General features: G+C 39.3%; 1 long non-coding RNA gene and 1 pseudogene across 1 annotated transcript; one reads left to right on the top strand and one right to left on the bottom strand.

Annotated features, from left to right (window-relative positions):
* Positions 1–14,484: 14,484 nt before the first annotated feature.
* Positions 14,485–14,584, bottom strand: LOC113292103 (annotated as a pseudogene).
* Positions 14,585–30,063: 15,479 nt separating this feature from the next.
* Positions 30,064–34,768, top strand: LOC113287537. Its single transcript, XR_003330123.1, has 17 exons — positions 30,064–30,325; positions 30,491–30,682; positions 30,780–31,206; positions 31,308–31,337; positions 31,471–31,599; positions 31,864–31,931; positions 32,018–32,040; positions 32,140–32,489; positions 32,614–32,673; positions 32,858–33,011; positions 33,162–33,293; positions 33,392–33,466; positions 33,567–33,771; positions 33,870–33,944; positions 34,037–34,166; positions 34,278–34,442; positions 34,550–34,768. It is a non-coding gene; the product is annotated as an uncharacterized LOC113287537 (long non-coding RNA).
* The last annotated feature ends 37,321 nt before the right edge of the window (positions 34,769–72,089 follow it).

Here is a 72,089-nt window from a genome sequence, read left to right as displayed (position 1 = left end):
TTAACCTTGATACTTGGAAATTTGTGCTACTCTGGTGCGAGTGAACACAAATTGTCATGCCATATCAATATTAAGGGTTCAGCAGGGGAACATAGCATAGGAAAAATACTCGGCAGGCTCCGATATTAGTGAGTAATGCAGCTAGGAGCTTATACACTGATTGGGCTTTATACTAGTGAACAATTCATTTAGGAGCTTGAGTTTCAATATAATATGAAGAGAGACATAGGCACTCATCAGATTTTGATACATTCTCCAAATTCCCTGCTGAATATAGACATATAAATGTCTACCACATATGATGTCGGGTCAGGTAGATGTACTTTTACAAATTTAGCCCTGAACTAAAAACCACCATCAACATTTTGAATTTTTGATAGAAGATATTGCGAAAAATTTCAAGCTTATAATTTTTCTAAATATTTAAACATCGATGAAGTAAAGGAACCGAAGAGCAACAGACTAATCTATACTAAGGATATACTTTGAACTAACTAGGAACAATTATCCTACTTTTGTAAGATATTACCTCACAATTGTTTGATGTAGTTATTCATAGTGTTTTAGGATAACACGAACAATAGAACAAGCCTAGTAAACCGAACATTTTCTGGTCTAGTAGTGGCTATCTTGATAAAGATACTACTGCTAAGCAGAAGCAGAAACATATTTTCAAAATTTAGCATTTTTAGGAAACTGAGGATACAAAAGTAATTTGAAAAAAATAGATAAAAATGATATACAATCTATATGAATGTTATTCGAGATATATGGACAATATGAGGTGTCGACTAGAGAACTTGGGGTTCATACTCGAATCGAGAGAGGTTAGTTCATAATTGCGTAAAAGGAGTCGATGTTACGCTCTGATTTGGTTACCCGTAAAAAAACTGCATATGTTGAGGTCACTTAGAGCACCCCAAAAATGTAAGACAGTCTTGTCGATCAGTATTGATCTGTATCAGCAGACACATGCCGATATGGATATGATATAGCCCTTATTTGATGTAAAAGTAATCACGGAAATATAGATAAACTGAAGATCTTGCTCAATATCCGCTGATACAAATGCATATCAATAAATACTGCACCGTAACTATCGATCCAGTAACCATAGGGAAGGGATCGAGGCTTGGTAAACTTAAGGACAATTACGATAGAATGTGTTAATATGCAATATCTATTTTTCATTATGGTTCTGGGGTTTTAGTTTTTGCATATGTGGAGTGTACTTACAACTCTCATCTCCCCATCTCGAATAATTGATAGATTTTAAAAAGCGGGGGTCTAACAACCTCACCCAATATTCCGATTAGCAATCTGTATGGACTAACTCCAATATACTTTCTAGAGAAACAACTAGATAATCAGACTTAATCTAGATAAAAGTATATCAAAGAGTTAATATCTGAATCTCTCGATTTGATCTTTACTCAAGCAAATGGAAATCTGCGAGTCTTTATCAAATACTAGAGAGATAAACTTGGATGGTACCAAATACCAGTATCCAAGTGTCAATCAATTTAAATCAACAACCAAAGGTTGTATATTCTAATTGATTGATCTTAACGCACAACCTGTAATATTTCAATTATATAAAAAAATATAATGCGGAATAGAAATAACACAGACACCAGAAATTTTGTTAACGAGGAAACCGCAAATGCAAAAAAAACCCCGGGACCTAGTCCAGATTGAACACCACACTATATTAAGCCGCTACAGACACTAGCCTACTACAAACTATCTTTGGTCTGGACTGTAGTTGAACCCTAATCAATCTCACACTGATTCAAGTTACAGTTATGCTCCTTACATCTCTGATCCCAGCAGGATGCTACGCACTTGATTCCCTTAGCTGATCTCACCCACAACCAAGAGTTGCTACGACCTAAAGTCGAAGAATTTAATAAACAAATTTGTATCACACATAAAAGTCTATGATAGTAGATAAATCTGTCTCCAACAGATATACCTAAAAGTTTTGTTCCGTCTTTTGATAAAATCCAGGTGAACAGGAACCAGTCGATAACCCGGACTTATATTCCCGAAGAACAACCTAGAATTATCAATCACCTCACAATAATCTAAATCGTATGGTAGCGAAACTAGATATTGCGGAATCACAAACGATGAGACGAAGATGTTTGTGATTTCTTGTTATCTTGCACTATCGGAGATATAATCTCAAGCTAATTATTCAATTGAACTCGTACAATAGAAAATGACAAGATCAGATCGCTCAACTACAAGAGAAGTAGTTTCGTCTGGCTTCACAATCCCAATGAAGTCTTTCACTCGTTAACCTACAGGGTCTCGAGAAGAAACCTAAGGTTAAAGGAGAACCGACTCTAGCAAAACTAACTAGTATAACACAGGAGGTGTGGGTATTAGTTTTTACAGTTGCTAGATGTCTCCTTTATATAATTTTCAAATCAGGGTTTGCAATCTAAGTTACCTTGGTAATAAAGCATTCAATATTCATCGTTAGATGAAAAACCTGATTTAACCAAGCTAATATCTTTCAACCGTTAGATCAAAACTTATCTTGTCACACACAAATGAAATGTATTTCATTTAGGTTTGAGTAACTGTACCTAAAAGTGTACACTTAGTTGGTTCACAAATAGTTAACCAATGGTTAGCCATATGAGCACTTTCTATTAACCGTATTCATCTTCTTCACAACTAGTTCAAATGACTTCAAAACAACTAGTTGAAGAGTTGTTCAATTGCTTAGGTCTTTATGAATAGACACAATTGAAACAAAGTCGGTTTGATTCACTTGAATCAATTCATGAAAAATATATCCATGGTTTGCAAAGATTGCATTCCTTATTGATTTATTGTTTAAGTTCATGAACTTCCGATTTGAGAAATATAACCAGCTTGGGTACGCGTACGGGTACGTATACTATAGCTATCGGATTTGAGTTTAGAAACTCAGCAGAAATTTTCGGTTCGAAAACTTCCGTGGGTACGCGTACCTAAGGTGACTGGTTTAACATTTTGCAAACTTACAAACGGTTTAAAAACTTTCGCTGGTACGCGTACCCAACCTATCTCCTTCATCAATACCGTATGCATACATATGCACACACTTGGTTTCCGGCACATGGATTTATACACTAATGTGCGAACACACTATATATGTTAGATCACTTCTCGTTCAAACTCGCATGCGTTGCTATCTCAAGCATGTTTTTCAATATTAATGATCAAAACTATAAGTCTTGATTTCTAGTCTACTATAGCTAAGTACCGGACTAGGATAGAAAGTGTAGTTGAGCTCAAGAAATCCATGGAGATCATCATACAAGACGAAAAACTACTCAAGGAACTGGTGGAACTTCATCGACTAAAAGGTATGTGGAGACTTTAATATATCTATCACTCAAAAGTCTATCTACTCTATCTCCTATCTTGAGACAAAAGTCGTTTTGCTATATAGACTTTGATTATACACATTTGTTATTTCGAGCCGAGTTTATCTCGCCTATCTATTTCTCGAAATATGTGTTGGTAAGCTTTCGCTTTGGCCAAGTTCATCTTTACTTAGTGACGAAAGTCATGTTAAGTTTCAATCACTTAAAAATGGCTTTGACGTAAAATGGTTTGTGAATAAAAACTATATAACGTCCTCTAAGAATGTTTCAATGATTGAAATAAGAGTTTAGAATATATAACCAATGTTGGATATAAACATTGTGTGGTAACACATATATGTATAAGCCCTTATTCCTTGAACCAAAGTATGCGTACTTTGTTGATCAGGAAAACCGGAAAGCCAGTCCGCGAATTGTTGGAGGTTCTCGACCCGAGAAAATCTTCTGGAGTTTGTAAACTCTTCCGGGAACTTAAGTCCGCGAAGTAAGTCCGCGTACTTGAGTTGGTTATTTCTAAAGACGATTATTCGTGAACTTAAACTTATATAAACTAAGGAATGCAAGTTTGCAAACCGTGGCTATAAAGTTCATGAAGCGATTCGAGTGAATCAAATCGTTTTTGCTTCGATTGTGTCTTGTATACTTCTATAAGATCTAAGCAATTGAACAACTCTCTAACTAGTTCATTTGAGTCATTTGAACCAGTTATGGTAAAGAAGAATATGGTTAATATGAAAGTGATCATATGGCTAACCATTTGGTTAACTATTGTTGAACCAACGAATGTACATGTTTGGGTACGGTTACACAAACCTAAAATCGTACATTTCATTTGTGTGTAACAATCTAGGTTTTCGATCTAACGGTTGAAAGATATTAGCTTGAATCTAATCAGGTTTTCATCTAACGGTGAATATTGAATGCTTTGTTACCAAGATAACATTGATTGCAAACTCTGATTTGAAAGACTATATCAGGGAGAACTCTAGCAACTGGGAAACCTAATCCCCACACCTTACGCGTGATACTAGTTGTATTAGCTAGAGTCGATTATCTTTTAACCTTAGGTTTCTTCTTGTAAACTAGGTTAACGACTTGAAGACTTCATTGGGATAGTGAAGCCAGACCGATACTACTTTCTCGTAGTTGTGTGATCTGATCTTGCATATTCTATTGTACGAGTACAATCGTAAATATTGGCTTGAGATTGATATCTCCGATAGGAAAAGGGGGAGATTGTTAGAGCATATCTCGGTTGAACCCACCAACCGTTGGTATGTCAAGTTTGGTTGTCATATTTTAGTAAATCAAAACTCATGTTAAGAGTCGCTTGATTATGTACTAGAGTCAACTTCGTACAGGTTATCTTGAAAATATTAGGATATGAGACATTACAAGTATTGTGAAGTCTTGAAGATGTGAAGAAGCAAGGAGCTACAACGACAACAATCATCCTTCCACTTGAGGTTAATGTTATTTGACTTGAACTGTTTCATTACCTAACGTATCTTTCAAGTCGTGCATATTGAAAACAAGACTGTGAAGCATATTTGAACTCTATATAGACATAGTATTAAGGAATACAATACGAGGTGTATTGCTTAACCATTAAGCTTTGTAGATAAGACATCGCCATAATCATTTGAATACTATTGTGTTTATGTATGGGTATGAGGTGAGGATTTCATCCTAGGGAACAATGTTTTATATATGTTCTAAGGAAGTAAGTTCATAAACTTGTTTGTGAACCGAAAAAGAAATTTCCAGGTGTTATTGGTTTTGTTATTCATTGCTTATCTTATGAACAACTAATATGTGTGATTGAGTATAACCCCTCACAACTTGTTGTGTTCTTGGTAGAACTACTCACAAAGGCATGACTTATGTATTGGTATGACTTTTATTGGTGAAACCAATCTTAAGTAATCACCTGAGATGGTATGATCGGGTTTGTGTTTTGTCTGACCAAATTTGGGAAAAGGGGACCGATCCTAGTAAGAGGTGCAGTACATCACAAAGGGGAATCGATCCTTGTATGGGGTGTAGCAAGGTTTATAGCAGATAGGGGAACTGATCCTATTGTAGATGGGGAAAAACAATTTGCTGGTTTTTACGGAATTGAGGAGATGACCATGCGGAGACTCCTTAAACTGAGAAAATGCTTAACCTCACACAGATGTACTGCAAGAAGGGAGTGCTTTAAGTTCGAGAGATCAATCTGTAGGACTCCTGACTAAACCAAGACAATGGCCGTTCCAGAGTCAATTCGGTCAAAAGAGAGGATAGGTTGATCTGTAGGAGGGAAGCTGAGAAATGTGTGAGATTAATGGTGATCGAGATTGTAGGTGTTTTGTGTATTCTGCGTAAGGAAGTTCTGAATGACTGAATTTACTCAGTTGAGAGTGATTGCTCAGAAAATGAGTTCGTGTAGACGAAAGATTATCTGTATGAACTTGTCGAGAAATTCTTGTCCGTTTCAATCAGGATTCAGAGGCCTTTTTATATTGCTGAATTGTAAACACCTTGATCCCATGAAATGTGACAGTTGCTGGAATTAAAGAGTGGGGAAGTGGGAAATCGTGTCAAAACCAATTGCTCATCGTGCGGAGACTTGGTTGATTTTCCATCCGCTTCTTTGATAACTCCTCCAACTGATTGCACGACTTGCTCACATTCTCAGCGTGTGCATGAAAACACGTGTCATAGACCGCCATACCAAAACCCTAATTAATATCCCCCATGTGACGCGATTGACATCTCGTGGTTGTGGAGTCAGTTGCTGACTTCATGGGACGATGAGTCCCTGTATTGCTGAGATGAACGTGATTTGCAAATATTCCGAGACTCATGAATTGAACATGTCTTTTGAGACACAGGTATCATTGCCGAATAAATGTTGATAAACTGAGCAAACTGTGTTGCTGAATTGTTGAATATTGATAATTGAACCAATATTCCTTAGTCTGAGCAAATATTGCTCGTCTGAGCGACTAATTCTCGTCTGATGAATTGTTGGTGGCAGGACCAAACAAAATATTAATTTAAGATACTGACTGCTAGGCCGAGTATAATAATGAAATTACTGATCATGGGATCAACGTAAAATTATTAGTATTTGAATCTACTCAGAATTACGTTTTCGCAGAGCTCTGGATTCGAAACCCTAATTTTGATCAATTGCTGATCAATTGTTGATTTATTGAAAATAAACAATGGAGTGAAGGAGGGACCGGATACATAGGATGATGAGTCGACCATGTAACGCCAAGATTCTCAAGTGAGAAAAAATACCAAAGTCTCTTGAAGACCAGTTAGTGAAAAGATGATTAAATGCTGGTTTAATCATTTTTTAAAATAATGCTCGTGTGAGCGTTAGGTAATAAAACCTAATTATGGAGAGATGAGATACCGACCAAGAAGGCATGAGACCGGCCCTTGGTGGTTGTGAGACCAGCTGATGGTCGTCTGAGCAAACTCCCAGTTATTTGAGAAGAGTTTGGACCCAATATGAGCAATTGAGCAAATTAGGTCAAAATTATTAAAACATATGGGACCGGATATTTTCAAACCTTAGGGACAGCCTTGGTCGGTCAAGGATACATTCCCGCGTCACCATAATGTATGTGTCTCAGTCCTAAGAATTTCAACATTTTCCGATGCGCGTTTGAGCAACATTTTGAGAAAATACGAAGGATTCAGGGTTTTGCTGAAACTGGGGAATCTTCATGAGATGATGAAAAATAATTAATAAAATAGGGGATTTGCAAGGTGTGGGACCGGCCACGGCTAAGGAATGACCGGCCAGCTAGCAAGCTCGGTCCCGCAGCACCTTTCCCAATTTTATGTATTTTCCCTGGTGTGAGGGAAATATCATGAAACTGAGGAATTTCATGAAGTTAAGGAATTTCCATGAGATTATGGAAATAATAATAATAAAATAGGGAGTCATGAAGTGTGGGACCGACTATGGCCAAGGCATGGCCGGCCGGCCAAAGAGCCCGTCCCAAGGCACTTTTCCCAATTTTACAATATTTTTCATGATTTTAGGGAAATATCATAAAATCAAGAGGTTTGTTGAAACTAAGGAATTAGTTGAAATTAGGGAGTTTCCATGAGATGAGGGAAACATAAAAATAATAATAATAAAATAAGGGGAGTGTGGGACCGGCTAGGGCCCGGTCCCACGAGTTTCCCTAATTTTACATTATTTTCATGACTTGAGGAAAATTTCATGAATTCAAGGAATTTTCATGGGATGAGGGAAATAATAATAAAGTAATAAGGAGTCATGAGGTGTGGGACCGTCCACGGCTAGGGCATGGCCGGCCGGCTAGTGAGTCCGGTCCCACGACATCTTTCCTAATTTATTATTATTTCTTTGATACGAGGAAACACCATGAGACTGGGGAGTTTCCTTGAGACGAAGGAGATTAGCTCAAATGAAGGGATTTTCATGAGATCAGGGAAAATAATAAAAATTTGATAAAATATAAAATTGGGCGTGGGACTGGCCACGGCACGACCGGACGGCCGGTGGGCCCAGCCTTCCAGCGCCTCGATTAATATTTTATTATTTATTATTTTCTTCCTATTTTGCATAGGTTCATCGTTCCTTCGTGTTTTGGAATGCTCGTTTGTGCATTATTGCTTTGAGTACACTTGCACCATTTTGGTCTGGGCTTACTCGAGAGCTGCTCAGATGGCCGTTCGTTGAACATTTATCACTAACCTGTGGAAATCTGCTGGGAAGAACCACGAATTGAAGTGACGAAATATTACGAAGAATCGTAGAATATTGCTGAATATTCAATTAACGATTAGAGATAATTAATTGATGGCTCTATACTAGCAGGCATGCTGTCTAGGAGCATTAATTATCTGAGAGTGGAGTAACATGAGCTTGTTGAAGCGTCATATTTCCTTTACATGGTCAGGGAAAACCTTGTTGCATCCTGAAGACATTGTTGCTCTATACTAGCAGGCAAGCTGTCTAGGAGCCGTCCAACCTTTCGATTCTATATAGAAGTAATTACTGAAATTGCTCAGTATTCATGAGATGTGTTGTTGCCTCAGCTGAGAGACTACACATCTACATATACTCTGAGAGACAACATTCTCAGTCAGAGATTTTGTGGCATGAGCTTTCATGCTTTCGACGAGAGACATGAGTCTCAACACTCATCTGATTGCTGGATCACGAGTACTACAATTATGGTTTTACGATTTTAGCCTTTGTCGAAAATCCACCATCTACATTAAGTCCCATGCTTAGTGAGGGACAGTCATGTTCCTCAGTCAGCACTGGATGGTGATTTTTTAGTCATAAACGAAATAAGTAATTGAACTTAGTCGTAAGATAAGATGTTACCGGATTTTCGATTGTACGAGCGAACTATAGCTTGAACGAGGATACCAGTGGCATGATAGAGCATTGTCTAACGAGCGTAAAGTGGTGTAGCACCGCTGATTTGGTGATGGAACCTTGGTCGGTTTAGGATTCATGGATCCGGGCCCAAGAAAGGAATCCGTTTTAGCGCGGACGTTAATTCGTTAGTTAGTTTAAGAAACAAACAAAATAGATCTGAGTCTAATGATAAAAATTTGTCTATGAGCTTTCACGAATTTTTTATTTTTATTTTTTAAATACGTGAGATTTCGCAAAGTGGAATAAACTCTCATTTCAAAGGTGGATGCTCGTACGAGAGAATTTTGTTTTGAACAGAGTGCATCTGTTAGTAATAAAATTTTGTTTATGAGCTTTCTTGAAATTTTTTATCTTCGAGATTTCAGAAATCTTTGAAAATATACTCTCGCTTCAAAGACAGATGCTCGTGCTAGGGAGAAAAAATATATAGATATATTTTTCAAATTTACGTGAGTTTCAAGTTAAATATTTATATATTTTGTAAAATCATGTATTGATTTTGAACAACTGTTGAAAGTAGACCATTATACATGGTGAAATAATGTCTGTATGTGAGTTTTCACAATTGTAGAATGGACGTCTGTCAAGTTTTGAAAAACCAGTGGATGTTAAAATTCACGTGGATTGTTCACGGTTTTATGAAAATCAAGTCATGATTATGAATAATGAATTTTGCTCGTCTTTGCAGGTTTGAGGGTACGAGCAAGTTTTCGAAATTCTGACATTATAATCACTACATCTAATGAAATTGTAAATAGGTAAGAGTTGGATTGTTACCATTTTGTTACGCGTTTGTTATTGGTATATCCATGACTCCATGTCTTTCGCCTCAGATAGTGGTGACTTCTGGTTACAACCACTCTTTTGGCCCTTCCGGGGAACGCTCCAGAAATATCAAGTCAAAGATGAAGACTTCTGCAGATGTTCATGCCGAGGTGAATCAACCTTTCAGAGACGCTGGAAAGTTGTGGATTGTATGTCTCCCGATCATATGGGAGTCGTCCGTGGTGGAATCAACGCTTTCTTAGTCTTAGCGGATGCAGAAGAGAAGTAGGGACGAGATGAGTTATTATTGAAAAAGAAAGCTGAAGATGAAAGGCTTGCAGCTTATCAGCAAAACGTCGCCGACTTCAGCAAATGATACTAGCGGATGAAGATCAAGTCTGACCTCGCGCGGAAGGCGTAGCTTCTGATTCAGATGTAGATGAATGAAGAATTTAGTCATAATTCGTCATCAGAAAATTCAGAAGTCAGGTCTTTATTGAAAATGTTGTAGAATCTTCGTACGATGTCGGATTTTCGTGAACTACCTATGTTTCTTCATCCTAAGAAAATTTACAAGCTTCCTCAAAGAAGATTTTCGGCTTTTGAGCATGTTTAAGGGCCGAAATTGACGAAACAGTAAACTTCCAGGAGGTTTTCAGAAAATTTTCAGCTGTCATGTAGTCCAATGTTTTAGCCGCATATTTTTGATCGTTTCTCCAATTGATGTGAATTTTGGATATGTTGTAGAGGACATCCATACAAAGAGAATGGTATATGAAACATCCATATATTCTTCACCAATTTCTTTAAGCTTGCTGATTTGTGCGGGACAGTGTAAAATCATCTTAGACAAGCTTGTTGTAAAACACTCATGTTGTGTCTTTAGACCATTCGCTTGTGTCTTGAACGGTTGGTGAAGGATTTTAATGTTATTGAGTCATTTGAGATCAGGAAACCTTGATTGATACATGAGCATGGTGCTTGCAGTGTCATCTTGCTTCGTCGTAGAAACATCACTTCTGAAACCCTGGTCATGGTACCATAACTGAGGTTGCTCTCAAGAGGGGGTGGTGTAATGACCATGGTTTCATGTACCGGTGGTATCATTCCTTTTATGATGAATGATTAGCACATGAGAGTCTGGTGCCACGGGTCTTGGACTGTGAAACTCGTCATGATCAGTGGACCGTCAGTCCCCAGTATTTTGTTAAATCTCTCCTTTTCGTTTTCTCTTCTTCTGGCAATACTTGGATAGAGGACCCAAGTATAAAAATTGATGTAAAGACCTAGGTGGTCGAAGTTGGAGGTACATTGATGAAGTACTTAGTGGAAAGACCTGGTGGACACCAGTCGACTGCGGAAGTTATGAATCCCGTCTAAGAATAGCTGCTTGCATGTTGTATGCTCTGGAAGCTGTAGGAACTTCATACAACGTCGGAATTCGATGCTTGAGCCCAAATTTTGAAGCTATGAGACTGAGTTATCACATGAGAAACTAATCACTCAATTTGGAGTTGTAGAGGTCATCCAACGAAGCGCGCACATTTGTAATTTGTAATCCCGTACACATTTTTCAGATTTCGTAGACCTGACGGTGAATGCCATATCTTTCAGCTCGTATGTCCGATTGGGGTGCCCTTTTGACATGTTACAGAATAGACATAGACGAAATTTTTAATTGAGGAAGCATTGTCCCATTCCTCATCCATTGGTACGTTTTTGTAAACCCATGGCCTGAAGTGTGTTGTATCTCATTTGTATAGGTGATGAGAACATCTTGTAGAAGACTTTGGATTGTGCCTACCAGTGATAGACACATTTTTGTGTACGATTTGTCTCGATTCTATATGTTGTTAGGGCTCATTTTTGTACTTATTATGGTGCTTTATTTATTTGTAGGTATTTTTGGCCAATAAACATTTTTGGAAAAAATTGGCTCGGAAAGGTTTCGGAAAGCACCCGGAGGACATTTGCTATTCGGACTCTCACTTTGGATAAGGGGTAACCTAATTACTAAGGGGCATCCCATTTCCAGGCAGTTGTTAATCGTACCCCTACTCTGGATAAGGGGCAACCATCTTCAACATTCAAAAATCAGGTTTTTGGCGGGAAAAAAGTGCAGTTTTGGCAATCGTGATTTGAAGGAGTTTGAGGTCGATTAAACCTCTGATTTTCATAGGATAGACTCCTTATGGGTCTAGGAATCTAATGTGGGTGTTTAAATCGATTAGAATGGGCTCAATCGACGGATTTTTCTCACAACAAGAAAATATGGAAAGTCACGTGTGTGACCTGTTTTAGGGAATTTTAGAGAGATTAAAGCGCTGTAAACCTTCCCAAAGACTTGTATCTATCTAAGGAAGAGTTTAGAATAAAAAGGAAAGCTCAAAAACGCGTAGAAATCCTAAAACAAGAAATTGTCGCAACTTGGACGTGAAGAGAAGGAAAGAGATTTTGGAAGATTTGGGAGAGATTTAATCGGTATTTTTGATATAAATAGATGTCTTGGGTCATATAGAAGAGGTGTCGAGAGCTTTGGAACCTAAGGAGAGCCAGAGAAGAAGAAATCAGAGCTTTACCAAACTCTGTTTCTGCTGCTGCTGCTGAAGAAGAAGAACACGAAGAACATTGACGCTCGGTAGACAGCCGCAGAAAAGTGTCGTTGTTTAACAGCTGAAGAACATTAAGTTGTTCAGGGCAGCCTTATTCTAGGGTCTTAAAATCTGCGACAAAGCAACAGTTTTTCTGTAACAGTTCCATTGTAACAGTTGTTTTGCAACACCAATACACCATTGCAAACAGTCTGTGTTATTACTTTTCACTCTTTTAATCATCTTCTGAGCAACAAACACATATTTTGAGATCATGATTAATATGAGGAGCTAAACCCCATTGCTGAGGCGATAGAGGAAGCTATTTTTCCAACAAAAAGTGGTATATTCTATTTTATCTTTTTATTTGCAATAATTATATGATTATTTGCCTTGAACTATTATTGAATATGATTTTTATTTGAGTGATTGTGATCTATTTTGATGGAGTATGCTTAGTTTTAAGACTTTTGATGCTTCATACTTGGTATTTACAATTATTACTTTTGAAAATCTACTTGTTGCAATATTTTAGAATCAAATTAAACAAGAAAATTGCACAAATATAAGTATTGATTTAATCACTTTGAACTTGGAAAATAGTGGAATCTTATCCTCAGTGTTTCTTTTAGTATTGATATCATCTTTGATTGAGTTTGCTATAATTTTTAGTGATTTTTCTATTTTAGTATTAGAATTTAAGTCTAATTAATATCCTTCACAAGTCTGAGAATCGAACCACTTTTACCACTATCTACAAATCACATCAATTTTTGGCGCCGCCGACGCGGACTTGTTATTAGGATTTTAGATTTATTTTATTTATTTTATTTTTATTATTTTTATCCTTTTTTATGTTTTTGGGTATTTATCTTGTGTTTACAGGTTCTGGATCATAAAGAAAATTGAGCCAAGGAGTTTGGTGATTTCATAAAGACTTGGAGCTAAAGATTAAAGCAAAAAGAACAGAAAAGAAGACAATTTTATTTTAGACAATTTTAGTTTAGGGTTTGTTTATTTTATTTAAAAAAAAAACTGTATTAGGGTTTATTATTTTTGTAATTTTTCTTTATTTTTTTGGACTTTTGGACTTTGGGACATTATTATTTTTTTATTACCCTACGGAAGGGTACTTTAAATATAAATTGTTTGCAGAGAAGGAGGACAATTACGATATTGTCTCTGCACCTTGGGTTCGTACACTAGACATCGGAGTCAGTGGCCCGAGTCGACTACAACCGATTCATCCCCCGTCTGGAACGGGAGGTAAGATTCTAAACACTCGCGAATCCCCTGTCAGCGAGTTACTGGACTCCTTCATATGCATATATGTTGAGGACTGAATACGAACATTTATTTTTCTAGTAAAGGGAAAGGCCTGGACATACAAGATAAGGGTTCGGATTTCATCACCGCTCTCTTCTTGACCGCTTTAGGAACACGTAAGCTACGCGAACCTAAGCCTAAAATTTTGACTAGAACGACACCGATAGGATAACGAGCTTAACAGGAACACGTGACTGCGCCGCCTTGTAATACCGGTGAGGCCTTGGGTATCAAAGCTCCACCGAGCTTCCCTCGCCTCTATTCAACTTACTTTAACTCAGATTGATTCCAGAGGGGTTTGCTTAAATTGTAACGAATTCCCTTTCGAAGGATTAGAAGCTGGTCTAGAAACAATCTAAGTGGAGCCATCATGATTTTTGTTTGCTAGAAATCAATAGGTTTGATTTGGTTGAGTCGGCCTTGATATGTGTTTGCTTACCCTTCCAATTTAGAAAATTCTATTGTATGCCTGAACGTAAAAGAGACGCACTGGGTAGATTTGTTAAAGAGAAACCTAGTAGTTCGAAGCGTCTCGATTACCTTAATCTAGAGAGTCCGACTTTTGAAGAGTCTTTTTTTGAACGTCCGCTTGAGGAGACAATCCCTAATATTTCGATAGTGCCAGAAATGGCAACTTTAAAAGCTTTGTTAAATACGACTAGGACTACTCGTCCTTCGTGTATTAAGTTAGCTGAAATGGAGGCACCCTATGAACTGAAACCTGGGACCTTACAGATGCTCCCAATCTTTTTAGGGAAATAAAATGAAAACCCCTATTACCATGTTAGGGATTTTGAGGAAATTTGTAGTACTCTAAGAATTAGAGGCTTAGATGATGATGCTTTGAAACTTAGGTTATTCCCATTTTCCCTGAAAGATAAGGCCAAGTCGTGGATGTATAGTTTGGACTCCGAGTCAATTGAGACATATGAACAACTTACATCTGCCTTTTTCAATAAGTTCTTCCCTAGGCACAAGACATCATCTATTAGGACGCAAATATGCACATTTTCACAACAAGAGGGAGAATCTTTATATAGGTATTTGGAAAGGTTCAATGATTTATTATCCCAGTGTCCTCATCATGGTTTAGAAAAGGTTAGGCTACTTCAGATCCTTTATGAGGGTTTAGATTATTCCACAACGACCATGGTTGAGTCTCTATGCACTGGTGGATTTGAAAACCAAACTGTTGATGCGGTGATGGAATTTTTTAATGAAATCGCCGAAAAAACCCAGCAATGGAAGATAGTAGGGCACCACAGAAAATAATTCTTTTAAATAGAGGAAACGTTAATAGGGTAGAAGGAGGCTATGAATCAGATGCCAAAATTGCTGCTATAGCAAAAAGGTTAGAAGCCTTAGAAGTGGGCCAGACTAGTGGTAGAGTGGAGCCTTTTTGGGAAGGACAGAATATTGAAGAGCAGGCCAATGCTCTTTATAATAACACTAGATTTGATAACCGTCAAAAGATTGACCCATATTCAGAAACCTATAATCCTGGTTGGAGAAACCATCCGAACCTTTCGTGGTCTAAGGGCCAAAGTCAAGGTCAGTTTAGTAATTCTAATGCTCCCCCAGGTTTTGGCTATACTAAGAATCCCTCAGGACTAGCTCAGTTTCAGAATCAGTCAGATAAGAAAATCCTAAGTTTAGAGGAATCTCTCGCCTTGTTAACTCAGCAAACTGCAAAATTTCAGTTATCCGTAGAATTGAGTCTACAAGCTAGTAACAGGATAAGATAAGAAAATAGTCAGGCTATTTCCGAGTTAAAAACCCAGGTTGGTCTGATAAGTGATTCTTTAAGAGAAAAAGGTAAGTTTCCTAGTCAAACAAAACCCAACCCTAGAGGAGTTCATGAATTAGGTGCAAAACCATCGAATCAATTGAATGTTGTTAGAACCCTTAGAAGTGGTAGAGTTGTAGACAATAAGGTAACCATGCCCGATAGTGAACATACTGTAGTTCACCCCTCAGGATCTCACCTCTCAGGACCAGTAGCTGAAGAGACTGATAAAGTTTCTGATGATGTGAATTCGGTTCCTGAAAGGTCTGATTTTAGGCCTAGAGCCCCATTTCCTCAGCTATTAGTACCAACAAAGAAGGAATCGAACTTTAATGACATAGTGGAGGTTTTTAAGCAAGTTACCATAAACCTTCCCTTATTAGATGCAATTAGGAAATTTCCTGCTTATGCCAAGTTCCTTAAGGATATGTGTACGCGAAAGCGAAAACTTAGCGTCCATAAGAAAGCCTTTTTAGCTAGTCACGTAAGTTCAATCATTCAGAACACCACAACTCCAAAGTACAAAGACCCAGGTTCTCCTACCATTGCTTGCACAATAGGTAACTTCCGGGTAGAAAAAGCTTTACTTGACTTAGGAGCCAGTGTGAACTTACTGCCATTCCATGTATACTTACAGCTAGGACTTGGTGAAATGAAACCTACTCAGATGACACTGCAGTTAGCTGATAGGTCTGTTAAAATCCCTCGAGGTGTTATCGAGGATGTTCTTATTGAGGTCGACAAGTTTATTTATCCAGTGGATTTCGTGGTCCTAGATACCCAACCTGTCCCTGACCCAGAGAACCAGATACCTGTGATTTTAGGTCGCCCATTTTTAGCTACGTCTAATGCGATCATTAACTGTCGAAATGGTGTGATGAGTTTATCTTTTGGTAATATGACTATGGAGATGAACATTTTTAATGTCAGTAAGCAACCTCATGAGCTAGATGACACATGTGTTGAGGAGGTGAACATGATAGAAGCCTTAGTTCAGGAGTCATTACCAAACATCTTGTCTGAAGACCCATTAGAAAGTTGTCTATCCCATTTTGGTTTAGATTTTGACGACGATAGCACTATTGAACAGGTGAATGCTCTATTAGATTCTACCCCTGTGTTAGACACTGATAGATGGAAAGCTAGGTTCGAACCGTTACCAGTTTCTGAGACTACCCTAATTCCTTCTTTAGAAGAGCCCCCAAAGTTGGACCTTAAACCACTACCCGATACTCTAAAGTATGTGTTTTTAGGCCCATCTGAGACTTTACTGTGATTGTAGCTTCCAATTTGGATAGTGATCAGGAAAGTAGCTAGTAAATGTACTTCAAGACAATAAGGAAGCTTAGGGTGGACATAGGACAATAAGGGTATAAGTCCTACTGTGTGTATGCATCAGATTCATTTAGAGGAAGACTCCAAACCTTCTAGGGAGATGCAACGTCGACTGAACCCTAACATGAAAGAGGTAGTTCGAAAAGAGGTGCTTAAGTTGTTAGATGCGGGTATTATTTACCCAATTTCAGACAGTAAGTGGGTCAGCCCTGTTCAGGTTGTCCCCAAGAAATCAGGTATCACTGTAGTCCAGAATGATAATAATGAATTAATCCCAACCCGAGTGACCACGGGATGGCGTGTGTGTATTGACTATAGGAAATTGAACAAGGTCACAAGGAAGGATCACTTTCCCCTTCCTTTTATCGACCAAATGCTAGAGCGATTAGCTGGACATAGTCACTATTGCTTCTTAGATGGCTACTCCGGTTATAATCAGATCGTTATTGCCCCAGAAGACCAAGAGAAAACCACTTTTACCTGTCCCTTTGGTACCTTTGCGTATAGACGCATGCCTTTCGGGCTATGTAATGCCCCTGCAACTTTTCAGCGTTGTATGATGAGCATATTTTCTGATATGGTAGAACGGTTCTTAGAGGTCTTTATGGATGATTTTTCAGTGTTTGGTTCATCTTTCGATGAGTGCTTGCATCATTTGACATTAGTGTTGACTAGGTGTAAGGAAAAAAATTTAGTGCTTAATTGGGAAAAATGCCATTTCATGGTTAAATCAGGAATTGTTAGGGCACATCGTCTCTTCAAAGGGTATAGAGGTAGACAAAGCCAAAGTTGACCTTATTAAGACTTTACAGGTCCCAAAAACCGTAAAAGATATTAGGTCATTCCTAGGGCATGCAGGTTTTTACCGTCGATTCATTAAGGATTTTAGCTTGATTTCTAGACCTCTTTGCAATTTGCTTGCAAAAGATGTTAAGTTTGTCTTTGATGATGCTTGTTTAGAGGCTTTTGAGAAGCTTAAAACTTTACTCACTACTGCCCCGATAGTCCAGGCACCTAACTGGAACCTACCCTTTGAGATTATGTGTGATTCTTCAGATTATGCTATAGGCGTCGTTTTAGGACAACGAGAAAACAAATTACTTCATGTGATTTATTATGCTAGCAAAACTCTGAATGATGCCCAAATGAACTACACAACTACCGAGAAGGAACTTTTAGCCATCGTGTTTGCCTTGGATAAGTTTAGGTCCTACCTATTAGGTTCTAAGATCATAATCTATACAGATCATGCTGCTTTGAAATACCTTTTATCTAAGAAGGATACCAAACCTAGATTGATTAGATGGATCCTATTGTTACAGGAATTTTCCCCAGACATTAGAGACAAAAAGGGTGCAGAAAATGTAGTAGCAGACCACTTGTCTAGGCTAGTTGTTAGTTCCCCTAGTGATTCCCTTCCTATAAGGGATAGCTTTCCTGATGAACAATTGTTCTCTGTTTCCCAATCACCTTGGTATGCAAATATAGTGAATTATCTTGTTACTGGTCGAACCCCTCAACATTGGGGTAAGCAAGATCGTTCTAGGTTTTTAGCCGAGGTTAAGCATTTCTTTTGGGACGATCCTTATCTGTTTAAGTATTGTCCGGACCAGATTATTAGGAGATGTGTATCTGAGAGTGACCAGTCTAGTATTATCTCCTTTTTCATGAACATGCATGTGGGGGTCATTTTAGTACTAAGAAGACTGCTGCTAAGATTTTGCAGTGTGGATTTTACTGGCCTTCGTTGTTTAAAGATTCCCATAGTCATTGTGTTTCTTGTGAGCGTTGCCAGAAGTTAGGAACCATTTCCCGTAGAAATATGATGCCTTTGAACCCTATTTTAGTGATTGAGGTCTTTGATGTGTGGGGCATTGATTTTATGGGTCCATTTCCTATTTCGTTTGGTTATCTTTACATACTTGTCGCTGTAGACTATGTGTCTAAGTGGGTTGAGGCGGTTCCGTGTAGAACGAATGACCACAGGGTCGTAGTCCAGTTTTTGAAAGAGAATATACTTACACGTTTTGGTACGCCGCGAGCTATAATTAGTGATGGAGGTTCACACTTTTGTAATAGACCGTTTTCTCTTTTAATGAAACAATACGGTATTACCCATAAAGTAGCAACCCCATATCACCCTCAGACTAGTGGTCAGGTAGAGGTTTCCAATAGGGAAATTAAACGTATTCTAGAGAAAACAGTTAATCCAAATAGGAAAGACTGGTCGTCGAGGCTTACTGATGCCTTATGGGCTTACCGTACTGCGTTTAAGACACCCATTGGAATGTCACCTTATCGTTTAGTGTTTGGCAAGGCATGTCACCTGCCTGTTGAGTTAGAGCATCGAGCCTATTGGGCTATTAAGAACTTAAACTTTTCACTTGACAAGGCAGGAGCTCAAAGAAAGCTCCAGCTCAATGAGTTGGACGAGATTCGTAGAGATGCATACGATAGTGCTAAGGAGTATAAGAACAAAATGAAACTTGTGCATGATAGGAATATTTTACGAAAGTCATTTTCTCCAGGTCAAAAAGTTCTTCTGTATGACACTCGTTTGCATCTATTCCCCGGGAAGTTGCGCTCTCGGTGGACCGGTCCTTTTGTGGTCCGTACTGTTTTTCCTCATGGCGCTGTTGAGATTGAGACACCAGATGGTAGTAGTTCTTCGAAGGTTAACGGTCAGCGATTGAAGCCCTTTTTAGAGCCTTTTCCTACAGGTGATGTTGAGGAGGTCCCTCTGGAGGACCCTGTTTACCTTGATTGACCATCGAGGCGATTTTGTATGTTGTATAATATTTTTGTAGGTTTTTGGTTACACTTCACCCAGGTACTATCTTTCCGACTTCTCTCTTTACTATTTCCTCATGTTACTTATATTTTTGGTACTGTTCTTTGATTAGAAACATTGAGGACAATGTTAGATTTAAGTTTGGGGGTGGGGTAGAACTTTTTGTTACCTTTTCGTTGCAATAAATAAACTCCAGAGCCTAGAAATTTATCCCTATTAAGGATGGCACTAACCAATCTAAGTGGATGGAAGCATTTTGGTTGTAGGAGTTGAGGAACCAATCTGACTAGATGGCAACATCTAAAGAGTCTATTCATAAAAGCACAGAGCTCAGGTGTTAGAAATAACATGATAGTTTCACCATATCTCGTTGAGTCCTTTTCACTTCTGTTTTTATTTTTTTGTTTTTAAACTATGTTTCTCTAAGTGATTAGGTGGGGCTCACGATTCAAGTTGTTACCAATGCTAGGGTGAATTAGAGTGATTGAGATACAAAAAAAAAAAAAAAAAAAAAAGAAGACCAGACCAACTGGAATAAATTCAATAAAGTCGACCACTGGAACCCTTGTATATGCCAGTTGTGTTGACCTAGAGTTAGGATTATCAATCACTGGTTCCCTTGTATATGCCAGTGTGTTGATATTAGTCAGACTAGTATCTCAGTCCATTAGGATAGGTTCATTTTGGCGGAGGCCTTCAGACAGATATGAGAAACACCGTTCACCTAGTAAACATCAAAACCATCTATGTTTTTCTATATCCATCTTCTTGATCTATCCATGTGATTAGTTTTGACTCCGGATATTGATGTCCATAGTGCGACTATCTGAGTAGAGCTCTGTACTTCATATGAATTTTAGTATGCTTGAGTGCAAACTCGTGTACAACAATTGGAATTTCGCATCAGGGTACTTCCTCCTGTAGTCAATAATTATGCCAACCAAGGAGATTCTTTAGTGCCTCCCAAGGTTCTGTGTAGATAGCTAGGGTCTGGAGTAAAAAGGTTTTGTGGGTATACCTCTGGTAAGCCCTCCGGAGACAACACTCCGCCACTTGGGGCACCTAGGGGTTTAAAGGCTTATTGCATACGCTAAATGCAATCGACGATGCCTGCGATAGTGAGTTAGGATTTTATTCCTATTTTTTTTGCTCGAGGACTAGCAAATAATACGTTTGGGGGTATTTGATAGACACATTTTTGTGTCCGATTTGTCTCGATTCTATATGTTTTTAGGGATCATTTTTGTACTTATTATGGTGTTTTATTTATTTGTAGGTATTTTTGGCCAATAAACATTTTTGGAAAGAATTGGCTCGAAAAGGTTTCGGAAAGCACCCGGAGGACATTTGCTATTCGGACTCTCACTTTGGATAAGGGGTAACCTAATTACTAAGGGGAATCCCATTTCCAGGCAGTTGTTAATCGCACCCCTACTCTGGATAAGGGGCAACCATCTTCAACATTAAAAAATCAGGTTTTTGACGGGAAAAAAGTGCAGTTAAAGAGCAGTTTTGGCAATCGTGATTTGAAGGAGTTTGAGGTCGATTAAACCTCTGATTTTCATAGGATAGACTCCTTATGGGTCTAGGAATCTGATATGGGTGTTTAAATCGATTAGAATGGGCTCAATCGACGGATTTTTCTCACAACAAGAAAATATGGAAAGTCACGTGTGTGACCTGTTTTAGGGAATTTTAGAGAGATTAAAGCGCTGTAAACCTTCCCAAAGACTTGTATCTATCTAAGGAAGAGTTTAGAATAAAAAGGAAAGCTCAGAAACGCATAGAAATCCTAAAACAAGAAATTGTCGCAACTTGGCCGTGAAGAGAAGGAAAGAGATTTTGGAAGATTTGGGAGAGATTTAATCGGTATTTTTGATATAAATAGATGTCTTGGGTCATACAGAAGAGGTGTCGAGAGTTTGGGAACCTAAGGAGAGCCAGAGAAGAAGAACTCAGAGCTTTACCAAACTCTGTTTCTGCTGCTGCTGCTGCTGAAGAAGAAGAACGCGAAGAACATTGACGCTCGGTAGACAGTCGCAGAAAAGTGTCGTTGTTTAACAGCTGAAGAACATTAATCTGTTCAGGGCAGCCTTATTCTAGGGTCTTAAAATCAGCGACAAAGCAACAATTTTTTCTGTAACAGTTCCATTGTAACAGTTGTTTTGCAACACCAATACACTGTTGCAAACAGTCTGTGTTATTACTTTTCACTCTTTTAATCATCTTTTGAGCAACAAACACATATTTTGAGATCATGATTAATATGAGGAGCTAAACCCCATTGCTGAGGCGATAGAGGAAGCTATTTTTCCAACAAAAAGTGGTATATTCTATTTTATCTTTTTATTTGCAATAATTATATGATTATTTGCCTTGAACTATTATTGAATATGATTTTTATTTGAGTGATTGTGATCTATTTTGATGGAGTATGCTTAGTTTTAAGACTTTTGATGCTTCATACTTGGTATTTACAATTATTACTTTTGAAAATCTACTTGTTGCAATATTTTAGAATCAAATTAAACAAGAAAATTGCACAAATATAAGTATTGATTTAATCACTTTGAACTTGGAAAATAGTGGAATCTTAGCCTCAGTGTTTCTTTTAGTATTGATATCATCTTTGATTGAGTTTGCTATAATTTTTAGTGAGTTTTCTATTTTAGTATTAGAATTTAAGTCTAATTAATATCCTTCACAAGTCTGAGAATCGAACCACTTTTACCACTATCTACAAATCACATCAACCAGTCGTGCAAGCTTTGGGAAGACTTTCATCTGAGCATTTTATCAGGTATACACATATTGATATGAATCATTAGTGCTTGGAGAAGTCCGCTTCGTCGAGCAATACTTCAGAGAATGGTTAATTAATGAAGCCCTGTCATGAGGATGTTGCTCTTGAGACCTTTGTTGATGCTAGATCATGATTGAAATTTCTCCAGAAATTCTTGTTGATGCTGAGACCATGAACGGAGTTCCTCCAAATATCCTTGTTGATGCCGATACTATGTTTGGAGTTACTCCAGAGACCGAAAAAGGCTAGAACCATGATTATCGATATAGACTTTGCTCCTTCATCCAGTGAGCCTTTTACATTCACGAACTAGTTGGTTAGTTGAGCATTCCTAAGATGAATTTGTTCTAGGACTTCAACCCAAATTCTCATGAATATGACTTTACTGTGAAGTGGCTTCGTCAGGGAATCGATGTTGTTGTGGAAGATAACAGCGGCAGTCCCCATTCTGTATGTGAGGAGAAAAAGTTCCTTGGTCGTGCAAGGCTTGTGATGTAGAGAGGTTCCGTCGATGAAATTTCATGGAATCACATCAGATTGCAAATTCCAATAAGATCAAGTCCTCAGTGTATGTTGAAGGGGTTTGTGTCATCCATGGATGAATGATGTTGCATCTGCTTTAGAAGTCTTATCATAGGATAATGAATAATTAGCAATTGTAATTTAGTTACACTTTGATTGCGCTGGTGTTGAATCAAAGTGTCATCGTTGAGATATTTATGCTGAAGCTAGATGCGCTATTATAGGAGGTGTACTCTTTGATTGGGAGTACAATTTGAAGGCTTCTTAGATGCTTGAGTGTTGAAGCGTCATATCCCTTGAGCATGTCTTAGGTTTGATCGTTTGGGTCCCAACTATCTTCTGTTGATTCAGCGTTCCTTAGTCGCGGTAGTGGGATTTAACACTTGTGCAGATATCAGAGCTTTCTGGTTTTGTGGCACACATGAAAACTCCTGCAAGGCTATGGAGAAATGTCCAAATTTTTCTTTTCCGTGCTTGAACATCATCTCAGTAATGAATGTCTCAGTGAGATGCTCGATTCGGAGAAATGTCAGATTCAACCACTTGGTAAAATATTGTTGAAGTGAGATTACCCACTTATAACGTATTGCAATAGCAGAGATGCTAGCAGAATTGAGTCCCCATTATAGAATAACATGTGAGGAAATAAATGATATAGACATGGGAGGAACGAGACTTGCCTGAGTGCAGGATCTTTTGATGAATGTCCATGCATCTTTTGCAGGTTCTTATTTCAACCTTATCAAAGTTCGAAATTCCTCCAAGTGATCTGATGATGGAACGTCCGGAAAATCTTCTGGATCAGAACTTTCTTCATTGGAGAGACGTGTAGACAAAGGTGCTTTGTAAGTACCCATCTTTTCAGCATGGATCCACGCTCTTCTGAAGGACATGTCATATCCTGGATCTTTCTGATTATGTGAAACTTGGTTTCTGTCCAGGTTGAACTTATGTTCACTTTGAGAGTGATGTAGCCATAAGTATTTCCGAGCGTTCCTTCAAGGTATTTGATTTATATGGGAGCATGAGTAGCTTCTTGTCGAGTGATCATGTGGACCCGATGGTTTCTAATGGAATTTTGTTGATGGAGGTGCCAACATCGATCAACGTTCTTCCAAATTAGTTTCTTCTGAGATTGACTGTGGTAAGAAGTCCCCAGTCGTACATCTCTTGGTCTGTGGCTGGAGGATCAAGAAGTATTTCCGGAATGGACTTCTTGACACGATGTAGTTCAGTGTTGTGAACATGTCTCTCCTTTGTGCCTTCGACAGATAGAACAATTCACGTTCGACCAAGGATTGAACTGCCTCTTTGATAGGTTGTTCAGAGAGTGTAAAGGTTATGATTGGGAGAGGGTTCTTGTGTACTCCTTCAGTCCCTACTTGAAGCTATTGTGGATCAACCTTCTCTTTGGTGACGTGCTTCAAAATATTGCAGTTACTTGTCGGATGATTGATAAATCTATGAAGGTTACAGTACCTGAGATTCTTCATTTTTTCTTCAGTTGGCTCTTTATGATGAGCAACAATTTGGTTGCACCATCTTGAACCCAGATTTCCAGTAACTCGATCACTCTTTCATGAGAAGAGAGAAGTTTGAGTATGTCTGATCATTTCCCCGTTCGTTGATGCCGGGTCGAGGTTTGTGCATTTTAGGATTGGTTATCTTTTCTTTGCGCCTTCAGAGGAGTCTGGGATGTTAGGGAAGCTCTCTGATGATTGTCTCGGATTTTCTTTAATTTCTTTCAACAACAAAGTTTGTGATGATTGTTGACTAGGTTTCGGCTGCTTCGAGGTTCCTCGACCTTGCATACTTTTTTCTTTCCAGGTGCAGTAGTCGCTGATCATTTGGCTACTTCATGAAGCTCGGAGAAAGTCTGGAACCGAAGATTTTCCAGCAAGGCTCTGTAGATCGGAATCATTCCGTTGATGCACAAGTCCACCAGTTGTTGTTCAGTGACATTCGGGTCATGACAATCCAAAGCTTGGACTCTGAACCTCTTCACATAATCGTTCGGATGTTCATTGTTCTTCTGAGACATTTTCCTAAATAAGAGAGAGTAATCTGCTCTGAGATGAAAAAGTATTTCTGGTAGAAAGCATTAACCGTCTCTCCCCAACTAGCGATGCTCCCTGGTGCAATGTTGTTGTACCATGTGTACGCTCGGCCTGTCAGAGATTTCGAGAATTCCTTCAGACGAACGACATGGTTGTGTGTCGTGTTCGCCTAGTGCTTCTAAGAATCGAGAGACATGTTCTCGAGCGTTCCCGTCCTGTTATACAGTGTGAACGTTAGAGAGGTGCAGCCCTTTGGGAGAGGAATTCGTTGTATAGTAGCAGGATATGGAGGTTGATGACGATGAACCGATGGTGTCTTGTCTTTTCATCGATCCTCCATAAAGCGTTTCAGGTCTTCACGGGTGATGAAGCCTGCAGGTTCCTTCATTGGTGGATTGTCTACAGCCTTGTGGACTTGATCATCATCTACTACGTGGATCGAAGTGACTTCAGGATCAGCAGTCGAAGATGTTTCTTTGGATTTTCCCTTCTCCTGAGTTTTCTCTGACATCTTGAGAATTTTGAGATGATTGCACAACTCTTTCTATGTTGCAGCCATGTCAATCTGGTTTTTTGCGAGAGTCTCTTGCACCTTCATAAGATAAGCTATGGTAGGTTGGTTTCCTCTGGTTTCTTCAGGAGATTCACTAGGAGGTGAATTGTTGATAGTGCCAGTAGAATTACTTGCAGCATTGACAAGAGTGATCACTGGAGCACCAACACTCGTAGGAGTAGTAGCAACATGTGGCGTGACATTGCTGTCCGGAGGAGTGGTATTAGCGGTACCACTGGAGCCTGCAACGTTGAGAGCAGTAGTACTTGCGGTGGCAATACCACTAGAACTTGCGATGTTAGAGTTGGGTGTTGAACCCGAATTGGTAACTGAAACAGATCTAAGATCGACCATCTTTGTGAGAATTAAGATTGCAACCGAGAGAATGATCTCCCACTGTGGTCGCCAATCTGTAGATGGAGAAAAAAGATTTGCTGATTTTTACGGAATTGAGGAGATGACCGTGCGGAGACTCCTTGAACTGAGCAAATGCTCAACCTCACACAGATGCACTGCAAGAAGGGAGTACTTTAAGTTCGAGAGATGAATTTGTAGGACTCCGGCCTAAACCAATACAATGGACGTTCCAGAGTCAATTCGGTCACAAGAGAGGATGGGTTGATCTGTAGGAAGGAAGCTGAGAAATGTGTGAGATCAATGGTGATCGATATTGTAGGTGTATTGTGTATTCTGCGTAAGAAAGTTCTAAATGATTGAATTTACTCAGTTGAGAGTGATTGCTCAGACGATGAGTTCGTGTAGACGAAAGATTGTCTGTATAAACTTGTCGAGAAATTCTTGTCCGTTTCAATCAGGATTCAGAGGCCTTTTTATATTGCTAAATTGTAAACACCTTGATCCCATGAAGTGTGACAGTTTCTGGAGTGAAAGAGTGGGGAAGTGGGAAATCGTGTCAAAACCAATTGCTCATCGTGCGGAGACTTGGTTGATTTTCCATTCACTTCTTTGCTAACTCCTCCAACCGATTGCACGTCTTGCTCACATTCTCATCATGTGCATGAACACACGTGTCGTAGACCTCCAGACCAAAACCCTAGTTAATATCCCCCATGTAACACGATTGACATCTCGTGGTTGTGGAGTCAGTTGCTGACTTCATGGGACAATGAGTCCTTGTATTGCTGAGTCGAACGTGATTTGCAAATGTTCCGAGACTCATGAATTGAACATGTCTGTTGAGACACATGTATCATTGTCGAATAAATGTTGATAACCTGAGAAAATTGTGTTGCTGAATCGTTGAATATTGATAGTTGAACCAATATTCCTTAGTCTGAGCAAATATTGCTCATCTGAGCGACTGTTGCTCGTCTGATGAATTGTTGGTGGCACGACCAAAAAAATATTAATTTAAGATACTGACTACTAGGATGAGTATAATAATGAAAGTATTGATCATGGGATCAAAGTAAAATTATTAGTATTTGAATCTACTCAGAATTACGTTTTCGCAGAGCTCTGGATTCAAAACCCTAATTTTAATCAATTGATGATTTATTGAAAATCAACCACGTAGTGAAGGAGGGACCAGATACATGGGATGATGAGTCGACCATGTAACTCCCAGATGCTCAAGTGAGCAAAAATACCAAAGTCTCTTGAAGACCAGTTGGTAAAAAGATGATTAAATGCTGGTTTAATCATTCTTTTAAAATAATGCTCGTGTGAGCGTTAGGTAATAAAACCTAATTATGGAGAGATGAGGGACCGACCAAGAGGGAATGAGACCGGCCCTTGGTGGTTGTGGGACCAGCTGATGGTCGTCTGAGCAAACTCCAGTTGTTTGAGAAGAGTTTGAACCCAATATGAGCAATTGAACAAACTAGGTCAAAATTATTAAAACATGTGGGACCGGATATTTGCAAACCTTAGGGACAGTCTTGGTCGGTCAAGGAGACATGACCGCGTCACCATGATGTCCGTGTCTCAGTCCTGAGAATTTCGATATTTTCCGATGCACATTTGAGCAACATTTTGAGAAAATATGAAGGATTCAGGGTTTTGCTGAAACTGGGGAATCTTCATGAGATGATGAAAAATAATTAATAAAATAGGGGATTTGCAAGGTGTGGGACCGGCCACGGCTAGGGCATGACCGGCCAGCTAGCAAGCTCGGTCCCGCAACACCTTTCCCAATTTTATGTATTTTCCCTGGTGTGAGGGAAATATCATGAAACAGAAGAATTTCATGAAGTTAAGGAATTTCCATGAGATTATGGAAATAATAATAATGAAATAGGGAGTCATGAAGTGTGGGACCGGCTATGGCCAAGGCATGGCCGTCCGGCCAAAGAGCCCGTCTCAAGGCACCTTTCCCAATTTTATAATATTTTTCATGATTTTAGGGAAATATCATAAAATCAAGAGGTTTGTTGAAACCAAGGAATTTGTTGAAATCAGGGAGTTTCCATGAGATGAGGGAAACACAAAATAAAATAAGGGGCGTGTGGGACCGGCTAGGGCCTGGTCCCACGAGTTTCCCTAATTTTACATTATTTTCATGACTTGAGGGAAATTTCATGAATTCAAGGAGTTTTCATGGGATGAGGGAAATAATAATAAAATAATAAGGAGTCATGAGGTGTGGGACCGGCCACGGCTAGGGCATGGCCGGCCGGCTAGTGAGTCTGGTCCCACGATATCTTTCCTAATTTATTATTATTTCTTTGAAACGAGGAAACACCATGAGACTGGGGAGTTTCCTTGAGACGAAGGAGATTTGCTCAAGTGAAGGGATTTTCATGAGATCAGGAAAAATAATAAAAAAAATATGATAAAATATAAAATTGGGCGTGGGACTGGCCACGACATGACCAGCCGACCGGTGGGCCCAGTCTCCCAACGCCTCGATTAATATTTTATTATTTATTATTTTCTTTCTATTTTGCACAGGTTCATCGTTCCTTCGTGTTTTGGAATGCTCGTTTGTGCATTCAGGTGCCCGTTTGTGCATTATTGCTGAGTACACTTGCACCATTTTGGTCTGGGCTTACTCGAGAGCTGCTCAGATGGCCGTTCGTTGAACATTTATCACTAACCCGTGGAATTCTGCTGGGAAGAACAACGAATTGAAATGACGAAGAATCGTAGAATATTGCTGAATATTCAGTTAACGATTAAAGATAATTAATTGATGGCTCTATACTAGCAGGCATGCTGTCTAGGAGCATTAATTATCTGAGAGTGGAGTAACATGAGCTTGTTGAAGCATCATATTTCCTTTATATAGTCAGGGAAAACCTTGTTGCATCCTGAAGACGTTATTGCTCTATACTAGCAGGCAAGCTGTCTAGCAGCCGTCCAATCTTTCGATTCTATATAGAAGTAATTACCGAAATTTCTCAGTATTCATGAGATGTGCCGTTGCCTCAGCTGAGAGACTACACATCTACATATACTCTGAGAGACAGCATTCTCAGTCAGAGATTTTGTGGCATGAGCTTTCATGCTTTCGACGAGAGACATGAGTCTCAACACTCATCTGATTGCTGGATCAGGAGTACTACAATTATGATTTTACGATTTTATCCTTTGTCGAAAATCCACCATCTACACCTATGAACATGTGCAACACGTTTTTAAGCAAAGGGGAACTGATCCTATGGACATGTGCAACACATATAAGTTAGATACCATATATATGTGGGGAACCGATCCTAGTACCTAGTCAACCGAATTTTGGAAAGCTAGTGTGACTATGCACAGTACTCATATGTAGGTAGAACCGAAACTTGTTTTGGTAGAACCGATAAACCCATAATTGTGATTGAATGCTTGTTTGATCAATCGCATAGTTCTTGAAAGTCAGATGAACCAATTCTAAACTTGGTTGGAAGTGTGGCAAATCGGTTTCAAGGTTGTAACTGTGAAAGAGAACTTATAAAGTAAGGATGTCGATATACTTTGAACACGTGCTGTGAATGTTTATTTATTTAATTGTTCAAAGTTATTCCTTAATAGCTAAAGGAAGAAAATCCCAAGATCGAAACATAAGTAAGTTAAGAATCTTTTAATTAAGGTTATTAATTTTATTTTGTAGGGAAATACAATAATTAGTAATGTGAATTTAATAATTAGATTTTCCGAGATATTTCGATCATTATTTTTGGACGGAGCATTTCCAGGAATTATGGAAACCGAATTTGTGATTTAATGAATATCTCGAAAATATTTTTGGTTTTGGAAATTCCTTGGTGTCCAAACTTCCTTGTCTATAAATACTTGAAGTTTGTCTTTCTAGCAAACTAATCCTCCGTAACAACATACTTCCTCTTGTGTACCAAATTCCCGGAATAGTAATAGCAATTCGTAACGGATTCGTGGCCATTACAAAATTTCCTTTACAAATGGCCGTTACAAAATTTCGTAACACGCGAAAGCCGTTACTAATCTTTAAAAAAAGTTGTACAAGGCTTACGAAATTTTTTTAGGCGTGCGAGTCACACGCTTGGTCACACTTGGGTCATAACAATTTTAGAATGTGCGTGTGCCATTCACATGCGTGGCATTATGTTTCCATCCACGATGAGTTATACTAGAGGATATTTCCCCCCATGCGTGTGCGATTCACATGCGTGCTTTTGAGGATATCTCAGCAGTTCGACAGTTCGAGATTCGTTTTCAGTTTTTTCTTCTCTCTTTTGTTCCTGCTCCAGTGCTCCTGCTCTTTCCTCTCCTCTCCTCTCCACCCGGGCGATGAAAGCCTAGTTTCATCACATAAATCGTTGATTGTTGATGAATGAATCTGTATAGATGATGAGGGTGATGGTGTAATTGTTGATGTCCGAAGGAGAACAAGTAGGAGTTTTAGGTTCATTGTGTGTGGTGATAAATCAGGGAGAGAGTTAGGGTTAGGGTTTATTCTTGAGGTGAAGAAATCATGATAAGATGATGGATCTGTTGAGAACGCAGGTGATTCATGGCGGTGCTGTTAAATCAAGTGTGGATTCAAGTTGGCAGAAATGGTAAGTTGATTTAGGGTTTCTCAGATTAATTCTGATTTGTGTGTAATTAATTTATAAATTGAATAATGTTTGAGGGGTTTTTTCTTAATAGAAGTATGGATGGATGTTTAGGGTTCTTTTTTAGATTTCACAAGGAATTTTGGTTTACTCTTTTCCCCAATTTAGGTACCAGGGATTTCTGTGTTCAGGATTCCAAAAGAAACAATTGAAGATGGTGATGGAGTTCGATTGATTATATTGTTACCTATGAGAGAGGAGTGAACATGTATGAAGATCTGCAGATAGCTAGGATTGGTATTTTGTATGTAGAAGAAGAAGGAGCTGAAGAAAAAATATGTGCAACTAAGGATCCAACATGTGAGATTTTCTTTTTTGTAAAAAAATTAGTCTTTTGTTTATTGATATATGACTGTGTGTGTTTTAATTACAGCTATTGCTCTTGTTGTTGTTGCAGAAGAAGAGGGGAGTTAGTAAGAAGCTAATGTTGCATGCCATCTCTTTTGATGATTTAATGTGTTGTTTGCTGTGATGATGGAAGGAGGTATAGATGAAATGGGTGCTTTTTTGAGCATTTGCAGCTGAGTTAGGTGGTGAACTGAAATTGCAGGAAGGATGGAAGGAGGTAGCTGAAATGGGTGCTTGGTTCTGGTGATGCAGTTTGAGGTCATAAGGAAGGATTGCTAGGTCAAAGAGTAGTGCTGTTGTATTATATGATAACAAAATGAGTTGCAGAATGGTGGCTGTTTGGCTGTGAATTGCCGGGAATAGCAGAATGAGTTGCAGGTGGGATTGCAACTAGATGAACGTTGCAGGGAAGTGATTGAAGCTGCAGAATGGTGCTCTAAATGGCAGTTGCAGTTGAAGCTGAATGGAAGCTGCAGGTATATTGATAGTTTCGTTTCCATTCAATTCTAATACTTATTTATTTGTGTTTTTTATAGAGTGGATTGATGATTTGATGTTTTTGGTTTTGATATTATAGATGTGAAGAAGTGGGAGAGTAGTTCATGGGGTAGGAAGCTGCTTGAGTAGTAACATTTATATGATAAGATGCTTGAATTTATAAGATGTCCATGGTTTTGTTTGTGTGTTTGAGTTTATATAAGTGGCTGTCTTACCAAGATCAAAGTTGGATTTAAATGCAGGGAAAGTATGAAATTGTGGAGTTTCTACTGTGAGATGGATGGAGGATATGAAGGATAAGGAAATGGTGGTTCTACTGAGAATGGTCTAGAAGCAGGCATTGCCTTCCCCACAGGTTTCTTTCTAAATTGGTACAATCTTTTCCTTACCATTTTTATTTTCTTTTTCCCATTTTCTAGGACTGCTAGTTTTGTCAGTTCTGAATACTCAAACTAGATTACGGTTAACAGTATTCTGTTGAAAGAGTCAACTATGACAGTAAGTTTTAAACTTTGTGCATTTAACAATGCCCTCCATGAATTCAGTTTTTCTCTTTTCTCCTTCTATCTATTTTTTTTTCTTCTCTTGATGAATGTCGTATTATTTGTCTACTTATTGTCTCTTGTTGTCAGCAGAAGTTCTTATTGCATTCTTGAATGCCACTCAATGTGCAACTGACTGGTCGAAAGCTTGGCACACATGGGTACTCTTCAATACTGATGTTATGTCTCATTACATAATTATTATGGTCATTCTGAGTGCTTACAAGTTATTCTTTTGGCTTCTCAGTCGACCCCAGTTGCAGATTCTTGGTATGTACTACTTTTGCTTTTTAACCTTTTTTAGAAATGTATTTGATTTTAGAATGAAAAATGATTGATTTGGCTAATTTGGGGTTAAAATAAAAATAGGGGATTTGCAAGATTTGTAAATGTTAGAGATGGTAAAGGAGCAACTCCATTGCATTTAGCGGATCGTCAAAGATGACATGAATGTTAGAATCTTTTGGTATTATTAGTAACATGGATGTTTCAGTTGATACAGTTGAGCTTCTTCTGAATCAGTACAAAGCCAACATGAGTAGCATTTATTTTTATATGCATGATTGTTTCTCCTTTTTCCCCTATAAACAAGGGGATCACTAAGTCTGCTACCTTCTATTTTGTCTTTGCATCCTAATTTGATCTTCAACAAGGTGAAAACTCCACTCCAGGCATCCATTCATTGCGGATCTTGGGAAATAGTGGAGCATTTACTCAAGGTTGAAAACTTGCTTTACATTCTTGTCGGGCTTTGTCTGTTTAGAGTTGTTTGTGTGATCCAAACTCGTAGTTTGTGAGTTATGTAACATGCTCTTTTATATCTATTTCCATCTGTGTAAGCAGGTGCTGATCCAAATGGTGGACCAGATGGATTAAAAGCTCTGTTATTTGCAGCAGAATATTGTAAGTTAACTGTATCTTGGACCTGTGTTTGAATTAAGTGAGCATTTATTTGTTCGACTTTATGAAGCCCATAAATTGGGACTTTAGTCTTATCTGCTGCATCCTATGAGATTAATCATGGCGCATTTATTTCCATCTCTGGTAGTCTAGCTTATGAAAATCAACTATTCTGTCCATGTTACAGTATAGACTAAAGCCAGTAGAAGAAGCAACTATTCGTGGGGATCGTCAAGGTGTTAAGATTCTTTTTTTCTGTGACATATCCTAGTCCATCATATGCCAACTGGATCATTGATGGAGTAATGAAGCATGTAAAGTCTGAAAAGTTCACAGAAAAGGTAAATGTAATTTGTATCTTACTTTTGGCTTTCAGATGATGTATTACCTTTTTGTTGAAAGGAAGGTAATGACGTTTTAGCATGATTGATGACTTGAACTTTTGAAATGCCTATGAGATGCTGACAAGTTATGTTAATATCATGTTTCAGACTAGGTGTGATGAAGTTGCAAAAGCCCTGATAGCGCAAGGTCTGCACGTTGTTGCTCTTCATGGTGGTCGTAGCCAAAGTGAAAGAGAAGCAGCTCTTCGCAATTTTCGAAATAGCTCAGCTAATATTCTGGTATCTCCATGCTCTTATGTATCTGGATTAAGTTAAAGAAATGCTTAGTGTTTGTATTATACCCCTGCAACGACTTAACCTCCAAACTCCTTGTCTAGGTCGCCACAGATGTTGCATCTCGTGGTTTAGATGTCACTAGAGTTGCTCATGTGATCAACCTTGATCTTCCCAAGGTATATTTTCTTTTGCACCAAGTAATATTCCATTTCTCAGTTTCATCCTTGTCTGGTTACATTAAATACCATATCTGAGTTGCGTCTATGTGGGTTGTAGAAAATGGAGGATTATGTGCACCAGAATCTTGAACTTCTGCACTATGTATTATCATGTTAGTATCATGTTTCAGACTAGGCGTGATGAAGTTGCAGAAGCCCTGATAGCGCAAGGTCTGCACGTTGTTGCTCTTCATGGTGGTCGTAGCCAAAGTGAAAGAGAAACAGCTCTTCGCAATTTTCGAAATAGCTCAGCTAATATTCTGGTATCTCCATGCTCTTCTGTATCTGAATTAAGTCAAAGAAATGCTTAGTGTTTGTATAGTACCCCTGCAACGACTTAACCTCCAAACTCCCTGTCTAGGTCGCCACAGATGTTGCATCTCGTGGTTTAGATGTCACTAGAGTTGCTCCTGTGATCAACCTTGATCTTCCCAAGGTATATTTTCTTCTGCACTAAGTAATATTCAGTTTCGTCCTTATCTGGTTACATTAAATACCATATCTGAGTTGCGTCTATGTGGGTTGTAGAAAATGGAGGATTATGTGCACCAGAATCTTGAACTTCTGCACTATGTATTATTCAATTTATACAAGAGAGTGAAATGATGACAACTATTGATGACTAAATCATGGACTTAGTCTTTATTACAAAAACATTGTAAGTATTTCTCATTGTTTGTTTTCTCCAATTGATATTTTTATGTAATTTCATCCGTATGTGGTATGGCATCTTAGTTTTGTCTGCATTTTTGTTTGTTGATTAATTCAGGTGAAATAGCTGAACAAGGAGCCACAGCAGCAACATCAAATTCCTGCAGCGCAAAAACAACAGCAGATTCTAATACCACAACAACGACATCTCCAGTTGCAATTGCAACCTCAGCAATTTCCACTACAGATACATTCATGGAGCCAAATTAGTTACCACAAGCAGGTAATGTTTTTATTTTCTAAGTGTCAAAGACGACACCAATCTAATCACACATTGTTTACTTCTTACCATGATGTGTTCCCTAGATATTTTTGGTTTGTTTCATGTAGTATGGGTTTGCAATTCTGAACTTAAAGCCAGGAATTATGGAGAACTTGATGAAGAATGCTTGGCAACTAGTGTTTGGAAGTATCTGCAAGTTTTGAGTAAGTTTCTATATAATATTTACGGTAAACTTATAGCGATTTAAGTGATATGAACTGAAATTGGGAAATTTCTATGTATTCTGTTTGGTACTTAAAGAATTTATATTCTTTTTTTATATGAATTGAGTGAATATTAATGTGCATTGATTAAATGTTAATATGAATTGATTGAAGAAAGTATTGTTGGATGTGGATGATGGATAAAATGGAAGTGTATGCAGGTTATTTGTATTTTCCGGAGAAAATGAACTGTCGGTCAACGTTGACTGGCAGTAATCTTTTTCTGTTACGAAAAAAATTCGTACCGGCTTGAAGCTGTTTCAACCTGCCACGTAGTAACGGCTTGCGCATGTTATAGTGTGCCACGTAGTAACGTCTGGTGCCTGTTACGACCACGTTGTTCAAAATATTCGTAACGTCCTTCAGCTGTTACTACGTGTCATTTCGTAACGGCTCTCAGCTGTTACTGATGCCGTTACAACCAAGAATTCGTAACGGATCCATTGCCTACGAAAAAAATATAACACCCACTTTTGAAACAGGCGAAGGCCGTTACAACCCCGTTTCGTAACGGCTTAATTCTGGTACGAATCCCAGAATTTGGTGTAGTGGTTGTTACTGGTGTAGCCGCCGATTTGAAGAGGAGAGTAACCTAATTAAGCAAAATCTCTTACGGACGCTCAGTTTAAGACGAAGAAGATATTGAAGATTTCTGATTTGTGGGTTCATAATCATTGGTGTGCACAATACTTGTTTCGGTAAAAGAGGATCGAATTAATAATCGGTTTATCCTTGTGGTATATTGGATTGTTTAATTGAGTAGATCGGCATCAACATAATTCTTTGGATTAAGAGTGTTGTTGGCTTAATCTTAAACGATTACTTCGGTAATTGAACACAAGAAGATCTAAGGACCCGACGAAGGAGTTTATGTTAAGATAAACAAAAGATCCTTTGTCCAACTCATACCACTTGGTTGAAGAGAGTTGATACCAAACAGATTTGTTGTTTCTTTATTGTTTGGAATACGAACCAAAAGAATTGATCCAAGTACGTGACTTATTTATAAGTTGGAGGCGTGGGAATACAGACGGAACTAGGTGAATTATAGGTTTAGTTGCTTGGTCTCAACTATACGAAGTTGGTGTAATTTTGTGTAGCGGCTTAATCCTGAGAGTATTCAATTCTGTACAAGGTCCCGGGGTTTTTATGCATTTTCCTTTTCCTCGTTAACAAAATCTTGATGTGTCATTTACTTTATATTTCCGCATTATAATTGTTTTATTATAATTAAAGTAAATTATACAAACGTTAATTCCTATTTACTTGATAAGTGAATCCTATTGTGTTTGGTTAAGTCCGAACCTTTTTATCAAGTAACATACTTCGTTGTTGTATTGTCTCGATCTCGTATCCATAGACGATCACACGAAGTGTGAACCGATTAGTTGTATTGTCTCGATTCAGTCCATAGACAATCACTTTCGGAGAAAGGACTTATAGGTAGGAAAAGTTTTAGCTTGAGGTATATTTGGGTACCCTCGCCTTTTCAATTGGTATCAGAGCAGGCAAACACGAAAAGATCTAACAATCAGTGTTTGGTGCGATCCAACCTATAAGAATTGAATCTAATGAGTGATTCAGTTAACGTAATAGCAGGATTTGGTTACTTATAAGATCGTGGTGGAAACCACGTTGGAAGTATGTAATACTCTTATTCCTAAACATGTTAGGAATTATGTTTATGTATGTCTCGAGTGACTTACATAATTCTTTAGTGGACATAGGATTGTATATCATTATGTTGAGTGACAATGATACCAAGGCCTATGTGACAGGTTGTACCTTGAAATTGCTTAATATTCCTCTTATGATTTGTATGAACGATGGCTATTGTGTTCTTGATAAATATGGAACCTTAAATATATTTTGGATGACCTACCAAAGTATATACATATACATTTTCAGATGCAATTATGTCAATGTCTCGCCGTCTAGGATGCGATTTTGGAAAATATGTATTCCTACAAGGAATAAGTTTTCAGTTAATAATTCATTAACAATGGATTGCTTCATGCACCTCACAATTGTTTTAATGAATCAAGTGATCTTTTGAAATATTACATGGTTTATGGCTCTGATGATATTTTTAACAAATATCTTACTTTGTTCAATTTTATCTCTGTAAACTCTAGTAAATTCTTGAATAAATTTCAAGTGATATTATCACATTCTGGTAATAAAAGAGTACACAGATTATTGGACAAAGATATGGAATCAACCCGAAATAAAGATCCAGTCCATAGAAAACCGGTTTTCCAAAAGAAAGACCTAGACACAAAAACGTAATTGTTTCCCCACAAGCCACGGTTTCCGATTTTGAGTATATTTCCTAAAACTAGTTATTTCCAGTTTTTGATGCCAAGTCTTCCTATAAAAGATAATCTCTTGCCATTTGTTCAAACATATTTGGGAAGATTGCTCAAAATCGTAACTAGGGTTTTTCATATTTTCGCAAGTATGAGAAAACGGAAATCAAGAACTAAATCCGCTAATATATGGATCAGAATTGAAAATATGGATGAAATCAGATTTCCTAACAGTATTGACAACAAGAATGAATTTGCACGTTTCATTGATAGCTCGTGCTTCAGGAAATACGAAGCACTTAAGGGAATGGATTTTACCACTTAAGATGCAGATATGGTAGCATCGTCATTTGGGTTCACCTTATTGCTTGAATCGTTGTCATTGGCTCTATCATTCCCAACTTCAATAATTGGCACCTATTATGAAGATTACATGGGATTAGAGCAATCCAAGCAAGGGAACTAAAAGCAATCGTAAACCTAAGGTGTAAGTAATCTAACATCATCAAGCGTCATTATTATGCATTCACAACATGATCACGTAAAGTGGAAGTTATGAAAACACGTTTTATGGCGGAGCTCATCTGAAGAGTTTTTCACTTCCCTATATAAAACGATGAACTGGGAGAAATTGGTGACGAATATAAGGTTGAGTTATATACCATTCTCTTCGTATGAATGTCCTCTACAATATATCAAAATTTCATAGCATTTGAATAAACTATCAAAATGATGTGGCCGAAACATCCAACCGCATGCCAGCTGAGAAATTTCTGAAGGTCTCCTGGAAGTTCATTGTGTCGTAGATTTCGGCCTTTAAAAGTGCTCAAAACCCAAAAAGCTTCTTTGAAAAGCTTGGAAGCTTCCTGGCGATGAGGATTCATGTTTGGATCGCGAAAATCCGACATCGGATGAATATTTTATGACGTTTTTGCTAAAATCTGAGTTCTGAATTTTCTGATGACGTATTTCGGCAAAAATTTTCATTTATTCATTGGGATTCTTTCATCAACAAATCAGAAAAATTATACTTCTATGAAGATAAATAAGAGTGGACGCTTACTCGAGGAGTTTCTAAAGTGCTCGGAAGATTAGTTTGGTCGACATCAACATCAGAAGCATTATTACTTTCTTCCGATCCTGATACCTGGGAACTCTCTTGCTCACTACCACTTGATGGCGGATGGACGGTATGACCATGTTGATTCTACACAACAATGTCCTCCTGGATACATCCATGATTATTATTACTCTTACTCAAGAAATATCATGATCGATTATGTGAAGAAATACTTACATCGATTTCTTCATCACTATATTCGTGAGCCGCTTGCCCAGCAGCAGTAAATCGAAGATCGTCAATACTTGACGGAGCAAAATTCTATAACGAAGTAACAAATATTTGTTTCATGATCCTAGTTTCACGGATAAGAAGAAATCACGGGGAAGGAAGTTTCGACAACTCACCAATGAAACGACCGGGGACTTTACAGCGTTGAACAACATCCTCTAAGGTGATGGTGAACTATCCCTATATACATACGAAAGTGTGAGTTGGAATGTACCAGCGAGCCATCAGAGCCAATATACCTCGCGCATCATGATAAATAAACAGGTCTCCAGATGCCTGAATATCTCTTGTCACCTGTGCACGGTCCAGTATACCTCGAACTTGGGGGAAACTTACTATATGTCTTGCCCATCCAGAGAACTTTTCTAAGGGTCGAAGAGAAAGCTTAAATTCTATGATCGAGGCAGAAAATTGTCTCCGCTGAAGACAGAAACGAATAATTTCTAGAGGAGTCACTAATTTCTTTTGTGTAACACCCCTGGGATTTATCAGAAGATGAAATGCTGGGGACTGGAGACGTTTTTCACGACGAATATGCTGAATCACGAAGAAAAAAGCCTCAGTATTTGGAATGTTTTTGGTTCCAGGTGCTTCCTCCTCCCATTCTTCATCAACGGAGACCTCATCCATATTGCGTCGTCTCTGAAAGCATCATTATTCGGAGAATCATGCATTCTTGCAAAATTGCTGCGACATCCACATTCAGATTTTGTTAACACAACAGAATCAAAGCATAGTTAAGATGCTCGCAATCACAAAAATGGTAATCCTCAACTATTATCTATTTTACGATTTCACTAGACTTTAGTGATGACACGAAACTTCGTAAACTTGCTTACTCCTTCAAACCTGCGAAGACGAGCAAAACTTACCATTCTAGAGTCAACACTGACTTTTCACAAAACTATGAACAGTTTACATAACTTCTTCGTGTGAACGTCCCATGATTTTGTCACAAATTCATAAAATCATAGCATATAATTGTTTATCTCTAACAATTGCTCAAAACTTCTTTTTTGAGTTTTTATCAAAAAATTAAAAAACAAAACTTTATTTTTTCCCAAACGAGCAATTTTCTATGAGACGAGCATCTTTTCTATTTTTGAGAAAGTCCACATATTCCAAATAAAATTTCAAAGGTTCACAAACAAAATTTTTATTATAAGGTGGTCTATTCCAAAAATTTCTTTAATGCCATGGGTTATTGTTTATTGCTTTAGACTATCGAACGAACGTGCATACATATTTCCAAAGCAACAAATTTTCATCAAACCTACGCATGCATGCAACTATGGGTCCTTGGAATTTTCAACAACTCATCAAACATACAACAAATATATATATATATATATATATATTATAAGGTGGTCTATTCCACCTTATAATATATAAGATGGAATATATTATAAGGTGGTCTATTCCAAAAATTTCTTTAATGCCATGGGTTATTGTTTATTGCTTTAGACTATCGAACGAACGTGCATACATATTTCCAAAAACTTATATATATATAAGTTTTTTAGGGTTTCTTCCCTTTTATATGAATTTATTTCCAAAAACCTAATAAGATAAGGATTTCCTTTTTTGGCCCGGAACCGTAAATCTTAAACCGACCAAAACTAGACCTTCGGTCGCTCAAATCAGCAGTGCTTCATCTCTCCGTGCCCGTGGGATGACGCTCTATCACATTACCAGGGTCTCCACCCGAAAATTTGCTCGCATATGGTGCCATTGGAGTAAATTGGAGATTCTGAGAATGCCTTTGTAGACTGAGTTCAACCACTGATCTCTCATCGACTGGAAATCACCATCTAGTGCTTACTGCGGAACATGATTGTCCCTCACTAAGTAGGGGACTTAATGTTAATGGTGGATTTTCAACAAAGGTCAAAACCGTAAAATCATGATATTGCATGTTTCTGACACGGCTTCAGGAATCCATGTGACGATTTGTGTTTTACGAAGTATGATGCATATGTCGCTCGAAAGGCCTCTCCGGAGCGTTCGACACCGGGAATTTCATCATATCCTCTATGTAGAATAACGTAACTGGGCGGTTATCCGTAAGATTGAGAGCTTAACGCCTTCAGGATGTCGGTGACACTCACTGTTCCCTGACTACGTAGAGGAATTCTCCTATACATAGAAGAACGATTGGGCGGTTCTCCGTAAGATTGAGAGCAATAACTCCTTCAGGAGGCCGGTGACACTCACTGTTCCCTGACTATGTAGAGTGTCCGTGTGTAGACTCAGGCGGTCCTCCATACATGAAATGTTGAGAGGGAAAAACGTCTTCGGGACATTGGCAACACTCACTGATTCACTGACTATATGCAAGAGATTAAATTCTACGTCATATTCACCACTGAATTCCTAGAAGATAATCTATCATATCTTATTGCTCCTATTCCATGGTCAAACTCACGACTGGTTTTATGGAATGGTAATAGACTCCGATTTCATGATCGAATCCACAGATGATCTCATGAAATGGTAATAGATATTGCTCTGATTTCATGGTCGAATCCACGACTGATCTCATGAAATGGTAATATCACCACCTATCTTATTACTCCGATTTCATGGTCAAATCTACGATTCCATGAGATGGTAATAAAATTATCATTTTATTATTCCGAATCCATGGTCAAATCCACAGTTGATTCTATGGACTGATAATAAATGATTGCTCACTTTTATTGCCGCGCCAACACCAACAACTCGCCAAGGAAGCGTCATGATGTTCCCTAGCCCAGCCAAGGTGATACACGGCCAGACTAAGCCAACGATCTTCATCTCACCTCTTCACGGTCTACACCACAAATAGAATTCACGCAAGTCCGCCAAACATGAGGATCATGAACTCTCCTTACCTCTCGAAAAAGGTTATTCGGACTTTACTAACCATCTTTTCACGACCTGTCATTTCGATTTTTGTCCTCGCATGTCATCATCTTATGCTTACCTCGCAACAATGCTCATGTTCCGATCTAAGCAGAGGACTTAATATTGATGGTGGTTTTTAGCTTAGGGTCAAAATCGTAAAATTGTACATCTGACATGACATCACTATGACCATTATCACATTTATTGAATCAATCAGCATGCCTACGTAAGAATTACCGAGGGTCATGTTCCACGGCAGAACCCTTAACACTGACTGACATCATCTATGCCAAACCCTAATTTTCATGCTACCGCGCCAAGGCATGCCAACCATGCCATCCGCACCACTGTGCCAATGGCAGACCATGCCATCCACGTCATCGCGCCAAGGCATGCCAACCATGCCAGCCACACCATTGTGCCAATGGCATACCATGCCAGCCACATCTCCGCGCCAAGGCATGCCAACCAAGCCAGCTGCACCATTGCGCTAATGGCATGCCATGCCAGCCGCACCATTGTGCCAATGGAAGACCATGCCAGCCACGTCATCGCGCCAAGGCATGCCAACAATACCAGCCACACCACTGTGCCAATGGAATACCATGCCAGCCACATCTCTGCGCCAAGGCATGCCAACCATGCCGGTCACACCACTGCGCCAATGGCATGCCATGCCAGCCGCACCTCCGCGCCAAGGCATTCCAACCATGCCAGCCGCACCTCCACGCCAAGGAATGCCAACCATGCCAGCCGCACCACATGTGCCAATGGCATGCCAACCACCTTGTTGCGCCATACCATGCCGACCTTCCCTATGCGGCTACCAAAACGAAGGCGTGCATTGATCAACGGCCACCCTTCCATCTTAGATGCAAATCTTAGCCTTCCAAGGTCGCCAAACAACGCATGGTAACCTTTGGCCCAAACCCTAGTTTTGGCCACGCCAAACTGCGCCAAGGCATGCCATGCCACATGTGCCAATGGCATGCCAACCACCTTGCCGCGCCATACCATGCCGGCCTTCCCTATGCGGCTACCAAAACGAAGGCGTGCGATGACCAACGACCACCCTTCCATCTTAGATGCAAATCTTAGCCGTCCAAGGTCACCAACCAACGCATGGTAACCTTTGGCCCAACGCCAAAACCCTAGTTTGGTCGCGCCTAAACCACGCCAAGGCATGCCGATCATGCCACATGTGCCAATGGCATGCCGCTCCATCCACCTTGTGGCGCCTAAGCCATGTCATGCCGGCATTCCCTTCACGGCTGCCAAAACGAAGGCGTGCGACAATCAACGGCCACCCTTCCATCTTAGATGCAAATCTCAGCCGTCCAAGGTCACCAACCAACACATAGTAACCTTTGTCCCAACGTCAAAACCCTAGTTTTGGTCACGCCCAAACCGCGCCAAGGCATGCCAGCCACCTTGTCGCGCCATACCATGCCGGCCTTCCCTATGCGGTTACCAAAACAAAGGCTTGCAACGATCAACGACCATCCTTCCATCTAAGATGAAAATCTTAGTCGTCCAAGGTCGCCAACCAACGCATGGTAACCTTTGTCCCAAAACCCTAGTTTTGGTCACGTCCAAACCGCGCCAAAGCATGTCGGCCATGCCACATGTGCTAATGGCATGCCATCCACCTTGCCACGCCATACCATGCCGGCCTTCCCTATGCGGTTACCAAAACAAAGGCTGGCGACGATCAACGACCATCCTTCCATCTAAGATGCAAATCTTAGTCGTTCAAGGTCACCAACCAACGCATGGTAACCTTTGGCCCCACGCCAAAACCTTTGTTTTGGCCACGCCCAAACCGCGCCAAGGCATGCCAGCCATGCCACATGTGCCAATGGCATGCCAACCACCTTGTCGCGCCATACCATGCCGACCTTCCCTATGCGGCTACCAAAACAAAGGCTTGTGAAGATCAACGACCATTTTTCCATCTAAGATGCAGATCTTAGCCATTTAAGGTTACCAGCTAATGCATGGCAACCTTTGGCCCGACGCCAAGCCCTAGTTTGGTCGCGCCCAAACAAAGACAAAACCCTAACTTTTGGCCGCGCCTAAACTAGGCCATATTAAAGCCATACGGCCATGATTTCATGCCACTGGCTACCAAACGAAGGGTTGCAATAATCAACAACTACCCTTCCTCTCAAGATGCAAAATCTTGACCGTCGAAGGTCACCACCGAGCCGGCAAGTCTCCCAAGCTCAACTTGCCGAACAACAACATGCTACATGTTTTCTACGAAAACACCCGAGACATCAACACATGTCACAAACTGGGGGATGCTCATTGGGTATTGGTTTGGCGGTTTATAGCGTGCGGTGTACACTACGCCCGTTATAAGACAGTGTCATAAGGATGAGGCGGTTAGTAAATGCAGGGAGTAATGGTGAAACGCTTTATTTTATGGAACATCTATTCCAGGCGTTACCGGTTACCACCTCTTCCCATTTACTCATCTGTTTTCCATTTCTTATGAGACCAGAGTACGTTTCACTTCTACTTGTATAAATAGGTCTTACCTATTTCCACCGAACAACAAGTTCAGGTCAGGAGGATACAACACTCAGAAAATATTTGCTAGATTTCCATCTGTTAGCTTCCCATTTTCTGATACAAGTCGTGAAACAACTACTCTTCCAGAATCAACTATTCTGGTCTCAACACTCTCTTCGCTTCCCTCCCCAAGACCAACCCTTCTCCTTCACTTTGTGACCGAAGCAAGTCTGGAACATACATTTCTTGGTTTAGGCCGGATTTGTACAGATTTATCTCTCGAATCTAAAGTACTCCCTTGCAGTACATTGTTTAGGGTTTAAACTCGTTGCTCACCCACACACCCGAAATTACCAAAATCAGCAGAACCCTCAAACAACAGGTTATTATTGAAGATCTAAAAATATTTTAAGACGAAGAAGATATTGAAGATTTCTGATTTGTGGGTTCATAATCTTTGGTGTGCACAATACTTGTTTCGGTAAAAGAGGATCCAATTAATAATCGGTTTATCCTTATGATAGATTGGATTGATTAATTGAGTAGATCGGCATCAACACAATTCTATGGATTAATAGTGTTTTTGGATTAATCTTAAACGATTACTTTGTTAATTGAACATAAGATAGATCTAAGGACCTGACGAAGGAGTTTATGTTAAGATAAATAGAAGAGCCTTTGTCCGTCTCATATCACTTGGTTGAATAGAGCTAATACCAAACAGATTTGTTGTTCCTTTACTGTTTAGAATATGAACCAAAGGAATTGTTCCAAGTACGTGACTTATTCATTGGTCGGAGGCATGGGAATATAGACGGAACTAGGTGAACTATAGTTTTAGTTGCTTGGTCTCAACTATACGAAGTTAGGTGTAATTTTGTGTAGCGGCTTAATCCTGAGAGTATTCAATTCTGTACAAAGGTCCCGGGGTTTTTATGAATTTGCGGTTTCCTCATTAACAAAATCTTGCCGTGTCATTTACTTTATATTTCCGCATTATAATTATTTTATTATAATTAAAGTAAATTACACAAACGTTAATTCCTATTTACTTGATAAGTGAATCCTTTTGTGTTTGGTTAAGTCTGAACCTTTTTATCAAGTAACATACTTCGTTGTTGTATTGCTCCGATCTCGTATTTATAGACGATCACATGAAGTGTGAACCGATTAGTTGTATTGTCTCGATTCAGTCCATAGACAATCACTTTCGGAGAAATGACTTACAGGTAGGAAAAGTTTTAGATTGAGGTATATTTGGGTACCCTCACCTTTTCAAAAGGTTTCGTCAAAGTCGATTCCTTCGATTTGTGAATATCCTTGAGCGACAAGTCTTTCTTTGTTCCATACATCTTGTCTTTGAAATTGATTTAACTCTTCATGTGAATACCAATATTCCGCGGAGAACGTGTCACGATCTTGGAGGTCGCATACAAGATAACTGTATAGCCCTCGCTATATAAAGGAACCTGAGAAACGGAGGATACCTTCGTAGATCTACTTTATCTTCCCCAAGAAGAAATGTCTCGACGGTCAAGATAGATAAAGTAAAGCCTAGCCTAGGGGGAGGCAGCTGGCGAAGGGAGTGATAACAAATCTAATCAGCATTAAATGCAAAAATATCTTATCTACACACATAATCCAAGCACGTGGAGAGAGATGATGTGGCGGGACCCAAATGGAGAAAGCTAGCGGCGAGCAAAGATACAATCTGTATTGAGGCTGGGAAGTTCTCGAAGGATCGTGGGTTAGCTGAGGTGGCAGAGTTCGACTGGAGGAAACATGCGGTGAACGAAGGTACCATTTGTACGAAAGGTATATCAGGATAACGATGGACTCCAAGATAGCAAAGATATACCTGGATTCGAATGGGCTATAAATACCAAGCCTCACCAAAAAATTAAGGCATTCAATTCTTAGGAGAAGAAGATCTAGTCTTAAGCTTATACCTCTTTAATGTTTAGAACTTAAGTAGATACAAAAACTTGAGTTCTATTTATTACTTTGGGAAGCATTTAATATCTCTTGTAACCGCCTAAACTTAATACAAACAGTCATTCATTTCCCCGTGGACGTAGACTAAATACTCGAACCATGTAATATCTTGTGTCATATGATAACTTAGCTTTATTTGCATTATTTATTATTCTTTGTTATCGTTTTGATCTAGAGTACCATTTATTTACTTAGCATCATCAGTTCAACAAAGGTATGTTTACTATTTAGTATACGATTCTCTGAGTTGTACACATTACGTAGACTATGGGAAAATTAGTAGCCACAATTTGGCGCTAAAAGGTTTTGCTCAACGACTTGAGTTTTTTCGATCCTTTAATTTTTTGGCATACGCTATCTTCATTACCGAAGAGATCTGAGTACAACAAGGATGGATATCACTTCCTAGTGACCCGTTCATCCAAAAATTACGTGAGCTCTTTGAGTTCATAGCCTCTAAAGACTTGCAACATTTCTGATCTACAAAGTTTTACCAAAACCTTTTTCACAAAACGTCAAATTTTTTGTTTTGTATTAAAGTAACGTTTTCCAACAAAATCTCCTTCAGATCTGAGCACCTTCGAATACTAGGGAATCTCAATGACCGTTTGAGGAGAAAATCTCTTACGAAGCATTTAATGCGCCCTCCTTTTTTGGGATTTGACAGTTTTTTTACTTGTTTTAAACATTTAAGGTTGTTTTTTCCAAGGCTGTCGTCAGACATTAAAAACCTATCTTTTCAGACATCATTCAAGTAATTTTTCTGAAAAAAGCTGCTTAGCCGTCTTTTGTGTCAGAGCGTTAATTGCTACCTTTTAACGAAGTCACCCGAGTAGCAAAAATTTCCATCTTTTCTGTGTTCGCAGGGTAGCAGAAATCCGAAGACATGCAGAAACCAAGTAATGTACCAGTAAGATCACGACCTGCTGTTACAAGAGGTAGATCTCAAAATCCATCTCGAACAAACCAAAGAAATGAAGCAGAGTATGGACAAAGCAATATAGCAAGAAAAATGGATGCTACGAAACCACCTTCTGCTGCTGAAGGGATGGGGCAAACATCAGGAGCACATGCAATCTACGGCATGCCGTTACCGGAGCGACCAAATGTTACAAAGCCACCTACGGTAAACGGAGGGTTACCCAGAACCATAACCCACGGGACAAGGATTGGGAAACCTAACACCAATACAGATCGACCCCGACGCTCCAATAGTAGAAGCAGGCATAGATGGCTCTGAGGACCCTGATAACAGTAATCCTCAGGGTGGCGGAAATCAAGAAGAAGAACAAATAGCAGCACAAGTAGCGGCTCTCCTACTACGTAACAAGGAGCATGAAGACGCAATGCACGCCTTGGCTCAGGAGAACAGAACCTCAAAGACATGTTGGACAACCAGATTGAAGGTTCTCAAAATCACCCACCTCTGAGAAAGGGTGAGAACAGAGTCATCTCAGGAAGACAAAGGGTGGGTCTCAAACCATCTAAGGATAACCCAACAGGGAGAACAAGGAAAATGCAACACGATCCAAATGAGATAGATCCAACTTACAAGCCATCTTAGTCTTATTATGATGATACATTTTCTAGAGATGCTCACAACGTGAATATGGTCATGGAGCAAATGGAGAAGATGCGCAAGGAAATACAAGTACTGAAAACTGGTCGTGCAAGAGCAAGGATATAAGAAGTACTCCAGGAAGCGAAAACATTTTCGTTGTCTTTTCGCATTTTAAGGGATCCTATCCATGCGAAATGTCCGGTACCTACATTTCAGCTATACAATGGTACCTCAGATCCCGAAGCTCACCTACGTTACTATACTCGTGTCCTTGCCCGTTGGAAAAGAGATGAGATAGTACTTTGTAGGTACTTTCCCGCAAGCTTAACAGGATCAGCATTGGCATGGTATGAAAATTTACCAGCAAACTCAATTGACTCTTTTGAGCAATTGTCTACGGTGTTCTTGGAGACATACATGTACAACAAGTCAACAAAGGCGGGGTTAGATAGGCTATTTGCATTAGCCATCGTACCTAGGTAGACATTGATGCAATACAAAAATAGGTGGCAAAAGATGTCCCAAGCAATATGAAAGGTCAATCCAGAAATTAGCATTAACTGCTATAAATACGGACTTGACAGAACCTCAGCTATCTTCATTGATCTTCACAACAGAGCTCTGGATTCCGAAGGGGAGATTCGGGTTGTTCAAGATCGTTACATCAGGATCGAGGAGATACAAAAGTAAAACCCAAGGGCACAAACAAAAGCAGCAGCGGCTATGCAGCGTACAAACTCTCTGGAACCATTTCCAGAAGTACCTTAGCGACAAAATGAATCCGGGGGCAGAACCAGCTCTCGAGACAAAAGATCAAAGTACGGAGATGACAAAGGCAGGGGAAAAGGCAGATAAGAGTTCGTAGATAAAATCTACAAAAAGATAAACACCACGTTCTCCCATATTTTAAGCAAGGAAGGAGCAAAGCCAGGTTTTCCTTACCCTAACACTAGGGGAAAGCAACCTGAAAAATCAAAGAATGCTAAGGAGTATTGTGAGTACCATCAGTACTACGGGAATAAAATGGACGCGTGTTACCACCTTCAGAACATAATTCAAAGATTCATGGATGAAGGAAAATTCACGGAGTACGTGCAGGTGCAATATGCTGATACTGAGATAGCCCCCAAGAAAAGGGTGGAGCTACCACAGGACAACAAATACATCAATGTGTTCACATTCTCTAACAGGGGGCAAGAGGAGTTAATCGAAGATATCCTTGAATTGGATCGAAATAGGAGAAAGTTGGAAACCCACGAAGTCTTCAAACTAAGTGGACCACCATCTAACACTTGGGAAGAATGGATGGCTATGACATTAACATTTTCAACAAGAGACGTCAACCAAGAGTTTGAGATGCACAACGATCCTTTAGTGATCACCCTTCCAATTCACGGATGGAACGTTACGAAGGTCCTCATTGATGGGGGCACCTCGTTAAATGTGTTGCTTAATGAACCATACCTACGTATGGGGTTAACATCCGAGAAAATGGATTCATCCACTTTCACAATATATGGTTTCAATGGAGCGGTTTTCAAGACCAATAAGAGAAATTATTTTACAGGTACGAGCATGACCTTTAGTGACAAACACTAGATTCTGTGTCGTGGATGCACCTTCGTCATACAACGTCATTATGGGAAGGCTATGGGTCCATCGCTTACGAGGAACAGCTTCAACTTATCATGAGTATCTCCGTTTCCCCACACCCATGGGAGAAATGGAAATCAAAGGGGATCAATAAGATGCAAGTCTATGTAACTTGGCGGAGGTCAGACTTAACGAAGAAAGAGTCATTGCACAACAACACGAAAGGAAAAGACGAAAACAAAATATTAAGGAAGTGAAGGATGAAACCTTATTGGTCCACGAATCCTCCTCGGCCCCGGATGCAAGCACCTCTGCTACCCCAGGATTCAACGTTTCCGCCAAATGACAATTAAGAAAAGCGCTCCTCAACGACCTCAGAAGAAAAGCCTGTCATCGGTAGAGCCAACAAAGAAAATCAACATCGGAACGGAGGAAGAACCAAGGATGATCAACATCGGCACATTACTAGAAGAGGATGAGGAGACGCAACTATAAAGGCTACTAAGTGAATACTTAGATGTCTTCGCATGGTCAATGGAAGGCATGCCAGGGATTGACCCGAATTTGGTCTCACACCACCTTCGGCTCAAACCATAATTTGCACCATTCAAGCAGCGTATCCACAAGGTGGCGAATATCTACCACGAAGCAATGGAGAAGGAACTGGAAAAGCTCCTAGCAGCAGAATTCATACGAGAAGTTAAGTATCTCACATGGATATCTAATATGGTGATAGTACCTAGGAAGAACGGAGGCGTGTGCATCTGCATCGACTTTAGCAATCTTAACAAAGCGTCCCCCAAGGATAGCTACCAGCTACCCAATATTGACCAACTGGTCAATGCAACCGAAGGACACCAAAAACTGTCCTTTATGGATGGTTACTCAGGTTACAACCAAATCGTCCTTGAGAAGAAGATCAGCAGCATACTGCGTTCTTTACCCCACGAGGCTTGTATTGTTATACATGGATGCCTTTTGGACTAAAGAACGCGGGGGAAACATACCAGTGATTGGTGGACAAAATCTTTAAACCATGGATAGGCAAGATACTGGAGGTCTATGTGGACGACATGCTCGTCAAATGCAAAGAAGCGAAAAATCATCTGTAGGACCTAAGGGAGATATTCGAAGCCATGAAAAGATTTCACATGAAAGTAAACCCGGAGAAGTGTGCGTTCGGAGTTACCTCAGGAAAATTCCTATGGTACTTGGTGACAAAGCGAGGAACAGAAGTGGACCCTGAAAGGAATGGAAATGCCATCTCCATAAACACTAAAAGGATTACAAAATCTAAATGGAATCTTAGCCTCCATGGGAAGATTCATAGCAAGATCGTCTGACAAAATGCAAAGAATTCTTAGACACACTAAGGAAAGGAAACAAGTTTGCATATTTCAAAAGATCAAAGAATACTTGGCTTCAGTACCCATCCTACAGAAGCCGGAGCCAGGTGAGATACTCACCCTATACTTAGCAGCAACAAGCTATGTTGTGAGTGCAGTATTGGTACGAAACCAGGGGCAAGGAGAAAAACCCATCTACTACATCAGCAAAACACTCAGTGCAGCGGAGCGTAACTACACCAAGGCTCAGATTGGCCAGATCCTCGATAGCACAGAGAAAACCGGAAGAGTGTCAAAATGGAATTTCATGATTAAACAGTTACATATAATCTTCGAAACCAGGAAAGCTGAGAAATCACAAATCCTGGCAGATTTCATAGAAGACCTTCCTCTCAGTGACGAAGCAGAAATAGACGACATCCCAGGAATGGAGGAGGACAAGCAAGAACCCGAAGACCTACTGTAACCTCAGAATTCACGAAGATGGGAAATATTCGTAGATGGCTCCTCCAATGGAGAAGGCGCAGGCATAGGGATTGTAATAACAACCTCTACGGGCGATCGACTAATCTATGCATTCAGGTTAGAATTCGAACAATACACCAACAACATCATAGAATACGAAGCAGTTATACATGGTCCACGCTTGGAAAGGGAGTTAGGATTGTTAGATGTTCGGTTAACTAGTGACTCTCAGCTAGTCATTAGACAAATCGAGCTGAAATATCAAACCTTGGATCCAGTACTATCTTCGTATCTGAAGTTATCCCAGGAACATGCGTCCAAAATTAGCAACGTGACATTCAGGCACGTCTGCCGAAAAGACAATAGGCACGCGGATGCCCTAGCATTCATATCTTCAATTCTAAGGGATAAAAACACCACGGCAGTATAAATCGGTAGGATATATGAACCTTTGATAGAAGGACCTATCTTAGGCACTTAGGAGACCTTGGCTGTCCAAACACGAGCCATGAGAGAGGAGGAAGAAACATGCCTAGAAAAAGAAGAGTCAGATGAGGAAACAAAGGAGTCTGACGAAGATCAATCCATGCCAAAATAGGATAGGGGAAACGAAGCAGAAGATGATTGGAGAAATCCAATCTAAGATTACCTTGACAAAGGTATATTACCAGCTGACGTCAAGGAATCCAGGAAGATCGAATCAAAGGCATCAATATATAGCCTACGTGACAGTATACTGTATGGAAGGTCATTTCTGGGACCTCTGTTACGGTGCCTCTCACAAACCGAAAGAAGGAGGATACTTCATGACATACACATCGGAGATGCCGGAAACCACAACAGAAGAAGATCCTTTGAAGTTAAATCCAAAATGCAAGGGTACTACTAGCTAAATATGGATGAAGATGCAAAAAACGTGTCTAAACGATGCGAAAGGTTCCAGCGCTTCGCCAAAAAGATCAAGGCACCAGCAAAGGAGCTTAACTCAGTTATCAGCCCTTGGCCATTTGCCAAGTGGGGGGTTGATATTGTTGACCTCTGATAGAGGGAACAACAAAGAGGGAATATCTTTTCGTAGCTATGGATTACTTTACCAAATGGGTGGAGGCCAAGCCTTTGGCAAGAATTAGAGACACAAATATCTTCAAATTCTTGTTTAAATAAATTATATGCAGGTTCAGAATACCAGCTGCCATAGTCTCTGATAATGGCAAACAGCTGCAAGGAAAGATCATCGATATGATGTTCAACACCTTCAACATTCATAAGAACAAGTCTACTCCCATATATCCTAAGAGCGACGGACAAGCGGAGGCGACTAACAAAACCATAGCAATAAACTTGAAAAAAAGCTAGGAGCATACAAGAAGAGATGGTGTGAACAGCTGCACAATTTCATGTGGGCCTATCGAACTACAAGAAGGTTATCCACGGGAGATACTCCTTTCTTACTAACCTACGGAGCCGAAGCAGTCATCCCAACGGAGATAATACTTCCAACAAAAAAAAATGAAAGCATGGGAGAAGAACCTAACAACAGACTTGATGTTAGAAAAGCTGGATGATCTCGAAGAAAGACGGGAAGTAGCTTTACAAAAGATGGTGAACTACCAACGAAGGCTATCCCAGGAATACAACAAAAAGGTTATTCCTAGAAACTTTGTGGTTGAGGAATACGTATTGCGTCAGATACCACCATATCAAAGGAACAAAGAGTGGGGCAAACTAGATCCTACATGGGACGAACCCTACATCATACACGACATAGAAGGAAAGGGGTCTTATTATCTAAGGACCACGAAGGGTGAAGTCTTACAACACCCTTGGAATGAAATGTATTTGAAAAAGTATTACCCGTAAGAGAATGGTGATTAATTAGGAGAAGAAAGGAACGGGCCATAACCCACCATGTTCTATCCCCGATCAAAGGTATTATAAACCTTACTAATCAATGAAAGAAACTTTTTGCTAAAATTAAAGTTTGATTGTTAGAATTGGGTTAGAATAGACACCCTCCGTCAGAATTGACGATGAGACAAGGCAAGGCACAACTGCGCATGTGTCAATACTCGGATCCTCTGGGTGACAACACCCTTTAAGAGGCAACAAGAGAAAGTAATATATCCCCTATAGAGATACCTTGTCTAAGTAAAGCAGTCTTAGCACTGAAAGCGTAGGGTTACAGGAAAATTATTTCCCACGTATGAACCTTCGCCACTACGGTACCTTCTGTCCAAAGGATACTTAGGTAGGACGATGAATGTTCCACCAAAGGTTAAATATACCTTGGCACCTAGTGATAACTAGAATGTGCGATAAAATAGACACAATATGTCTAGAAATGAAACATGAATAACATGGTTAAACTACTAATGTTACCAAAATACGACTAACATGTCTTAGCAAAGTGCAGATAATAAAGGTGCAAACATCGCCACCAAGCATTGTTTCAAGGAAAAGGAGACATCTCATCTATAAAGGAACACCCACGCTGAGAACCAAGGCAAACAAACAAAAGTTCTTACAAAGGAAAAATCTGTCATCAAATCAAGGATAAGGAAGACGAGGGAAGGTAACTACTCCTTCAGCCTGACGCTCAGCTTCGGCAAAGGCATTATTGATGTAATCAATAGCCTAACACTCCAACTGCGACTTCATCTGGGCGGACTGAGCTTCCAAGACTTAGGTTGCGTTGCTTTGGAGCTCCCTCACCTAAGCGCTAAGTTGATCATTGGAATGTTGAAGCGACTCAACCTTAAACTTAGCAGCAACATCAAACTGGCGGGATATATGCAACCGAAGATACTTCACCCTCGAGATGGCTAACCTTAGCATTCAATCCAACGATTTTCTGTTGAAGACCTACGTACAAACAAAGGCTAAAGAACGGGAAAAAAAAACATTGAAGGCACAAAGGAGGTTATGGGAAAAGAAAAATCCTAAGCTACCTCCGACATGGCTAAGGGATTCTTCTAGACTAAATTGGGCCTCAACAAGATCCACTTCGACAGAATCAAGATCTTCAGCAAGGGAATCCCGTTCGGTACGAAGATCCTCAACATCAATCCGGAGCGAAGCATTCTCAAAGGATAAGGCCTGGTAAATATTTTCTAACTCTTCCAAACTTTTTACCTTATCCAAATGAGACATGGAAGATGAGGCGGAGTTAGCTTCGTTGAGTTTTCTATTAAGAGAACAAACTTCAGAATCTAATACGTTACACACAGCAGTAACCTTAGCTAAGGAGGCACAAGCATCCTCGAAGGCCGTATGGTGTTTCTTACGAATAATGTCTTGGGCTGAGAGGCGTTTCTCTAACAAAACCATGTCAGTCTTATGCTTGGAGATTAGATCCTCTTTCCACTTAAGAGAATCTTCACATTCTTTGTGAACCAAAGCCATCTTCTTCACGAGATCTGAGTTACGAGCAAACTCAAGGGAGATTTGGGCCTCATTATGAACGGTTACGTTCATTAATCTATCAGATTTCTTCTGATAATACCAAATGTCGGATCTTACCTTGGATACTTTCTCTCTGAGGTATCTAAGTTCACCGGAGCTACCAACTAGCAGGCGTAGGTTCACTCAGGACTATGCTACCATTCAAAAATGAAGAAACAATGCCATAAAGATAAAGGGAAACGAACCTATAACTTTGGAGGCCTCCGCAGCAAGCGCGGAATCAGCATCTTTACGGCCTTCCGCAGCAATCTTTGCAGCATTATTGGATCTCTCAAGTGCAAGCAAGCAGGCTTCGAGAGACCGTTGTGTCTTTTTTAGCTCATCCTCCAGAAAAGATATCTTGGCAGCTGAGACGAAATCGTTGGAAGAAGGTTTTTGCGCATGCTCTTGGCGTACACTGATAGGCTTTGAAGAGGTGTAAAAAATTATCCCCGGCCAAAAACTTGGTGGGCCCGGAGATATGTATAAAATGAAGCGCAATAAAAACGGGGGCCTACAGTAATACCGCAAGTGCACGGTTGTCGGTTGTAGCTCGTGCAAATACGGGTCGATCCACAGAGATCGGGAGTGTTTTGAGTTTTCTAGCTATTTGGGTTCCTAAATTGCTATTGGGCTATGAAGCCTTTTGGCTTAAATTGCGCTTTGAGTGCTAATGGGTTTTGGCCTTAACTTAGGCTTTTGATTAAGCCTGAATTGGATTGGGCCTTAATAATGAACTTGGGCTTTGGTCTTAAACAACTGGGTTTTGGTTAAGCCCACAGTTGACTGAATTGGGCTTCAGTTTGAAGTGAGCTTTGGGCTTGAGTGCACAGCAATGAACTGAATTGGGCTCAGCTGGCTTTGATCTTTGCTTGGCTGCAGGAACTGTAAGACTGCACAGCAGCTGCACAAGTGAGCAGCAACAGTTTGCAAGGCAGGGGAAGAAGTGGCAGCAGCACAAGTGACAGAGAAGGCAATGCACAGCAGGAGAAAAGCAATGCAGCAGCAACAGGGTTGCAGCAGCAGAGAAGAAGCAACAACAGCAGAGGCAGCAGTGTAGCAGAAACAGACAAGGCAGTGCAAGCAAAAACAACACAGGGCAAAACAAGGAACAAAGCAAATGAAAACTAAACAGTAACAAAAGGGAAGATACAACAGGGCAACAGCAAAAGCAAAGAACAAACACAAGATGAACCAAGGCCTAAGCCAAGGGCAGGGATGATAGTGAAACTGAAATGGAGCAAAACTAAGGCATTCTTGAGATATACTAAAAGAATGGGAAGAGAACTAGCTTGCTATAAGCACTAGTTTCTCCCAATGCACAATCAACACTGCATCCTAAGCATACACAAGGAATGGCAAGAAAATCAGCTTGCTCTGAGCACTGATTTCTTCCATTACACAATCAGCACATTGCTTCTCAGATACCTAGCCTAGCATTCCATCAATTGTGACAGCAAATTTAAACATGACAGTGAATTGATACTAACAGTGAGCAACAACAAACATGAACACAACTAACTGAACTAACAATGAACAACATCTAAACAGGACACATGTTAACAGGAGATGAAAATAAAAACATTAACAAAAACATCACACTAAACAGGAATTAACAGAACATGAACATTAAACAAGCAGCAAATTGAACTAAAAACATTAAGCATAACAAGTGAACTGTAATTGAGCTTGTAAATTGAAAATTAACAGGACATGAGAGTCCTGGATGTTGGCTACTCCAAGCATGAGTTCTAACATATACCCATATCATCTATTTATACAAACAATCAAAAACCCCAAAACAGTGAAATTAGGGTTTGGTGAAAATTGAAATTAGGTTTTACCTAATCACTGATAGCACTCAATAGCTTCGACCCAATCTTCCTTGTCATCTTCTCTTGCTTCCCATACCTCCAATTGATCTATATCATCAACTAATTTCACCAACTCACTCTTAGGGTTCAGTGGTGAGAGAATAGGCGAAATTAGTTGTTTGATAGAGATTAGAACGTGATATAGGTGATGGGTCGAGTGTGTATGATGATTTGAGAGGAGATGGTGGTGGTTGTGGTGATTGAGAAGGAGTTGGTGGCGGAGCAGGTGGTGGTACGGTGGCGGACATGGTTTGCAGCAGGGTGATGGTTCTGCAGAGGGGTGGGTGGAGGAGAAGGGGTTCGATGGTTTGGGAGAGAAGGGTGTTTGGTTAGGTGGATGGGTTCGGTCGCTAGGGTGTTAGGCGGATCTACCGAGTCTTGATGTTCTGTGACTCTGAGTCACTGGATGCGAAGCTGGTAGGTAGATCGGACGGTGATGTGAAGTGAAGCTTGTAGCGACCGTCAGATTTTTTGATACAACGAAGTTAACGGCTCTAGATGGGGTTAGGTGTTGTAGTGTAAGGCGGAGATATCAAACGTTGATGAACAGCAAGGGAGCGACCGTTGGATTCAACTACCATCTAATCTGAAGGCTTGGAATTTCAGCGCTGTGGTGCTTGGCAGAGACTTCAGATTTTGATGATCTATGAAGGAGCGACCGTCGGATGCTTCTGAGAACTGATCTGACGGCTGAGAACGGAGGCGCTTTTGTGTGTAGAAAATGAGGTTGTGCGCACCATTCTTCGCGGCTTCCTTGCGTAATTTCTCCCGGCTTTTCACTACTTTTCTGCTCTTTTCGCTCCGCGACTCATCCGAACTTTATTTATTACCTAAAAATGCAAAATTAATTAATAAAAATATTTATTCTTGAAAACAATGAAAATACAGAATATGGGATAAAATGTAGAATTAATGCATAAAAGATGAGTTAAAATGCCAACAAAAAGGGATAAATATATACATTATTTGGCACTCATCAAATACCCCCAAACCTGAATTTTACTTGTCCTCAAGTAAAACAGAACTAAGGAAATCCTAACTATACCACTGTCGCTGGTCTCTCGAATGCATTTAGCGTATGCACTAAGCCTTTTAAACCACTAAGTGTCCCTAGTGGACGAGTGAAGTCTCGTGAAGGTTTACCAGAGGTGTGCCTACAAAACCTAAGGACAAAATATAAGCTCATATTCCATCAAATGTGACATGTGCAAAACAGTTTAAGCTCACAGCAAAATGGAGATGTCAATCTAGCTATCGAAGGCACAATCCTAGCACTGATAACAAAAAAAAAGACATGTGATAAGAGTGTAAAGTGTATCTACACATGTGTAAAGAAGGATCTGAAGTCATGACTACTAATCACCAAGAGATAGTTTCTCAGGCTAAGAACTGAGGTCGAAATCTAGCTAGCTGTCCGGACTTTACGAGAATTGTGAATGAGTTGGAGGTATTTCACAATTACTCGCGTTGTACATCAATGGCATACACCCTTCCTTGCTTATTACAAAAAAAACAACAAAAGATGACTATTTACATGACTCTTATTTACATTGACTACTCTCTTTTTATTTTTGGAACAAGAGATGATGGAATTGATAAATACTTGATTTTTTTGTATTTTTCTGATATTTTTTTCTTCTTTTTTTTTTTTTTTTTTAAGGAAACACTTTTGATACATAACAATAAAGAAACAAAAGATTACATGACACTTTGCAAGAGGTAGCCCTTTTTGATGCACCCAGTTAAATTCGATGGTTGTCTTTCTTAATGTAACCTCCACCTTCTATCCCAACCAACCAAAGAACAAGCTAGTCAAGTTTCGTTCAGTATTCTAAAGTGATTGGCAATCGTAACTTCCTATCAAACACCTTGAAGATCGAGGCATACATGTATTGGTAGATCGTGCACGTGCAAATTTCTTATCACTATGTGAATTGTGCTAGAATCAGGGTGCCTAAATATCTAGACTAAGACTCCTAATAAAAATACATATTTGCACAAGAGTCAACATTTCAAGGTAAATGAGCTCCATTTTTTATGATTTTTCATTTTTTAATTTTTTATTGAATTTTGATTTTTTTAATTTTTTTGGAATTTTTCAATTTTTTCAAAAAGAAGGAGTTCGTTTTTAATTATAGCATATTATCGTGGTATCTACTCTATACCCCCAAACCTAAACTAAACATTGTCCTCAATGTTTCAAAATATGGAAAGAATTAAAATGCAACATATGGAAAGGGACATGCTGAGTAGAGTAAAAGGAGAGAGAATACCCGATTTCGGCGAAAGCAGAATTAAAACTCCGTTATTCAAGGCAAAAATCCAACATATTTCAGCCGAGATCATATTGGATTAGCAAAATATATACAAAAGGAACAAAAGGGTTTTTTAAGAAATTTTAACTACTGGATTATATACAAAAAAATTCACCATACACTAACAATCTAAAGAGTTGAGGATCAACCCAAAAGACAAAGTGTAGAGACAAAGAAAGTTTTAAAACACTAAAATTGGACTTAAATGGGAGTGATAGTGAAAAACCGAATGAATCACCCCTAAACCTAAATTTTTCAACAGGTTTACTTTTGAGCACAAAATCTAACAATTTTAAGGGTTCAGGATTCAAAAGGTCTAACTCATAATGGACTGTTTTCGGGATGGGCAAACATGCAATTTCCAACTGTGGCTTTTTAAAAGTGTTATATTTTGAAGCAAAATAGTCCAAGAGGACTTGGGAAGCACACAGTTCCAATCCTAGGTTAGGAATTTTTAGAAAAATTGGTTTTACAATATTGGTACAAACCAAATCTAGGTTGGGTGGAAGGCCATCAAATTGTGACTTAGGTAGAAGAATAGGCATATCATTATCAATCAAATCAAAATCTTCTAACTCATCTACACATGTCACATCATGCTCACAATCATCAATCAAATTGGCAAGATTACAATCAGAATTATCAACATCATCAACAGATTTATTTTCATGTATCGGCACATCAGGGGAAACATCACATGGAATACTAGAAGAAATATCATGCATTAAGGTCGGGGCAGAGAAGCCTAATGTATTTGAACCCAGAGGTTCCATAACATTTTCAGTATAGACATGTTCTTCTAACATAACATCATAATCATCATCATCATCATGATAGGAATTTTGCAATCTAGGATAATTTTCAATCCTAAGGTCGGAGCTATTACAAGAATAAAACTCTAATTCATGAGGGTGACTCATATCATGTGGTGTTGTTCCTGTTTCCCTAACGGATTCCCATTGATGGGTTTTCTCTGCAATCTCGGCTAAAAAATTCCATGCATCATCCACAGATTTATCAATAAACTCACCATTACACATAGATTCAACCATGGTTCGAGATTTAAAGTCTAGTCCCTCATAGAGGATGACGACAAGTCTCCACTTCTCAATTCCATGGTGCGGACATTCACTCAACAAATCATTAAAACGTTCAAAATAGTGAAAAACAGTTTCCTCATCCAATTGGACAAAACAATTGATATTTTGACGAATAGCGATGGTCCTATGATGTGGAAAAATTTTTTGGAAAAATTGATTAGTGAGTTGTTCCCAAGTGGTGATTGATTGTGGTCTCAAACCGTAAAACCATGTTTTGGCCCTTTCTTTAAAGAAAATGTAAACAAACGCAATTTCAGAGAGTCTTCGGACAAATGATCAGGTTGCATAGTCCGACAAATTTGTTCAAACTCTCTTACATGAGTATAGGGGTTCTCAGAATCGAACCCTCGAAATATAGGAAGTATTTGTATCATGTTGCATTTATTTTAAAAGGGTTATTGGTTTGAGGTAAGACAATACATGATAATGGAATTTGTATTGATGGATACATGTATTCATGGAGAGCACGAGGTTGGTCCATTTTGAAATGACACAAAGCCCACTATTTGGTTTTAAATGGGAAAATTTTAAAAATTTGGTTTATGGGAAAATTTTGGTTTTGATGGGCTATAAAGAAAAGTTTGGTTTAAAATGGGAGCAAATTTTTTTTTTTTTTTTTTTTTTTTTTGAAAAAGAAAATGAAATTTGGTTTTTGAATTGGGAGCACGCCCACTGTTGGTCCTCTAATGGAATGGGAGGCTGCGACCCAAGAAACACTAAGTTTTAATTTTGAAAGTTTAATTTGGCCCAGTTGGTTAAGGCCCGACGTTTGTTTTAAAACTTTGGTTTCGAGGTCCACTCTTGAGTGGAAACAAGCCCACAATCGGTTACAAGCTCAGCTGGGTTTAAACCCAGAATACAAAATACAAGTCCAATGGAAGAATTTAAACAAGCCCACACAAAATAAATACAAGCCCACAAATTAAACAAACAAGCCCACAAATAAATTATTACAAACCCAAAATAGAAAAATAAAAAGCCCAAAAAATTGGGTTAATTATTACAAGCCCACAATTAAAAATTTGGAAGCCCACAGGTTGGGTTCTCTCAATGAATGGGTTTAGGCTTACCTTTCTAGCACAGCCCAGCTGCTCTGATATTGTTGCAAAAACCCAGTTGGGTTTTGGTTCTTTTCCTTGGTGGCGTCCCAGCAGAGGAAAAACAGGTTCAGAACAGCAGGTCCAACAGCAAATGAAGTGAAGCAGATGCAGATGCAAATGCTACGCAGTGAAATGCAAAAATAGCTAAGAAAACACAGATAAAACACAGCACCAATCCCCGGCAACGGCGCCAAAAACTTGGCAGGCCTCGAAAGGGTATAGAAATTGAGCGCAAATAAAAACGGGGGCCTACAGTAATACCGCAAGTGCACGGTCGTCAGTTGTAGCTCGTGCAAGTACGGGTCGATCCACAGAGATCGGGTGTGTTTTGGAAGTGTTTTAGCTAATTGGGTTCCTAAATTGTTGTTGGGTTTTGAAGCCTTTTGGCTTAAATTGGGCTTTGAGTGCTAATGGGTTTGTTCACAATAAAAGGAACTGAGCATGGGCTCAGTTTGGTCTTTGAAGTGCAAATGGGCTTAGGCCTTAAACTTAGGCTTTTGATTAAGCCTGAATTGGATTGGGCCTTAATGAATTTGGGCTTTGGTCTTAAACAACTGGGCTTTGGTTAAGCCCACAGTTGACTGAATTGGGCTTCAGTTTGAGTTGAGCTTTGGGCTTGAGTGCACAGCAATGAACTGAATTGGGCTCAGCTGGCTTTGATCTTTGCTTGGCTGCAGGAACTGTAAGACTGCACAGCAGCTGCACAAGTGAGCAGCAACAGTTTGCAAGGCAGGGGAAGAAGTGGCAGCAGCACAAGTGACAGAGAAGGCAATGCACAGCAGGAGAAAAGCAATGCAGCAGCAACAGGGTTGCAGCAGCAGAGAAGAAGCAACAACAGCAGAGGCAGCAGTGTAGCAGAAACAGACAAGGCAGTGCAAGCAAAAACAACACAGGGCAAAACAAGGAACAAAGCAAATGAAAACTAAACAGTAACAAAAGGGAAGATACAGGGCAACAGCAAAAGCAAAGAACAAAACAAGATGAACCAAGGCCTAAGCCAAGGGCAGGGATGATAGTGAAACTGAAATGGAGCAAAACTAAGGCATTCTTGAGATATACTAAAAGAATGGGAAGAGAACTAGCTTGCTATAAGCACTAGTTTCTCCCAATGCACAATCAACACTGCATCCTAAGCATACACAAGGAATGGCAAGAAAATCAGCTTGCTCTGAGCACTGATTTCTTCCATTACACAATCAGCACATTGCTTCTCAGATACCTAGCCTAGCATTCCATCAATTGTGACAGCAAATTTAAACATGACAGTGAATTGATACTAACAGTGAGCAACAACAAACATGAACACAACTAACTGAACTAACAATGAACAACATCTAAACAGGACACATGTTAACAGGAGATGAAAATAAAAACATTAACAGAAACATCACACTAAACAGGAATTAACAGAACATGAACATTAAACAAGCAGCAAATTGAACTAAAAACATTAAGCATAACAAGTGAACTGTAATTGAGCTTGTAAATTGAAAATTAACAGGACATGAGAGTCCTGGATGTTGGCTACTCCAAGCATGAGTTCTAACATATACCCATATCATCTATTTATACAAACAATCAAAAACCCCAAAACAGTGAAATTAGGGTTTGGTGAAAATTGAAATTAGGTTTTACCTAATCACTGATAGCACTCAATAGCTTCGACCCAATCTTCCTTGTCATCTTCTCTTGCTTCCCATACCTCCAATTGATCTATATCATCAACTAATTTCACCAACTCACTCTTAGGGTTCAGTGGTGAGAGAATAGGCGAAATTAGTTGTTTGATAGAGATTAGAACGTGATATAGGTGATGGGTCGAGTGTGTATGATGATTTGAGAGGAGATGGTGGTGGTTGTGGTGATTGAGAAGGAGTTGGTGGCGGAGCAGGTGGTGGTACGGTGGCGGACATGGTTTGCAGCAGGGTGATGGTTCTGCAGAGGGGTGGGTGGAGGAGAAGGGGTTCGATGGTTTGGGAGAGAAGGGTGTTTGGTTAGGTGGATGGGTTCGGTCGCTAGGGTGTTAGGCGGATCTACCGAGTCTTGATGTTCTGTGACTCTGAGTCACTGGATGCGAAGCTGGTAGGTAGATCGGACGGTGATGTGAAGTGAAGCTTGTAGCGACCGTCAGATTTTTTGATACAACGAAGTTAACGGCTCTAGATGGGGTTAGGTGTTGTAGTGTAAGTCGGAGATATCAAACGTTGATGAACAGCAAGGGAGCGACCGTTGGATTCAACTACCATCTAATCTGAAGGCTTGGAATTTCAGCGCTGTGGTGCTTGGCAGAGACTTCAGATTTTGATGCTCTATGAAGGAGCGACCGTCGGATGCTTCTGAGAACTGATCTGACGGCTGAGAACGGAGGCGCTTTTGTGTGTAGAAAATGAGGTTGTGCGCACCATTCTTCGCGGTTTCCTTGCGTAATTTCTCCCGGCTTTTCACTACTTTTCTGCTCTTTTCGCTCCGCGACTCATCCGAACTTTATTTACTACCTAAAAATGCAAAATTAATTAATAAAAATATTTATTCTTGAAAACAATGAAAATACAGAATATGGGATAAAATGTAGAATTAATGCACAAAAGATGAGTTAAAATGCCAACAAAAAGGGATAAATATATACAATATTTGGCACTCATCATACACGCTCCAGTAAAGCACTTAAGCGAGTGCACTTAGCCCTGTAGAACTTGAAGAGGGTACATCCAACATCGATTTGTTTGCGAAGCTGTAAAAAAAAAGAGCATAAAAATGAACAAAGGTTCAAGGAGCATAAAAATGAACGAAGGTTCGAAACAAAGCGTAGATCAGAGGCGTAAATGCTACTTACCCACTATACAGATAAACGAGGGAGAAAGTCAGCGTAGGTATCCATGAAATCCTCCATCTCCTGAATACTACCTTTGTGAGTCTCGCCAAAGCCTTGGCTGGAACTAAGGTAGTCTATATCGAAGAATAGATCCTTAGACATTCGGTACTGAGAAGTCAGGGTATCCAACCTTGTGGTAATGTCGAAGGAGCTGGACAGACAATGGTAATCAGCTTCAGAAGAAAGGGAACCTTTCGAATACCGAAGAATAGCTGCAAGAATGGCATCATCAGAGCTACCAAGGCTCAAATTCTCAGCCGAGACCCCACGAATCGCTTGGGAGCGATCTTGAGGCACAAGGGATGAACCATCACCACGACGAAGAGAAGGCGAGATGGATGAGCTAGGAACTAAAGAAGGAGCTTGGATAGAAGGACCACCCAATTTCATATTACCAGCTGAGGGTATATTAACCAGCACGGTCCAATCTGGAGACGAAGGCGTAGGTCCAACAGGCTTGATGATAGGAGCAGTAGAGACAGACTGAGCACTTCCCAAGGAAGTGGGGGCAACATTGAAAGAAAAGCTGCCAAGGGAGATCACAATCTTCTTCTTCGGCTGAGAATCCGAACTTCAAACTCTTAAAACCAGAGCCACGCCCTTCGAAAATGAACAAATCGAATGAAGCGAAGTGGCAGGAGAAGAAGGAAGAATCTTGGAGGACACCACCGCAGCACCAACAATAGACAAATCAACAGGCTGAAAACTCACAGGAGCGGACAACGAAGGTACCTTCGCTACAGAAATAGGAGTTGCGACTTGGGTGCTGGCTTGACTTACCAGCAAAGAGCCGCTAGCACCATGAAGGTTATCGTCTTCTGCAGAGTTAGCAGGGGAAGGACTGGGAACATCCTTGGAGAAATCCTACTTCATGTCATCCAAATGAGAGCTAAAGGCGGTATCCTCAACATCTTCCATGCCCTCGTCCTGGGGCTCCTCCCCACCAGCTTTGGGGTCCTCATCAGATTCATCAACATCAATCACAGATTTTAGCTTGCCCTTCTTCCCAGAAGCCTAAGGGAAAAGCATATGCGAAGTTAAGGATCAGGGGAAATATACTAAGGGATATATGAATACTTATATAGGAATGTAATCCTTTCCTCCGCAAGTGTGGTGGCAGCTTCAGACGAAGCCCTCCCTTTCCTTGTCTTAGCAGCTACTGAATTACTAGAAGAGCCCGGAGCAGTCCCAGAAGAAGAAGTAGGGGCAGGCTACAAAAGGAATATACTTACCAAAATCCAGGAGACATGGGAAATCAAAACAAAGGCATATACGAATACAAAGCATACCTCGTAAGTAGCAGGGTTGAAAACCCAAGGTTGATACCTATCATACTTAGCAAGCAAGGATGAAGCTGTGCGAGGAACAGTGGGGTCTGCAGAGGTAAATCCATAAGCCCAAGGACCAGTAATACGAAGGGGTATACGAGCCCATAGGTCATCATGATCCAGTCGAATGCGATCGGCTTTTGGCAAAGGAAGCTTGGCGGAATAAGGAATGACAGTCAGCCCAGTCTTGTATATCTCCTACAACAAACGAAGGGTATTGCCCTCCCTAATATGCTTGGCAGTAAAATGAATACGGAGAGGACCAACACTCCGTGGAAGAAGACTGCTTCTCTGAATGGCATCAGCATAAGTAACATTGAAATTGGCAGGAGTATAATCCTCTTGCTTAGATCTCCCCGGAGCAAAAGGGTCATAAGACTCCAAAGTAGTCTTACCCTTTCTACGGTACCAAGACTCACGAAGGGAACGCCAATAATTATGATTATACTGATCTACTCCTCGAACCTGGGTTTTTTTACCGGATTATCCCTAGTGGACAAAACATCATAGTAGAAAGGGTCCTTCCTACTATACAAAGGCAGAAGTAAACCTGCAGCCAACTGGCCTATGCTGATCAACAAGTTATTTTCATCATAAAGAAAGCTTCGGATCAGAGACTCAGTAATAACATCAGGGCCATCAACAAAGGAGATCTCAAATTTATGAAGAAGAAAATATTTACGGATGTCATCCAAAGACAAATGAGCGTAACTATCCTTATCACGAAGCTGGATCATCTGGATATCATAATGGGGTGGAGGAGGAGGAAGAACCTCAACAACAACTTCTCCAGCATTATACTGCGCAACAACCTCAGAGACCGTAGACACCTCAGTTCCCTCTATAACATCAATATCCTCAGGAGGAGGATAAGGCGTAGCATCAGGATGATCCATACGCGGAGGAGGCTCAGCAGAAGATCTAGGCCTCATATCCTTACGCGTAGGTTTCTTCGAAAGCCTCATAATCCCTAACACCAGTAGGAAGAACAATCTTCAACAATGGCGGACCAAAAATTGCAGAGAAGATAAAAATTCAGTTGGGGAAAAAACTAAAGTACTTTGGGCATGGGTTTTATTAAACCTGAAAAAGCGGGGGTCTAACAACCACACCCAATATTTCGCTTAGCAATCTGTATGGAAAAACTCCAATATACTTTCTAGAGAATCAACTAGACAGTCAGACTCAATCTAGATAAAAAGTATATCAAAGAGTTTTATTTCTATCTCTCGATTTAAATCTTACTCAAGCAAACTGCGAGTCTCAATTTAAATACAAGAGAGATAAACTTGGATGGTACTAAAGACCAATATCCAAGTGTCAATCAATTTAAATCAAGAACTAAAAGGTCGGATATTCTAATTAATTGAACAACACACAACCTGTATTATTTCAATTATATAAACAAATATAATGCGGAAAATAAATAACACAGAAACCACAATTTTGTTAACGAGGAAACTGCAAATGCAGAAAACCCCCGGGACCTAGTCTAGATTGAACACACACTGTATTAAGCTGCTACAGACACTAGCCTACTCCAAACTAACTTCGGTCTGGAATATAGTTAAACCCCAACCAATCTCACACTGATCCAAGGTACATTTATGCTCATACGTCTCTGATCCCAGCAGGATACTACGTACTTGATTCCCTTAGCTGATCTCACCCACAACTAAGAGTTGCTACGACCCAAAGTCGAAGACTTTTATAAACAAATCTGTATCACACAGAAAAGTCTATGATAATAGATAAATCTGTCTCCAACGAATATACCTATGAGTTTTGTTCCGTCTTTTGATAAATCAAGGTGAACAGGAACTAATTGATAAACCGGTCTTATATTCCCGAAGAACAGCCTAGTATTATCAATCACCTCAAAATAGTCTTAATCAACGCAGCGAAAAAAGATATCGTGGAATCACAAACGATGAGAAGAAGAGTTTGTGATTACATTTTATCTTGCCTATCGGAGATAAAAATCTCAAGCCAATTATTAAAATTGTACTCGTACGATAGAAATAGCAAGATCAGATCACACAACTACAAGAAAAGTAGTATCGGTCTGGCTTCACAATACCAATGAAGTTTTTAAGCCGTTAACCTGGTTTAGAAGAAGAAACCAAAGGTTAAAGGAGAATCGATTCTAGCTTAGCACAACTAGTATCACACAAAATGTGTGGGGATTAGTTTTCCCAGTTGCTAGAGTTCTTCCTTATATAGTCTTTCAAATCAGGGTTTGCAATCAATGTTAGCTTCGTAACAAAGCATTCAATATTCGCGGTTAGATGAAAACCTGATTAGATTCAAGCTAATATTTATCAACCGTTAGATCGAAAACATAGATTGTTATACACAAATGAAATGCATGTTCCTGGGCTTGTGTAACCGTACCCAAACTTGTACATTAGTTGGTTCAACAATAGTTAACCAAATGGTTAGCCATATGATAACTTTCATATCGACCATACTATTCTTCACCATAACTAGTTAAAATGACTCAAATGAACTAGTTAGAGAGTTGTTCAATTGCAAGGAAATCTCATGTACTACACAAGACACAATCGACGCAAAAACGATTTGATTCACTTGAATCGGTTCATGAACTCTATAGCCACGGTTTGCAGTTGCATTCCTTAATTTATAAAGATAAGTTCACTAAACATCATTTTTAGACATAACCTACTCAAGTTCGCGAAATGGGTTCGCGGACTTAAGTTCCCGGATGGAGTTTACAAACTCCAGCAGAAATTCTCGGGTTTGAGAACTTCGCCAGTTCGTGGACTGGGTTCGCGGACTTACCTCACGCACTTCTCCGGTTCACTTGATCAAAAAAGTTCGCAGACTTCGGTTCAAGCAATAAGGACTTATACATATATGTGTTTCCACAACAATGCTTATATCCTCCAAATGGTTATATAGTCTAAACTCTCATTTCAATCATTGAAACATTCTCAGAGGACGTTATATAGTTGTTATTCACAAACAATTTTTCGTCAGAGCAACTTTCAAAGTGATTGAAACACAACATCACTTTCGTCACTAGGTAAAGATGAACTTGGCTAAAGCGAAAGATTTACCAACACATATTTCGATAAATAGATAGGCGAGGTAAACTCTCTTCGAAATACCAAATGTGTATAATCTAAGTCTATATATCAAAACGACTTTTGTCTCAAGATAGGAGATAAATATACTTTTGAGTGATAGATAAGTTCAAGTCTCCACATACCTTTTAGTCGATGAAGATCCACCAGTTCCTTGAGTAGTCCTTCGTCTTGTATGATGATTTCCATGGAGTTCTTGAGCTCAACTACACTTTCTATCCTAGTCCGAGACCTTAGCTATAGTAGACTAGAAATCAAGAATTATAGTTTTGATCACTAACATTGACAATCATGCTTGATATATAAACACATGCGAGTTCGACCAAGCAATGCTCTAACAATCTCCCCCTTTGTCAATTTTAGTGACAAAATTATCAATACATATGGAATACAAAAAATATATAAATAAAATTTTGTAGCTCCTATTCCACATGCCTAATCTTCAACATTACTCTAAATCTTCGTCACTTCCAAGTACTCCAATGATCCCAAAGGTTGTAAGTTTAGCATCATCGTTGTTTAAAATCCGTATATAACAACGAGAAAACAAGAGTTCTCAATCATTGTTATACAGTGTCATAGTATCATTACACATCATCAAAGTTCAATTGTATCACAACGTTAACAACAAAACTATGGTGATATGTCACTCCCCCTTAGTCAATACTCCATCTCACATGAAAACCACTCCCCCTTACATAATGATCCGAAAACCATATGTATTTTTAGTGTAACTACATATTAATTCTCCTCCTTTTTTTCAATAAAATTATCAAAGGTACAAGAACGGGATCCTAATGAAATTTCCAAAAGATACATTTCATTAACAAAAGAAAGCACATATCATCTTATTTAGATGCAATCATAAAGCCAAAGATGAATGCATTCATCAAGGAGTTTAATGATACAAGATAACCCCTATAATATTCCACAGCCGCACTCCCCACAAAGATTTGGTAATTAAGCACAAGTTCAAAAGAACTCTCTCCCATAAAATGTCATTCCTGAAAAAACAACAAGAGCGACCTTAATTTCAAAAAGAAAAGAAGTATTTCTTTGGACATAACAAATCACATACAAGTATGAATTTGAATCCAAAATATTAAATTAATCATAAGAGAACCCATGATTAACTTAATCGGAAATGCTCAACACAAGTAAACTTATGGAGACTTAAAAAAACTCAATTAGATTAATCACAAGAAAACCCATAATTAATCTAATCGAAATACACAACCAAACTAATCACAAAAGTAATCAATTTAATTGGTCATGCTCGACACAAAGTATCTCATGGAACAACAACCATGCCAAAACAATGACTCAGTCGATAGATCTCAACATAAGACACCTTATGGAACAACACAGTATGTACACAAAACTTGTGGATCGGAGATCAACCTAATACCGTGGAATAATCAAGGATTCATTCTATTTTCCATCACCATTTACACAATGACATCGAAAAGACATAATCCTTGAACACAAAAGACTTTAACCTATCTTCCATCAACAATTGACATAATAGGCTTAACTTTTGTATTTCTCAAAAGTCAATTCATTCTTTCATCAATATATACATATCAACTCACTAACGACTTTACTTTTGAAAAAACATGGGACAATCTAGTTCACGGACGTAAACACACATATCCCATAACAATATTGCAATATATGAAATCATAAAGATTAATACTGCAAAAATCATCTTCCAAACAAATTTAGAATTGAAACCAGTAAATCTAAAAACATGAAGATGAAAAACGTTGGACATAGCTATGTGTAATCACAATAATGGCTATTCCAAACTCTAGTTATTCTTATAAGCAAAACAAGAAAAATAGAATATTTACTAGGCAAGCTAAATCAAAAACAAACTTTTTATGCCAATGTCGAGCACAAACTGTAGTCATATAGACGGTTCTGGATCCTCATGAGTCTTGAGATCGTTGAACTTGTGATCGACGACATCTACTGCAACTTTAGAAAATATATCTTCATTGAGAAGGTCTTTAATTTGTGCTTTCATGAGACCAAGGTCATATGTAACCTTTTCCAACTCAATTCTTAAAATGTTAAGACTTTCCAAGGTATCATCAAGCTGCAGTTTTTCTTCCTTGTAAAATTTAAGAAAGTCATGAACCACTTCAGCAGAGATCATATCCCCATTCTCAATATCCTCATGCGAGTAGGCATAGTAACATGAGGCATTGGGATGATCATATTTAACAAGGGTTCTTTTATTCCTCCATATGGACTAAAAACCAAAACCTTTAGCAAGAAAGCCTCTAGAAAAACCACAAGCTTGTGAAGAGAAAGACATTCTTTATAAACCAAAATAGCCTAGAGTACGCAAACGTGACTCACAGGTTTGGTATTTATATGGTTTCTTAGGGAAGGAGGTTTTTAGGGTTTACAAACTGTTGACCCGTGATGGTAACCATGTACACATACGAACACAACATAGCCCTTAAAAAATAAAACAACATAAACTTTTTCCACATGAGAGACTCATACATGGCTCAATAAATTCCATTACCTTGGTGAAGAAGTTTAGAGCACAAGTATAGCAGGAAATAAGAATTGCAAAGAGAGAAACAAAACTAGACACACAAATACTTTTTAGGCAATATTGTCTGCAGACACTAGTTTAGCTATAGACGATAAGAAGATAGCTCAACTAATCAGAATACAAAATTGCCATAGTATACCTGATTTTTACACATCTTGCTCAAAATGATTTTTATGAGCAAGTTCTTATCCCTTGTGATTAATTAGCACAAGTATGAGCTTTAGGCTCATTAAAAGAATTGTGTTTATGATCGAGTCTCTTTTTCCTTCTGAATCTAGAGAGGGGTCCATTTTGATGTGAGAAATTATCATAAAACTTACTGTCTTCAAAATACGATACATAGTTTGAGTTCTTACCAGATTAATTTTGACTTGAGGAGGATGACAACCCGTCGATAATTTCTTTATACCCTTCAATTATCTCCATCAGGTTATTTCTCATATCATCAATTTTTCTTCTTTCTCCTGGGATTTCGTTCACATCAAGAGTAATGTTATTTATAGAGGAAACGACTTGATATTTCCTTAGACGGTTCTTGTTAAGAATTCTATTCTGCTTTAGAACATTTGAGGGATTCCTTGAACTGACTTTCCTGGTAACATACACAGGGTAAGTATGAAAACCAACTGGTTTAGACATACGAGTATCAATTACACCTTTGAGAATTAAATCCAGGGTGCGTTGAAGTTGAACAAGAGAATTTTTATTCAACTTGGAATTCCTTTTTGTTTAGCAGAACCTTTTGTTTCACAAAAGAGACATACTTTCTGATCACAAGTGTGATTAGACAAGGTAGTATTAACAACCTCGTTAAGAGATTTATTCCTTCCATGTCATGTGGAACATCCTTGATTAATGAGGATTTCAAAAACATTTTTCCTGGATGGAAGGGATTCCGGTTTTACTTCTGGAGATGTAACAATTTCAGTCGTGGCATAAGTACTTGGTATATTAGACTGCTTAGAGCATCCTTGAATAGAGAGTTTACTCAAGCGATGTTCAATTTCCAAGGTATGATTTTTAAGGCTAGCCCCAAGAGTCATACATGAAGAATGATCTTCAGTATTTTTCTTGAATTTGCAGTCTCTTAATACACCAAGAAGAACATTGACATGGTGTTTTAAACGATTTAATCTATCAACTTGGACTCTAACAAGATTTAGAATCAATCCACTCTCTTCAGTTGTTTCCCGTTCATTAAAAGATATAGACTCTTTTGAAGGGAGATCGGAACAACACATGTCAGAGTTTGTCTGTCTCGTCAGAACACAGGGTTCGTCTATATTCAAGATTGAAGAATCTTTCTTTTTAATAGAATTAGACGAGATAAAACTTTTATTTCTGGTGACGCGTTTATCAGAGATAGTAATCTTTTCCATAGATTCAGATCGCTACAAACACAGACTTATAAGGTCTTAAACGTGTTTGCCCGCTCTGATACCAATTGAAAAAGTGGGGGTCTAACAACCACATCCAATATTTCTCTTAGCAATATGTATGGACAAACTCCAATATAATTTCTAGAGAATCAACTAGACAATCAGACTCAGTCTAGATAAAAAGTATATCAAAGAGTTTTTATCTCTATCTCTCGATTTAAATCTTACTCAAGCAAACTGCGAGTCTCAATTTAAATACAAGAGAGATAAACT

This window comes from Papaver somniferum, chromosome 6 (genome assembly GCF_003573695.1).
Source record: "Papaver somniferum cultivar HN1 chromosome 6, ASM357369v1, whole genome shotgun sequence".
NCBI classification, from domain to species: domain Eukaryota; kingdom Viridiplantae; phylum Streptophyta; class Magnoliopsida; order Ranunculales; family Papaveraceae; genus Papaver; species Papaver somniferum.
Note: the sequence above shows the minus strand (reverse complement) of the source record. Positions and strands in the feature narration are given on the sequence as shown.